The sequence below is a fragment of the Styela clava genome, chromosome 6 (assembly GCF_964204865.1).
Source record: "Styela clava chromosome 6, kaStyClav1.hap1.2, whole genome shotgun sequence".
NCBI lineage: Eukaryota > Metazoa > Chordata > Ascidiacea > Stolidobranchia > Styelidae > Styela > Styela clava.
Genome location: NC_135255.1, coordinates 15,907,590 through 15,965,330, shown reverse-complemented (window position 1 = coordinate 15,965,330; position 57,741 = coordinate 15,907,590). Strand labels below are relative to the sequence as shown.

The 57,741-nt window shown below is 36.4% G+C and overlaps 5 protein-coding genes and 1 long non-coding RNA gene across 7 annotated transcripts; 5 read left to right on the top strand and 1 right to left on the bottom strand.

The window, feature by feature from the left end:
* Nucleotides 1-3,589: 3,589 nt before the first annotated feature.
* LOC120331407 (uncharacterized) lies at nucleotides 3,590-7,085 on the top strand. The gene is made up of 3 exons (XM_078113359.1): nucleotides 3,590-3,855; nucleotides 4,173-5,759; nucleotides 6,925-7,085. The coding sequence occupies exons 1-3, from the start codon at nucleotides 3,726-3,728 to the stop codon at nucleotides 7,083-7,085; spliced, it is 1,878 nt and encodes a 625-aa protein (XP_077969485.1). The 5' UTR covers nucleotides 3,590-3,725.
* A 7,530-nt stretch (nucleotides 7,086-14,615) lies between these two features.
* Nucleotides 14,616-17,003, top strand: LOC120330819 (putative Ras-related protein Rab-33). Its single transcript, XM_039397764.2, has one exon. The coding sequence runs from the start codon at nucleotides 14,802-14,804 to the stop codon at nucleotides 15,465-15,467; it is 666 nt and encodes a 221-aa protein (XP_039253698.2). The 5' UTR covers nucleotides 14,616-14,801; the 3' UTR covers nucleotides 15,468-17,003.
* Nucleotides 17,004-29,442: 12,439 nt separating this feature from the next.
* LOC120330865 (cytosolic iron-sulfur assembly component 2B-like) lies at nucleotides 29,443-30,864 on the top strand. The gene has a single exon (XM_039397829.2). It carries the CDS (start codon nucleotides 29,482-29,484, stop codon nucleotides 29,950-29,952), a length of 471 nt encoding a protein of 156 aa, XP_039253763.2. The 5' UTR covers nucleotides 29,443-29,481; the 3' UTR covers nucleotides 29,953-30,864.
* Nucleotides 30,865-30,869: 5 nt separating this feature from the next.
* Nucleotides 30,870-40,061, top strand: LOC120330864 (organic solute transporter subunit alpha-like). Of its 2 annotated transcripts, none has more exons than XM_039397826.2 (8): nucleotides 30,870-31,010; nucleotides 31,242-31,384; nucleotides 31,981-32,066; nucleotides 32,552-32,713; nucleotides 33,722-33,833; nucleotides 34,730-34,876; nucleotides 36,074-36,179; nucleotides 37,394-40,061. In XM_039397826.2, the coding sequence occupies exons 1-8, from the start codon at nucleotides 30,956-30,958 to the stop codon at nucleotides 37,651-37,653; spliced, it is 1,071 nt and encodes a 356-aa protein (XP_039253760.2). In that variant the 5' UTR covers nucleotides 30,870-30,955; the 3' UTR covers nucleotides 37,654-40,061. The 2 variants fall into 2 exon arrangements, with proteins under 2 accessions (XP_039253760.2, XP_039253762.2); XM_039397828.2 differs by having other exon boundaries at nucleotides 37,465-37,627.
* A 1,516-nt stretch (nucleotides 40,062-41,577) lies between these two features.
* Nucleotides 41,578-47,884, bottom strand: LOC120330791 (uncharacterized protein KIAA0513-like). The gene has a single exon (XM_039397713.2). It carries the CDS (start codon nucleotides 47,783-47,785, stop codon nucleotides 46,553-46,555), a length of 1,233 nt encoding a protein of 410 aa, XP_039253647.2. The 5' UTR covers nucleotides 47,786-47,884; the 3' UTR covers nucleotides 41,578-46,552.
* A 2,469-nt stretch (nucleotides 47,885-50,353) lies between these two features.
* Nucleotides 50,354-52,184, top strand: LOC144424387 (uncharacterized). Its single transcript, XR_013476679.1, has 2 exons — nucleotides 50,354-50,753; nucleotides 51,039-52,184. It is a non-coding gene; the product is annotated as an uncharacterized LOC144424387 (long non-coding RNA).
* The last annotated feature ends 5,557 nt before the right edge of the window (nucleotides 52,185-57,741 follow it).

The following is a 57,741-nucleotide window of genomic DNA, read 5'->3' as shown; positions in this document are numbered from 1 at the left end:
AGATTAACGGAAAATAAAAATAAAAACACAATTATTTCAAAAAAGTTCAAAACATACCAAATAGGCCAACACACATACGAACCCAGGTATACAAGGATTGGGTCAGGAACGAAATAAACAAAAAATATGCGGATGCATTAAACTTTCAGGGCCGTTCCACTTTAAAAACAATTCAACTAGTAACGGCTGGTTAAATCTGGTACAAAGATAGCATGTGGAATACACTGCTGCACTGTGAGAAACATCTGAAGTTATTCAAAAATGAGGAAAAACTACTTTGTTCGTTGTTGAAAGTGAAAAAACAGTAAAGTAAGCAAGTGACACAGGTCATATTACATTCAGAATCTCAATTGGAAACTATGTCGGTGTATTCTCTGGGCACTCAGAAATAAAACTTCAACACTACCAATAGTGAAAGATAGCTCCATGCAGGGCAGTACGGCAACGGTACCGTATGTAGAACAGTAATATGAAATCTAAGGCTTATTTTGTTATTCCAATATTCAGGTATTCGGATCAATTGAGCAATAAGACGGTCGGACGGACGAGGAAAAGCGGTGACATATAACAGTATGAGGTTGTGAATTCCACATGATAACACAGATGTAGGTAACTTACGTTACTGGTACGGTACCGGTACCGGTACGGCGGTACCGGTACCGTAGATATCATAGTTCAAGTACAGTACCGTACTTCTGTACTTGGAAATGACTTTTCAGCTTTTGACGGCTGTCAGGCCGTAGAGTAGTACGGTACCGTACCGGTAAGTATAGACACCGTCTGCTGCTGCAGCTAACGTCTGAACGTACAGGTACCGAAGTGCCTGTATCATTACTTGCTGTCCCTATAGTATATACCTACCCGCTGTGGTTCGATTTTTTGATTTGGTCAGATCCACAGTGATAGATACAAAAAATTCCAACTAACTGATAAGCCTGCAATTTGTTGAAATCGGGCTGCCAGTCCCAAAACTGAATAATTTCTTTACCCGAAATGAATTAAAACATTTAACATTTCCCAGTCACACCTTGATTCATAAATAAAATTACTTTTTGGACACGTAGTGGACATAACGATCGTTTCAATATTATGTTGTTGTTGTTCTTGTTGTTCTTGTTGTTGTTCTTGTTCTTTGACACGTTTTTAAAAAGTCGCTTTTCTCTTCGAATACTGGACCAATTGCTTTGAAATTTTCAGTGGTTGAAGATAAAATTTTTCTCCAGAAGGCTATTACTTTTTTTTTCGCTATGACGTCATCAAAATTATTGCCATTGGGTGGCGCTACGTGTCCATATATTTGAGCATAGCTCTCTTGTTCCTATCAAAATTGTTATGTTAAATGGCTCAAATAAAATTCAATGCAAAGAATATTTTGAAAATATGTAATCTCATTGGGGTGCAAAAATCGTGTTCAAAAATATTTAATAAATGAATTATCGCCCAGGGAAATATTGCAATGCATGACGTCATATCCAAGGAATACGCATGACTAATGAAACCAGGCCAATTCCTAACTTATCGCTTTCAAGTTCTGTAGAGTAGACTAATTCGATTACATTTTTTAAAGTTGTGCATCCCATTTAATACAAAAAAAACATGTTCAGCTGTGAGCCACGATTATAACAGAATATTTATTGTCGGAGTGAAACCATTATTAACATCAATTTGTACGACAAAGTGTAATCTAAACTAAATCATAGCAAAAATTAAATGAATAATTCGGAGGAGTATAATAAAAAGAGACATGTGATTACTCAAGTGTTTTTTCACTTCAATAAAACACCCTAACATAGCTCTTGATGGCGAGAACGTCTTATGTAAAATTATACACAAATATGACGGCTGATATAAAACATAAGAATTCCTTTGCAACGAAAGCATTTACATTTTGCATGAACCACCAAAAAATAGTTTATATAATGATATATATCTGAAATTCATTTGGTGGCGTGGATCATGCTTGAGATTTTGAATATAAAGATGCAGGACGGTGCGGCGCATCGTGCTAAGCGTCAGGAATACGCTCGCCACCGCACCTCTAATTACCCTGCGTGGGTTTGTATCCCATGTGGGATAGTTATGTACGAGAAGATTGCTGAACTCCTCGCCGCCGTGAGGTAATTCACGTGACAGCTGGTTAGTAAAGTTTAAAATTCCGACCCCCGACACCGATGAATTCTAAGTTTTGTGTCTGACTCTCGCGAGAGTTTGTAAATTACTACCTCGACTACAATGTAAAAAATATGCACCTCTGATTACTCTGCGTGGGTTCGAATCTCAATCCTGCAGGGGATAATTATATGCAAGATGATTGCTGGACCCCGGGATAAATAAAGCAATTCCATTATACCGTATTTACCACAACAATAATCGATACCGGTATTGTAGGAGACATAGATACCGTATTGGCATAGGTCAGGGATGGCGAACCACTGACCCGCGGGTCACAAAGTGACCCACCGCGTTTTATTTGTGACCCGCCAAGCGAAGGCACGAATAAAATAAAATGCTAACATATCAGTGATAAAAATTGATAAAACCGGCTTTAAATTAATCTAACAATTACTAAACTATTATAATGTACCGTCGTTGGACAGTCAGGGAGGGCTGCGATCGCTCATGTTCAAAATGTTGATTTTCGGGCCGGTATGGTGATTTTCAAAACCCCTAATCTTATACGCATGTATGCACCGCTGTGTACCGTTATTCATCTATTGGGCATGACATCGTTTATGACATTTCAATGCAATTTGATCTGTTTATTTCTCGCAACGCCTGACTTTTTTGGAAGTGCATCTGCAGACTGTTTTAGGGGTTATACGAGAACTAGCTGCTACTTTGCATTTTATTAGTTTCTCGCCTACAATGCCGTTGTGAAAACAAAAACTTTCAGACTTGAAATAAAAATCTAGAAATCTGATATAACAATGGGGCAGTGAAAAAGTGGCTTAATGTGGTTGGAAGCTGATCGAAAATTATAACACTATCAAAGCGGAATTACCTCCAAACACTAGAACCGTAAAATAATTTAACGCATTATCCCAAACGTTTTTGGTAATTCATATGCGTTATTTTCGTACTCTAATATCATAAAACCGAGTGCCATAAAAAGTCCCTGATATAAGTGCTGCATAAGTAAAGCCCAAAACTACACCAACACCGGCTTATAAGATTCGTTTCAGAAGTTTCTTATAGATACAAACGTGAATTAAATATCTGTGACCCACTCTCTTCTGTTCCGCGATAAAATTATAATTTTTGACCCATTCATTGAAAAAGGTTCGCCATCCCTGGCATAGGTCTTGTCCAACGACTAACATACTTGTCACAAGGTAAGGCAAACCGTAGATTCTGATAAGTCATTGCGGCGTAGTTTTCACACTGTGACGTCACAATGATGCAAAATTGTCAAGGACACGATGTCGGTGTTTGTCCTCCGCGGTGTTTGCTATTACCGACTTACTTTCGCTTGTAAATTCTGCAACTAATGGAGATGACAGACGGGAGGCTCAGCATTGGCGGACATGGTAGGCTACCCAATTTTCGAATCTTTTATCTACAGCGCTAAATTAACTTGTGTCACAAGTTAAATAAACCGTTCGGCCATTATATCACAAATTTTACTCCTTTTCATGGATGTTAAAGATAAATTGTTGAATTCGTGTTATTTAGACTCTATCTTACTTATTCATATAACGTACCGGTATCAGGCCTTAAACTAAAAAATGGGACTAGCAAAACCTAAAAAGCCACCTACAATTGAAGGGACAAAAAAGTTGATTCGTGCTGTTCTGCTTTCATCAAAAACTGGAATTCTTGCTCACAAATTTGAATCAGATTTCAAAGAAATAACAGGTGACTGCATGATTTTATGGTAGCCTATACAAGGGATCAAGTCAACCATAGGATATTTTGTTTCAATGTCTCAACATCAATTTGGTAACTGGGTTCAAATCAACTTAGAATAGTACGAAACAAAACTGACTATATTTCCTCTGGCATCAAATCTCATATTTACATCATCATAATGCAGTAAGGTCTTTCATTTCAAATAATTCACCAATGGATGAAACAACCCAAGTTTCATTTGGATTATGAATCAAAATTATGAATGTAACATTTTTCTTCATTGTTTCATTTTGAAATTTCTATCATTATTCTGTTATACCCAGGGCTAAGACTTTCATACGAAGAACTTGGGTTTACTACTCTGCATAATTTTGTCCTGGCTATTCCTGATGTTATTCTCATCTCAAATTACTGTGGTGAAGTAAATTATCATGGAGTTAGCAGTGACTCGACACTACATTTGGAAAATTTGATTAAACATCAGAAAGCAAAGAAAACTAAAAAGAAAAAGAAAGTTACAAGTTATAAAAGAGTTATTATAAAGGCACCCCATAAACGATCAACTGTAATTAGATATGGTACAGCAGAAACAAGAAAGAGAAATGTTGGAATCCCATATGACATCCCAAATCCGCTTCTTGACTCCCCAAATCGTGCGCCTAAGGATGCAAGACCTACAATCAATAATCGAAAAGATATTTTTTTAACACCAAGGCTTGTTTGGCACCAAACAGGAAGATATCGAGTGCAGCCGAATGTACGAGAAAAACACTCGCCACACAACCACTCACATTTATTGCCAAAAATTAAGTCATCACTGGTCTCTGCTGGATGCAATTCTTTGTGCAAGTCTATCTCTGGTTCCGGATTTACTAGTGCTTCTAGATTCAAGAACCCTTTAATGATGGTTGACTCTTACGAAAACTCAGAATCTAGTTCTGCTGTTAACACAACATCTCTTTCTGACAAACCAGGCTTTGTTTATTCACAAAGGTCTCAAATACAAATTACAAGCGAAGTTGTTGAATCCCAAAACCACAAAGAACATTCTTTCGATTCCCTTAAAAAAATAAAATCAATAAAAATTCCTAGTGATACCAACAACATCAACGATAAACCTGTGCAAGCCACAAAACAGGAACTTTTGTCTCCCAAATACAAAAATAATTCATACTTGAAAAATACATCTAAATTCAAGAACCCTCTAATGGTGGATTCTGACGATGACTTGATTGTTCCTTCAGCTGCCACCAGATTCTCAAGTTCTCTGAATACAGGGCTGACAGAAATGAAAATTAACAAGTCGCCTGAGTCTTGCTCTACAGTGATGTCTGGAAAGCACGCCTTGAAATCAAATGACAATATGGAGAAAAGTCATAGGAACATAAATAATAACAAGACTGATAACATAAGAGTTGAGACTCCTTTGTTTTCTAAACCTACTAGTGATTCAGAATCTATGAATTCAGATTTGAGAACCTTTTCTAATCAAAGCACAAAAAGAAAGGTATTTGGAAAGAAATTACCAAGTTTTGCTACCTCAAATGATTCAAAAATGCAAAAATCTGGGATTTTTGAAGAGAAAGTCGGAACTGAGATAGAGTCGTCACCAATGAGTCTGTTAGTCCAAAATTATATGAATGTTGCTTCAGAATCATTGTCAAACAAAATTGATCCGTTTCTGAAAATCGAAAGTTATAAAAAATTCAATCCAAAATCGAAACAAAAGCATTTAAAAGTTCGAGCTGACATGCCAGAAAATTGTGCAACTTTGAGTAATATACCAAAATCTGGGCCAGAAAAGGTGTTTCCAAGAAAATTACATTTTGAAATTGATGATAAAAAAGATTCTGTATCACATGGCAGTGGTGATATTAAACCTCCCAATGTGCGGAGTAGTTCATCCAGGGGTCGGTCGCTTCGCTACCCGCGAGGGGAAATGTGAAGAAATGTGTTTAGTAAGGTAAAAAGTAGGTGTTTGTTCTGATTTTGTTGGAAGACCCTGGTCGTTGCGCCGGACGAATGGCTGCATTCGTCCGGCGCAGTGCCCCCGACCTTTTTAGTTCATTAAATAGTTTAAATACCAGGTTAGAAACTGATCCCCTCTAATGGGAATCAAGTTTTATTCATTTTAGGGCCCGTGATCACTCAACCGTGACGAAATTTTTTTGACATAAACTAGACCTCAATTAACTTGTATGACCCAAATATGGCATCTTTACCTATTACCATTCTCGAAATATAACGTAAAATCAATGGAGCATGACTGAGGAGTTGGAGGAAAAAAATTCCTTTTAAAATGGATTCAAATAATTTTTCCAAATATGCCCATGCTTTCACTTTCTCAATATGTCCTTTCAGAGGCCTGCAATAAGCCAAAATCACTAAAGCGTGACTGGGGAGTAAGAGAACAAAAATTTCTTCAGAACAATGTTAAACTAATTTTTCCAACCATACCTATCTATTTTATTTCTCAATAGCTCCATTTTTAAGTGCGCAACCTTCTTACGCCACTGGAGGGCGATTGGGAGGGGGAAACACCGATTTTTCAGTAAAGAAAATTTCAAATAATTATACTCTTTGAGAATTATGCAAATCTTGGCCCAAAACCCCATTCACATGCCTCAGAATTGCCCAAAAACAATAGAACCTAAGTGGGCGTGGCTTTGCACGAGTTTTCTCACCACAGAGGGCGTGGGGGCACAGCCCCCACCGCCAAAAAGACTTGGAAAAATTCCTAATACTCGGGCAAACGCTTTCCGGCCCCGGAAACTTAGCTAAACGGCCTCTGAACCCCTAAATTACTCTAGCGTGACTTGATTGACAGCTGATTGACCAATGAACAGCCTCGGGCCACAAAAACCCCGTTTTGACCCCTTTCCTCTGGCCCGATCGTTTCCAAAAATTTTCTGCGTAATGCGGACAGGGATACCTGACTAACGTGCTAATCACCTACCTCATCAGCCCTACCCTACATAGTGGAAATGCTCATCAGTCGGTCTCCCACGCATAGAATTTTAACTTCCACCTCACGTGCAACGTTTTCTGATTTAGACTGTGCATTCGCACTTTCAGTGCGACAGGTTGCGAGACCATCAAGCACAGTTTACAATCAAGATGAAGATTCAGATAATGGGATTAAAGAATCTAAATCATCTGAAGATAACACTACCCCGGCAAAGCATGTCATCTTCAACAGGAGAAAAATCACCTTTGACTTACCATCTAAATTTTGAAGTAATTTGTCTTTTGTAGATGAAAACGAGAATATATACTTGCATTAACAAGAATAACAATCTAGTTATTGTTGACTGTTTTATGCTACTCTAGTCAATGTTCCCAATCATGTACTTTTAAATTCGTTTTGTTCTTTCGTAAAATTTCTTTGTAAATTCGAGATTTCTTCCAAGTAATAAAATGCTTTGATGGTTGGACCAGTTAGTGATTTATATGTTGCGGAAAGCTCGCGATTTCTATATTGTTATGGATTTAAGTTATGGACACTGAATTTCTGCGTTGCAAACAGTATTGTTTTGAAGGTTAAAATTAGTGGAAAGTTTAAAGCAGTACTTAACACCGATTTCATTTCCTAAAACATTTAGTATAGATTTGTGTTATATCAGCGTAAAATCCCAGAATCTGACCGCTATGTGCCAAACTCCATGAACAAGCTTGCCCTCACGCAGCTGATTGTACTGCGTACATTGGTGGGAATAGCACGTTTGGGCACCCTATAAATATGAGAATCCTATCCATATATTTGGGTATTACTCGCTTGTTTTTCAATAAATGCAAATAACGAGCCTTCATAAAGTATATACAGGGTTTGGGAGGGGGCTTATCAAAAATCACCGACGAGCAGTGGCGGCGCGTCAATTGCCCCGGTTGTTTTTTCGGTATAATAAAAAATATTTGAAAAACACCTCAATATCGGTTGCACAGACTGTCTACACTAGCCATATTCTCCCGACATGGTTCATTTTTCGCTCGCAAAGCCTTCGCCGAACGTCGACGGGGCGACGCCGATTTTGCCCCGGTTGCTCATTGTATATCGTATTCTCTCTTTTATCTTCCACTCGCCGCATTTGTCTCGTTTGTTTTCTGTTTCTTTTACTAAATCATCGGGGCTAGCCCCGAAATTATGACGACACAATGCCGACGTTTCTTACAACAACGTGTTGACATATTCACGCATTCCTTCTCGTTCGTTGGTTGCTTGAAGATTTGATAGTTTCCTCGCCTTCGTTTTTGTCGCTTGTTTCGCTATTTGAATCAGTTAGAGACCTTTAGTCCATTTGCTTTCGATTTTCCACATTCCTTTTGAGCTCCCTACTTCTTTCCGGCTTCGCATTTCTTAGCCTTAGACCTCATAATGAATAAGGTTGATGCACTACTTCGCACTCCGTTTTCGCAGCTGCCGCTGGAACAAAAATTAGAGGTACAACGTCTTGGGCCTTATCAACCAAAAAATTGTTCACTGGAACAATCCCATGACGGAGGAAAGCGTCGGCGTACATTCTGCGCAGAAACTTGGTATAAAAAACACGAATGGTTGTGTTACAGCGAGGACAAAAATGCACATTTTTGTTTTTATTGCCTACTTTTTGCTACCGCCCGTGACTCACGTTGGTGTAAATTTGGTTTTAGAGATCTTAAACATCTTTCCGAGCGTGCCAGGGATCATCAATCTTCTATGGAGCATCTGGACAATGCAGTAAAATACCGAACATTCGGAAATGTTAATATTGCAGCATAGTTGGATGAAGGACGCGCGGTTTCTATTCGTCGGCACAATCAAAACGTCGAGAAAAACCGCCATGTTCTCGGTCGATTGATAGATGTTTTGAAGTTCATTGGTTGTCACGAGCTGTCCCTCCGTGGGCACGATGAACGGGCTGGCTCTTCTAATAGAAGGGTATTTTTGGATATGGTGGAATACACCGCATCCCTAGATACAGTATTGAGAGATCATCTTGATGCCGCAACTGTTTCGAAAGGGACATCTAAGGATATCCAAAATGATTTGCTCGACTCAATGTATAAAATTTATTCACAACATTTGGCTCTGGAAATTGAGAATTGCCAGTTCCTTTCGATTCAGTCTGACGAGACAACTGACATCACGTGCGTTTCCCAACTGGCTGTGATTTTTCGGCTTGTGAAAGATGGTAAACCTACCGAGAGATTTCACAGCTTTGTACCAATCGTTGATCGCACGGCTTGCGGGATATCTGCTGTACTGAGAGAAGTGTTACAGCCTTACAACGCGAAGTCAAAATTGATAGCTCAAACTTATGACGGCGCGGCAGTCATGAGTGGGTCGAAACATGGTGTTCAAGTTTATATAAAAGAAGATTTTCCTCATGCGCATTTTTTACATTGTTATGCACACCAATTTAACCTCGTTATTAAAAATATGTGTCTTGATACCCTTCTCGTCCGTATATTTTTTGCAAATGTTTCGGGGTTTTCTTCATTTTTTTCCGTTTCGCCGAAGCGCTCTGACCTCCTTCGCCAGATATGTAGCCGCCGTCTCCCAGCTTGTGCACCAACACGTTGGAACTTCCAATCACGCGTGGTGCAGGGCGTGTCCGAAATTAGGTCTGAGCTCATTGAGTGTTTCAATGGCATTCAGAGCTCTCCGGTTTGGGACGAACGCTCTGTGAGGGAGGCGGCAGGTCTAAAGCGTCTGCTAGAAGATGGTGAGTTTTCATTTTTTCTCGCTTTTTTCTCCACAATATTCTATCACGTGGATGTATTATACGGCGCATTGCAGTCAAGGCTAATGGATGGAGCGTCTGTGCAGTCGTGTATTTCAGACTTCTGCGATGCTGTTTCTCGTATCCGGGTAACAATAAAATACGACGACACATGGAGTGCTTTTTTACGCCGCGGGCAAACAACGCAGCGTTTGATTTTGTCTGCAAAGGAATGCTGTGACATTCTGGTGAATCAAATAGGCGATCGTCTGCGCACTGAACACCTTGCCGCGTTCTCTTTGATGAACCCCAAAATTTTTTCAAAATTTGCACGTCAATTTCCCATCCATTTGTTGGCTACTGTCTCCAAATTTTACCCCGTGATAAACGTGGGTAAATTGGAAAATGAATTGCGATGTATATACACCAATCAAACTTTTTTGAACATCACATCAACTTGCGCGCTCTATGGGTTCCTCATAGATAACACTCTAGTAACTACCTTTGCGGCGTCTGCAAAATTTCTGGACATCATTTTGACGACGCCTATTTCTTCCGCCGACGCAGAGCGAACATTCAGCACGCTGAAGCGTATTAAAACGTATCTCAGAAACACAATGAAGCAAGATAGATTAAATTCCTTGGCTGTTTTATCCATTCACAGAGACGTTATATCTGGGATGCATGACTTTAATCAGCGCGTTATTGAGCATTATGCTTCCAAGAAACCGCGGCGTGTTGCATACATGTTCAAGCAGTAGAAGTCTAGCAGCATATATATCTACGAGTGAGCGACGCATGTCCTTATCTTTGCATTAGCTTTCCTTTCTTCATAGTAACGTTTTAAACCTTATTTTAGGTTTTGTCTGCTTTCCCGAAGTTTCTGTTAATATGTCATTGTATTTATCTGGGTAAATATTGCCTTTCCTTTTGAAAGAGGTTTCAAAATAAACTATGTCTATATTTATTAATCCCTTGACTTGGACCGGTTTTAAAGACACTTTCTTATCGTTAAAAATTGTCGCTTTTGCCGATTGGTTGTTACCGATGGAATGGTTTTTATACTCATAAAATGATGGGAGAACTTACAGCGCTCATCCTGTCCCCGTAGATGGGGGTGACTTGGTCCCGCAGTAGCTTGCCCCGGTTGTCAAAATGACCACGCGCCGCCACTGCCGACGAGTGTCTAATTCCCATAGAGAGATATGCTTAGTACGCGCGAACGATGTATATCTATGCAGCACTCTTCACTTTTACTGAGACTGAGGATTGTCGTGGTTTCCTGATCATTTATATCAGGAGTGGCCAACACGTCGATCGATCGCCACTTTTGGAGTAGTCGATCGTGTCCGATGTTGAGTGAATTTAATAACACACCCCAAAAATTTGCCTCGAACCAGTTTCATGCAACGCCTGTTGTGTGTTTTAAAACAAGACGAATACAGTACTGTTCATGCCCAAAATACGATATGCACATACAGTAGGGGAAGGTGGGGCACGTTGGGACATGGGGCACAGTGGAAAATCAGCTCTCGCACTGATACTATATCCGCAATCTTGTCCGCGGTTCGATGTTTCAATCCGCCCTTCGGTGAGTTACAACGTCCCCGCGAACGGACAACGGACGGGTAGAGCGGCGCAAGCTATAAGGTGAAATTGGTTTTGGGAGGTTGAAACTAAAATTTCGCCGTTTCAGTTTTTTCTTTTTTCTACCGTAGCCTTCCCAACATGACAAACCACCGTCTGATATTTTTCAGCTTTGGTCCACTGTAAAATATTCATAACGTTGGCGAGTGGATGTGCCTTCCGAATTTCGCCGTGGGATGGTCTGAAAATATTTGTTTCCTATGGGGAACAATGGACCTGGGTCCAGTGGGACATGCCCTACAGGGCACAATTCGACAGTGTTTGATACAATAAGTGCTTAGAGACCTAGAGATGCGTTATATTTTGTGTAGTATTATGGTTTTTTTCGACCCATGGCCCAATATGGAATATATTCGAGAATTAATAATATTTCCACATTTAGATTCACGGAAGGAAATAATCAGTTTTATTTGCAAATTTTTTTGTCCAAATATCTGAACTATTCCAGTTGAACATTGATTTAAAAAATATTAAATCTTCAAATTTGAAGTCTCTCTGTTCTTTAGACGATTATGCTGATTAAGTGCTTATTTTTAAGGGCATACTTCGTTGAATTTTGGCAGACTGACCCATTGTGCCCCAGAGTCTGTTCGAATGTGCCCCACAAGTGGGGTACAGTGGAACACTTGACAGACGATTTTCAAAGCATTTTGGTAATAAAATGTGTGTCGCAAAGAAATTTCTTAGTCGCGGAATAAAAACTACATTTACCCCTCTATGCATTAGTCCCGCCAACTTAAGTGAATATGCTGAATTAACGGCTCAAAATATGCAAAAGAAAAAAAGTGTCCCAACCTTCCCCACTTTCCCCTATTTGAGTCTAAGCAAGCCCGATGGATAGAGCATTTAATTACGTTACAAATTAAAGTTTTGCCGCTGCAAAAGTTTAGAAATGAACTTGCCGAATATCGTGTGTCTTGTCTGAGAAACGATCGACAGTTATTGTCTCATTCCAAGGGTAGTGAATTCACAACGGTAGGAGTGACGTCAGAATGCCCATATTTCTAATTCGAAGCCTGTGGAGAATCGGACTAAGATACTGAAGTTTGTGCAGTCATGTGACATTTATGGTTTGGAAATATATATTTTTCAACACTTACGACTAAAAATTAGGCAGGCCTCAAATAAATCTCAAATACAGTAAATGATGAAAGTTTACTGTGGGTGCAATTACATAATCTAGATAAATGGAACATAAAAATAACAAATTTTTGTGGCTATTTCATCGAAAATGCGCACACAGAGCCGAGTTCAGTGGCATCGATGGAATTTTTTGTATACGTGTGTGCAATTATCTGCATATACAATACTGATTCGTTTTTGTGTATGACCTTATTATCCATCGATCGGTCCACCTTGCGCTATTTTGAAGATTTTAGTCGATTGCAGTAGAAAGCAGCTAACTGTGGAGGAATTCCTCCCCATAGAGAAAATTTTACTTTGTATTTGCGAATAGTATATATCAATAATATTATTTACCTATTTAGTATTCTTGTAATGTGCGGTGTGGCGCATCGTGCTAAGCGTTAGGAATACGCTCGCCACCGCATCTCTGAGTACCCTTCGTGGGTTCGCAGGTTCGAATTCCATGCGGGGATGATCATGTGCGAGAGGATTGCTGGACTCCTCGCCGCCGCAGGATGGTTCACGTAACCGCTGATCGGAACTTGATGATCTCCATCATCAAGTTCCGAAAACAAATAACTGGCTAACTAATCCCATACCCGACCTGGACTGGTAACCGGATGAGAGCCCGTGGTTCGCCATATGATTAAGCCGTCTTATCGGCTTTCCTTTCCCCCGGGATAAATATGTAAATCCTATCCTAACATGTTGGTCTGTTAGTTTACATGGCTGTATCAAATTTTTTTGGACATATCTTCATAAATTCCCTCTAGATGTGTTTCCATGCCAAAAACCCATGTGGTGACAGCAAATCATTCTTCAAAAGTGAGTTTAGAGCCGTCTGCAAAAATTTATATTTTAGTTACGGTATTTCGAAATGAATTACCTACAACAATTGAACTTTGTCTACCATCTTCCATCGAAACAAAAATGCGAATACCACACAAAACAAATTGGAATTAATAAAATGTAACGGTTCCAAAAGAAATAATAATGCATTAAATAAATGTTGTGGATTTTGCAGTAGCAAAAAAGTTATTGCTATTGATCACAAATCAATAATTTAAAAACACTCGGCAAAATAATGCAAATTTTTTTGGCACAATCAAAATTATAAATATATATATATATGTTGAAGCCATGTTGAAGGTATCCAATATTAAGGTATCCAATTTATGTGAAAAAAATTATTAGTACCAGCCTGAAATCAAGCAAAATGGATTATCACGGCAAACGTAAAACACCTCTTATGTTGTAATATGCAGCTGGTGACTTCGTATACAATGGCAGAATAAGTCTGGGAAAAAATCATCAAGATCAGTAGAACTCCATCATAAAACACAGGGTGGTATCGCTCACCACATTTCTTTTTTGCTGACAGGTTTAGTTGCTCCACCGAAAATTTTCATTGATATGGTGCAACGTAATTCTGATTTTTGAGATAAAGCATCACCCATCAGTCAATTTATATTCTTGCTTTGATCACGCATCATAAATCCTCACGCTGCAACTTTTTTATGATCCTTTCCTTCCTGAAAATATACTTATCTCTAATCAAAATTTACATTCCTTGACAAGTCATTACTGTATTGGGTACCTATAAAAACATTTACAACTTACTCTTTGCTGAACAATCGTAGCACAAAGCGGCTCTCTACTACATCTACTCGTGGGAGCTTTAAAGTGAATTTAAAATCTTACTGTCAATGTGCTTTCGAGTGCTGGACCGGTCCTAGGGCTTTCCCACTCAATTTATTGTTCTTCTATTTTGTTTTGTAATCTGCATTCTATTAGTTCTATAGTCAAGTATATCGTGTAATATTCCATGTGCACAACTAACTTGAATATTTATAGGTCACTCACTTAATCTTGACGCGTGACAGCGCCGTCAGAACACAGAAAAATGCAGAACGTCGCTCGATGATTTTCGAAGCAATAATCTGTCAGAACCTAGTCGAGCGTGAAGGCGAATCCAACATCGGAACCAAATTTTCGTAGTTACACGGGATTCTTATACACATATAGGCTTAAATTACCATATTGAATAATAAATGCGAATAAAGTTTTTTATGCCTAGTATTCACGAACGCGATTTTCACTTTCCCTAAATCTTCACTGTAGTAGTCATAATATATATGGTGGGCGAAATTATCAACTATTATTTTATCGTCTATTGCTGATTATGGAGTCGAAATAAACTTATACTTATATAGGCCTACAGTATACTTATACATAGTTTTGCCCATGTTCTTTGTTCACAGTACCGAAGCCATCGACCATGAAAAAATAGCGGACCAATATTTTATGAGTAAAATCACAGACGATGACGTCAGCATTTTACTACTTACTTTTGTCATGTTTTTCCCTGGTAAACAAAGACTGAAAGAGCTGAATTTAGCATATTTTTCTGCGTCGGTTTCAGGTCTTTATACTGCTTATATGAAGCAAGTGGTAGGTGAGGGTCTTCGATAACAAAGGAGTATGGCTGCGTCTTATGCCACAGGTGGGGCATCGTCAGCAACACCTAATAGAATCTTCAAAATAATCGTCGTAGGCGATTCTGATGTTGGTAAAACTTGCTTGACATTTCGTTTTTGTTCTGGACATTTTCCAACAAAAACTGAGGCAACTATTGGCGTTGATTTTCGAGAAAAAACTGTAGTCATTGATGATGAAAGGCTGAAATTGCAGCTTTGGGACACGGCGGGCCAGGAAAGGTTTAGAAAATCGATGGTGCCACATTATTATCGAAATGTTCATGCTGTAGTATTTGTTTATGATGTCACAAAACAAGTGTCATTTGAAAGTTTACGAAATTGGATAGATGAATGTGATAAATATGCACTTGATCGTTCAATTCCTCGTATCTTAGTTGGGAATAAATGTGACAAGACAGACGGTATTCAAGTTGACACAAATGTCGCTCAAAGATTCGCAGATGCCCACATTATGCCACTATTTGAGACTTCAGCGAAAGATGACAGTGAATGCAATAATGTTGAAGCTATATTTCTAACTCTTGCGCACAAACTAAAAAGCAGTAAACCGATGATGGGAGAAGAATATCCCAGTGTAAAACGAGCAACTGTGCTTTCTATTGATAAAGAAGTTCTTCATTCATCTGGAGGGTCAGGTTGTCCTTGTTAACTCAAGTTCAAATTTTATAAAGGCAGGGGACAACTAAAACAATCACAAACACTGCCCAGTCTTCACTCTGCACCATCAGACCATGCTATGAGCATTGTTTAATTCTGCCTCAAGTTATCGAGCAGTAATAATTACTCGATGAATTAAATTACAGCTGTATATAATTTTATTTGTTTTATTTATGACCATCTGAAATGAGTCGCAAACCTTTGATTTGAAAACTCATAAAAAATATAAAACTGTTAACCATAGTCAACATTTGCGATGTATGGAAATCGACAAGGAGTTTTTATTTTTAAAAGGATGCTTGAAGACTGAAGTGCATCTTTTAATTTACTTGCTCCGCTTCTTGTCCAATGTTCACATTTCCCAACAAGCCTCTGGTCGCATTGTATCGATCTTTCGTAGGGTTTAGGCCTCCAATCCTAGTTAATTTGAAATTGCATCTTGCATTGTGTATTTGGCAAAGTAATTTTTATGTGCGTCTTAGCATATCCAGACAAAAACTATTCATGTCATTCAGCCAAACTCTTCATACAACGACGTCAGTTATGTGGAATTACATAATATTACATTACCTTGTAGCCCGTTTTTCTAATCACAGTGACTTTAGCTAATTCAAGTTTCGCATCAATCTATATTTACTGGCACATAATGCACTACCTTAATTCTGTATGGTTTCTATGGCTCTTGGCTCTCCAGAAGTAGTCTGTAGCTTTGTTCATAGATGGTTCTCCTTTACTTTTGAGTGAGTGAACATGACATTTGGGTTAATTATTCTAAAACTAGAGAGAGATATGCTAATACGCACAAGTAAAAAGAGTATCATTGTGATACGCATTTTATATATTTCCATAAAAGTACAGAGATACATGAAGTCATAGATCAGTTTTTCAGTTTCTAACAAAAATATTTCGGTCACAATTAAGTTAAAATAAGTGATGCTGATTTACTTGGGATTGAATTTCACTATTATGACAATTTTAAACTTTTAAAATTATGTGTAACTGATTTTGTAGTTGTCCCTACCTATGGTATTACACACATTGCTCCAAGCTTTCTAATACATTTTAGAAACTGATAATTTGAGACTGATTTTTTCTGATAATTTTATTGTTAACAGTGGGAATGTTATGTTTTCGATTTGAACAACAAGTAATTGAAACGATCGTATCTTTCAGTTTACAATTGGTAGCCCTACGAATGATCATGATCAAATTCCTAATATGGTTCATATAATTGACTGTTTTTAAAAAATCTGGTTGTTTACAATTGGTTTTTCATTGTGCACTTTCATTCATTTCCCAGTTTCATTGCAAAAGCCCCTTCATATAGTATTGCATTAAGTTGTTAGTTCCAGTCCTTCACTTATTTATTTTATTTTCATGGTGTTATATTGTAATGATATTTTAGTTCATCCGTGATGGTTTTGTCTTTCTTGGGATCCACAACAGAGCCATTTTCATTTCTGATTTACATCGGTATGTTGCTCTGTCCTCGTACCTTTTAAAATCCAGAGTCTCACTTCTTATAAAATCTCTGAATATTCAAAAATAAAATAAATAAAAAAATGAAATATCTGAATATTGTTTTCCTCAATGGTACATAATTATTATTTATTTTGATGTATTCATCAATATCCAATTTACAGAAATTAGAAAATTGCATCAAAAGTCAAATTTCTCTATGATTGAGTCATAAAAATGCAAGATTTTGAGACTGAGTATTTGGTCAGTGTTTATAACATAGTTTTCCATTCTTAGTGGATTCCTATGTGCACATAGGATCCAAGGTTTTACCTAACTTTCCACCATGGCTACATGCAGTGTGTCTCGAATCTCATGCTTGCCGTTAATTTCTTCTTCAACTAAGGTTGTAAAATAATTCTTCATTTTGAACTACCGGTATTATTTACTGTTAACAGTAATTAAACAATATATAGATGAGCCCTTCTATTCTCAAACTTAGCTCATGGATACTACCTGTATAAATAATCCTGTTGGTTCTGTGCTTTTTCTGGATTGTATTCTTATCCTTCACAATGGCTTCTTATTTTTTCTTGTTTTGTGTTTGTTGTTTGCAATATAAGTGCGATATTTTGTTTTTATTTTGAAGTTTTTCAGAATAACTATTTCCTAATAATGAAAATGAATTTTTGAAACATCTCTGCCTATAGATAAGAAATCATAACTTGAGACTGTTCTGTTTATTTTGCAACCTCTGTTCTTCAGCGCTCTCAGAGAATTTTCTAGGAAACAAATTGAATTTTATTGAAAATTTACCAGTGAATCTATCACTCACTATATTGTGAGGTTTACAGACTTTTTGGCCCACATTCGTTTTAGCCAGAGAATTTTTCCTCGCTTTTGGAATTATATAACATACAAATACATGTTGATTTATAGCACCGGCACCATATTATGCTGCAATTTTACACAACCCTTACTATGCCCAAATTTTCTGCTAATCCCATTAATTTGTATTCCGTGGTGGTTGATACTAAAACACCTCCTTTACCGCCCCTCATTTCCCAATTCGCTTCAGGCCTTAATGAGATAGCTGAGGAATATGGAAAGCATTTATCTAACAAAATCCGGCTATTTATGATCGATTGAGTATGCAATTGTTTTGAACAACATTTCAATTCACATGAAGCAGAATATCAGAGCAGACCGATTTTAAAACTGTTATGACTTATTTATTCATAATTTTTGATTATACATTTGTTGCATTTTTACCATGGATCAGTTGAAATCTTGAATAAAAAATGCCAAAGTTGCTTATTCTAAATCTAAGAAACCTATATTAGCATCTTGTGACAGCCACCATTGAATTGGCATTAAAACTCTTCAAGTCCTGTAAGATAAACAATTACATTCAGTACACTGGGCAAATAATGAATTTCATCAGAGAAAAGAAGCATCATTTCAACTGATAAAGTACATTAAATTAAAGCAACAAGCCTTTCAACGTGCAGACCACATTAATAATTCCATATGTGACTGTTCTTTTGTATATTTTAAATGTTTCGTATGCTTGTCTTATGCAATTAAATATGTTGTGTACAATTGGTGTTATAAATATTTCTAGGGATAGGATTTACACATTTATCCAGGGGAGAGGAAAGGCGATAAGACGGCTTAACCATATGGCGAACCACGGCCTCTCGTCCGGTTACCAGTCCAGGTCGGGTGTGGGATTGGCTTGTTATTTGTTTTCCGAAGCGTGGACTTGGTGGTCGAGGAAGCCGTAACCGACCAGCGGTTATGTGAACTACCCTATGACGACGACGAGTCCAGCAATTCTCTCGTCATATTTTCTCACTACAACTTTTCGAGTTTTCCTTTTTTTATAATACTTCGTTCGTTCGTTCGCTAACAAGAATTAAACAAAGTTAGGGTGTTTATTTCAAGTATATTAACCTTGTTTAGCCAGTATTTAAAATGCAACTCATTGGACATAAGATTAACAACTACATAAACCGGCGTCTTCGCTACTGTTTACCCGAATTCAACAAATTACTAATCTGCCTATAGTAGCATACCCACACTTTCCAATTTGTAGGGGCGTGCTGAAATTATTAACCAGACACAACAAATAATTCTAATTGTTTCACAAGGGTTATTGTTACGTAATGACAGGGTTGTCCAGAACGGTCCGAATATCAAAGTATTCGAATACATTTTTGGCTGATTTTCGAATAATTCCGAATGATAGCCAATTTTCGCCGTAAACACGGTGTTTCGTTTTCGCGGGAATCTTCAAACGAATAATTACGCTTTGTCAGGAATTGTACTGACGATGAAATAGAATCGGCACTTCGGTTGTTTATATTCTGTACGAGCGTCCGTCGCATATTGTTGAAACACCTTTGCACGGTTGTGTGGTGGACATTACAGCCATCCCTATACACGACTTCTAATTTACACATTCATTCCCATTACATTGTTAAGATACCCAATAAATAGTCGCAAGTCGATTTATTAGGAAAAATAATGCATCCTTTTTCTCGTTTTTTGTCAAATAATTTTGATGATCATAGTTAAGAGCTTCGACTTTAAACTAGGATATCTGTTGCACAAAATATTCAAATACATGACCGAAAACCATCATTCAAAATTATTATGCCCTATTAATTTAATTTTGTTCAACGTAACCCATGGTTGCCTCGACAACCTGTGGACATAAAATGTGTGGTAAACTACCCGATATTATTAATTTTTTATTCCTATTTACGCATTTACAAAAAAATAAAAGTAAAATCTAAGATACTACCGGAATTTGTGGACATAAAATGTGTGTTAAACTGCACGAATTATATTTAATTTCTGATCAGTATTTATAAAATAATAAACGTATTATGTATAACACAAAAATACCACCACAATACGTGGACATAAAATGTGTGGTAAACTGCCCGAGATTATTAATTTTTGATTCCTATTTTGTATTTTGTGGACACAAACTGTGTGGTAAACTGCCCGACTTACCAACATTTTAGTAACGTTAATAGACTTAATCAATACGGAAAGGCATTTTAAATTGTAGTATCGTCGTTCATGGATTTGAATATTTTTCGCAACACAAAATCATCCTAGTAAAAAGTCCACACTTTTAAATACCAACCATTATCCAAATTATTTTCCAGTAACCACGGCAATCCATGGACATAAATTGTGCGGTAAAGTGACGGAATATAAATAATTTTTGATTAGTATTTTCATACTCACGAAAAAGTTGTCACAAGCCGGATATATATTTTATACTTTATCTCGCTTTTTGGCAAATAATTTGGATAATGATTGGTATTTGAAAGTATGGCATTTTTACTAGAATAATTTTGTTTTGCGCAAAATATTCAAATCCATGACCGATGCCACTATTTAAAATGCCTTGCCCTATTAATTTAATTCTGTTAACGTAAAAAATGAACTCATTGCTATTTTGTTTATTGTATGCAAGTTGCTTCACACACTATAAATAAGCTTCCCTCATCTGATTTTATGTCCGAATGTATATATTCGAAATTTAATATTCGAAGATAATAATTTCGATTGTATTCGAAATAGTGAACTATTCGGTATTGGCAATCCCTGCGTAATGATAATGGCACAATTTCCCGATATATATAATTGAAAACCGTATGTAACATTTGGAATATGCTTCGCAACCCACCTTGAATAGCTTCGCGACCAACTGGTTGGGAGGCTCTGATTTATTCAATGCTGTATATACCTGGCGAATATTGTTCGCACAACCAAATTTCAATTAGCATTACGGGACTCCGATCATTTACCGTGTGTCAGTGGAAATATATTTCTCCCTCTCATACGCGATCCACCTTTGTGTCTTTTTTGTTTATATAAACGATTGGCAAACATTGCGTTTCCTTCGTCGGGTGAATTGGCGGCCTCCGACGTTGATCGTCGTTATGTCGTAAATATGAGTGAGTAATTAAATTAATTGTAAAAATTAATGAACTAATTGAATAGCTCTTAATCCCACAGATTCTTCTATCCATATTACAAACGGGTTAATGTATTGTTTTATGAAGGAAGATTTGTTGCTTTTTCAAGTTATATTTCTATGCATATGATTGGCCTGTGGGCAGATCTAAAAATTGATATGTGGAACTGAGTCGTGAAAGCGCATTATTGCATTGGTCCTTTTCAAATTGCTACTGATGTCATCATGACTCAAAGATGAATTGACAGTATCAGCAATGAATTATATAACAGGATGAATTCCAAATAAACACAAACAATGGCAAATTGATGAGGCGACTTCAACGCCTATCGGCTATCGCACCAAATTGCCTGTTAACTGCCCCAATCTTTTTGCCTTATGGAGTTTTCAAATTCAAACGCATGGCGAAATCTTTCTCTATAAGTAGGCCATATGTTTAGCCGATACTAAGCTATTTAATCCGGTAATCTAGTGCATGGTTTCCCAAACTGGGGTCCGCGACGACAACACAGGGGGTCCGCAGCGATATTAGGAGTCTGGAATATATATATTTCACTGTCACATGAACGAGATAAAGAGGATCCTTGCGTCTGTGAGGAAGACCTCCGCCACAGAGCTACATGGTCAGTAATAATTGACTATGCGTTATTAAATTATCACCAGTCGAAAACTTGTGCGACTTTGCCAAGGTCATTTGAGCCCCGTTGCGGCAAGAAAGAAGCGTGAAACCGAGTTAATTGTGTGAGGCTATCCAAGAATACACAATTAAATTAGTTCCACGTATTCAATTAGTACCGACACTCCGGACATCGAGGTGCAAATAGGTCATAATTTTATCGCATTGCCCTTAGCCTACTAATATTTAACGTTAGTATGTACGGATTCAGACTTTCATGAGTTCTATTTCAGCCAAACCTATATAAAACTGTATAGAATCGTTGACACAGAGTCGGGCCTGTGAATTTTCTTGTCACAAATTGATTCTTCACATTAATGCCATTTGTGTTGTTGTGTTCTAAATCCAGATGAAACATCATCCATCCTTGTTGGTTAGGCACATAAATTGATACGCATTAGCTGGGGGTTCGTAAAAAATAGGATTCACGAACGGGCCCAGCTGCCTAAAAAGTTTGGGAAACACTGCCTAGTGAGTACCCGCGTTAAGGCGATCTTGGCTCTACCCAACCCGCTTCACATTCCTACATATTTCCAACTCCACATGATTGCCTCCACTCCTTTCCCCACCCTATGCCTGTTCGTACCTACCTGATTCCTTGCCTCTTCTTATGTCTAACTAAGCATACCTGTCGGCCCTAACTGTCCTACCCAACCCGCTTCCTAGTGTCTCTCTAGGTCTGACCATACCTGCCTGCCCACATCCAACCCACTCCCGTCGTACTCTGACCATACCCGCCTGCTTGCACCAACAGCCGTCTCTTGTGATGTATATGCGTTCGAATTATGCCAACGAAGTTAGGTCGGAAAGCATTCAATTATGTTTGTCATCTAAGGGCTACGTTTTTGTCTGAATACCTGAATTTGTCTGAACTAGTAGCTCAAAAATAGGTAGATAACAACTTCATTCCTCCTATTCAGGGTGAGTCGCTGCTGGCTTCGGTACCCGCGCGGGCATAAGGAAGTCTGGGTCGGTAGTTGTCATGCGGTTCGTTGTGACCTGTTTATATACCTCAATAGTTGCGCCTGGCGAATAGCGGAACTCGTTTGGCGCGACCCCCTCGAAACATTCCGCTTGAAAGTATCAAAACTAATTGGGCGCAGAGGTTTTGGGAAACGGAGGTTAAATATGTAGATTCCGAAATAAAAAATCCCGAATAGTAATTTTGCGGCTCAAGGAAAGAAAATGCAGGTATTTTGCGAGTGATAACATACGGTTTTTAACATTCTGAACTAATGTTAATCTATATCGGTGGTTCCCAACCTTTTTTTTTATATCGCGTCACACTATTGAGCTATTCGAATATTCGCGGCACACCTATCACAAAACATAAACATTTTCTACTCATAAAGCAATTTTTTCTGTAAATAATGAAAAACAAAGAAGATCAGATAAGATTCGTCAATAGTTTAACACTTTTTGTTTGCGCCTTACAAAATTAATTTACAAAATTTCCGAAAGGTGCGATAGTCGAGCGTAAACAAATAGTTCATAGTTGCCGATATTATAACTGTTTTCCTACAAAAATGTACACGATAGCGCTTCGGAGCGCCTCTTGATATTGTAAAAGATGCGCTGCTTCACAAGTAATACGTGGTCTTCAAACGCACCGGCGATCACGCGCTTCGGTTTTGCTCGCCCTCCCCCTTTACACGTTACCCCTCATTATTATCATAGGTATCATATTATTATCCTGATCATTCAATAGTGTTATTGTCGTCACATGCGAGAGAAATGAAAGAGACGAACAAACTGTATTCCATTACAACAATTATTATCGCTAAACACTAAATAGGTTTGAGGTTGTTATAAATAATTTTCACAGCTGGACGTAGCTTTTCACGTTATGAATTTCGTGCGAGGCCCGAGTATATTTTGATGGCAAAGACCATAGCATTTACTATGCCAAAACGCTTATTCGACTTTTCAGACCGCAGAAACTATCCGAAAAAGATAACAGTATTTGGGTCCGAAATATTCGTCAATTCCACCACGCTTTCGTGAAATAGTGCAATTTAATAAATTTAATGAATGTTTAATTAATAAGTTTCATTGCATCAGTGTTTGTGCTACCACGCGTTTCGCTTGATTACTGGCGTGATTACGGATTGCAAGGGTGGGCAAAATAGAATATATTTCTAGGATCGAATGTTCGTAACAAATTGTCGAATATCGGGCATTTTTAATATATATATATACAACACATTCTGATGTGGGTGAGCTATTTACGTCCGTCCTCTTTTGTACAAGGACCAATTCTTACGCAACGTCGGAGTTTGGTTTTATATTTCCGAGAGAACTATGCGTTCATATTAACGATGTATGTTAAGGAACAGCTATTGAGGAGTGAAGTCGGGATTTTATTCCGATTTTTATTATTTCCAATTATTTATTTATATTACATCTTCTGCCCGAGTTTCAAATTAAAACGCTCGTCTGCAAGTCGATATGCTAACTTCCAAATGCCTATTAAGCATTGGAATCACTTGAAATAAATTCAAATATGAAATCTCTTCGCGACACACTAAAGGGTACTCCCGTAGTATGTTAACCAAGATGGCGGACACCGGAACGTAGAAAGTGTACCAGGCTAGGGTTAGGCGATAATTATAGGTACAAATACTACGGGAATCACTTGGCTAGTTTTCAAACTCGTAATTGAACTAAAATAAGGAAAAAACCCTAACCATAACCTGTTACTAAGGCTGGGAATGGTTAATCGGTTAACCGATTTTAAATGACATTATTGCATTGGTCCTTTTCAAATTGTTACTGATGTCACCATGCCTCTAAGATAAATTGACAGTTAACTATCAGCAATGAATTATATAACGTAATGAATTCCAAATGAACACAATCAATGGCAAACTGACGAGGCGACTTCAATGCCTATCGCACCAACTTTTCCCTCTAGTAGACCGTTAACTGCCGCAATCTTTTTGCCCTATGGAATTTTCAAATGCAAACTCATGATGGCGAGATCTACATATTTCTTTATAAGTAGCCTTACCATATGTTTAACCGATTTTAGTAAGCTTCCCCACCGTCCCAAACGGTAGTCCTAAAGGTTCCGGTCATACAGTATGGAAGTCATGAATAATTTTTTATTTATATTTTATTACAATAATTTAGTATTAATATAAAATTGTTTATCTTTTTTAATGGAGGCATCCGATTTACCACTGATTAGCAACTCACTTTACTAGTTCAGAATGAGAGAGATAGAGCTACTGTATTGCCATGTTACAGTTATGATACGAAGTATAAACCCTGCGTTAATTTAACATCTATCTATCCGGTCGTTGAATCATCAAAAGGCTGAAAAATAAACACAGGTTTTCTGATGAGTTGAAGCAAGATTTCCATTATTTGAAGCAAATATATGGGATATTTTGATAAGACAGCTAATTTTTATGTTCTATCATAACAAATAAGCCATTTAATCTGATTCTCCACTGTATACCCAAGCTAATGCTATTTTGGCACTACCCAACCCGCTTCCCACCCTTACATATTTACAACATCACCTAATTCATTTCTTACCCCTCACATGTGGAGGTCTACACTCAACCCGCCTCATGGTGCCCCTCAATCTCTCACCCAACCCACCTCCCAGCGTCTATTATGTCTCACCCTACCCGCTTGCCTACACCCAACCCACTTTCTGGTGTCCCATCCGAGATGCCCGCCTACACCCAACCCGCTTCCTAGCGTCTCCCTACGTCTGACCATACCTGCCTATAACTAACCCGCCTTCCAGAGTCTCCATACGTCTGCCCATACCATCAATGCGTCACCTACCTAAGTCCGGCCAACTTGCTAACATGCCCCCATGTCTGATGATAGCTGCCTTCTTGTCCTATCAGCCCCCTCCTAGCTTTTTTGTGATTTATATCTGGTCGAATTATGCCAACGAAGTTAGACGGCGTCAACGTAGGGAAGCAATAAATTATATTTGTCTACATCTAACAATAAGTGCAACTTTTTTGATATCCGAATACCATAACTAGTAGCTTAAAAATACCATTATAACGATTACATTTAACCGGCCGACGGCAGTTCAACGTTCAAATATAATTCTACCCACAATTTCGACCAGGTTTACGAGCTACAGCAAGGCTGGAGAGAACCACCGTTACGGCCAACAAGTCAATAAATCTGCCAAGATTTATATGCCCCACACCCCACCGATGAATGTTAGCATAGATTTAAAAATTACCATCTGGCGACCCAAGGGATGTTATGAAACGGAAACCACAGGAGTGGAACGTAACTGTATGAACGTATGAAACTGATACTGGTCCGAGACGGTTCGTGAAAGCGGCATCTCGGGTAAAATCACTGCAATCGTTTTTAGCGTACTTAAGTTTCTGTTTTCTTAACACAGGCAACCATTATCAAAGCATTCAGATATGTTCGACTGCATTCAAAAATTGTTAATTTAGTTATATTAAAAAATCGGTACTCCCGAAGTATGTGAACTAAGATGGCGGACACCAGAACATAGTAGCCTACGTGTACCAGGTTAGGTTTAGGCCATAATTTTATCCCAATTTTAGTGCTATTACGAGTTCGCGGAATAGCAAAGTGACACCCGTAGTATTATTACGTGAAATTATGGCCTAACCCTAACCTGGTACGCATACTGGGTTAGGCCTACGGTGTCCGCTATTCGGGAGTACCAAAAGTACAATTTTGAATGTATTGACAACGTTACAGATAACAAGTAGGTAACGATAATAAAACTTTTAAAATCGAGTAAGGGAGGGAAAGCGAACACGTACCATTTCTTTTGACAACATCTTTTAATCTAAAATCTGTACGTTTTGAACTTAACTTAATAAGGTTGTGTTCGCTTTCCTTATTCTGTAATCAGTTTTATTCATTTTTTTTTTCATCTTTGTTTTATCGTCTCTTATGCTGTTTTTGAGGTCAAAATAAACTTATATTTTTATACGCGTCTTCTTACTTGATTGTACTTTCCCAATTAATGTAGCATGATTGTTGCATGCTATTAATAATAACTAAATGCCATAATTGTTGTCGAATATGACCGCAGCGGCAAAAGTGACAGAGGGACTAAAACTGGCGAACAACACGCAAAACTACCAAAAGAGGGAACGTTTACAACCGTGTTTGAATATCTGTCTGATCCACGGCATAAATTCCAACTGTCACTTCATTGTTAACGTATTGTTGATTTGTAATTGTTACGGAAATAAACAAGGAAATCGATGCCCGGGGAAACATCCTTTAGCTCTACAGCAGGGGTCGGCAACCTCCGGCCCGCGAAGTAATATAATCCGGCCAGCGACACTTCACCCAATTATAGTAACAAAACAGTTGTTTTGGCGATTATATTCTTTACGTAACAGAATTTATTGTGAGACACGTGTAGACTAAATTATATTATAATCCAACAAGCATAAATTTACAATTACTCGTTTAATAATTTAATTACAATTAGACAAATGGCAACAAAACGCAGAAAAGTTCAAGCTAAGTGCAAAGGGTTCGATGGCGCCGAAAATATTCAATGGAATTTTTTGAGATGCAATGCAATGAGGAAATAAATCTATATTCTAGTGATGGATGCGTTCGTTCGGTTTCTAAAAATATGGGCTGCCCGACAATCACTTGCAACTCTAACTTTTTGTCCCCTGAGCGACAAAAGGTTGCCGACCCCTGCTCTACAGCTTAGGCCAGGGGTCACCAAACTTTTTTGACCGCGGGCCGGGTATGACTCAAACTGTGTTGAAACGGGCCGGATGAATATTCTTGTCAATGCAATATAATAAATTCACAAAAGTTGGGAAATCCATTCAACAATATATCTTCTACATTTCTGAAGACTTGATTCAAATTCTATGTATATCGCAGAATATAGATCAGGAACATCCTAGGAAAACAAATATGAAAGATTTCAATATCTAAACAACTATCCTGAGTTTAGCTGGTATCAAAACGTTTCTGTCGTGAATTAGGAATTTTCAAAATCCGCTTTTTCGCGCCAAAAAATATACGCATCACGTTTGCTAAGTACCGTTATGCAGTGTTAGAAAACCGCGTACCGGTAGAGAAATTTAGCCTATTATGTCACAGCTATTCCTAGACTAATTTTTCCTTACTACTATTAAAACTACAACTCCTAAGGACGCAAATGATGATTGACTTATTTGATTCATACTTAAATTTCCGAAACACAACCAAAAACTAACGAATAGCATTTAAAGTCGCAAAAACGAAATATTGTTTACAACCACGACTGAAAATCTATCAGGGTGAAAAAAGTGTCTGAGCGGAAGCGAAAAGAAATATTATTACGTCACGTTTTTGCATCTTGCAGATTGGCCAATGTTACGAATTAAACAAGGAAGACGATGCTCGGGAAAATCTCCCTTGGAAAAATATTTAGCAATGTTTGCGTGTTATTGCGGGCCGGACCGGCCCGCGGGCCGTAGTTTGGTGACCCCTGGCTTAGGCCTTTGGACAGGGCTGTGCAACCTTTTTCGTCTAGCGTGCCAAAATCGGTTAAATTTAATGACAACATTTTTCCGCCGCGTGCCGGCCAAGATTAAAAACAATGCTTTGCTACTTTCAAAGCAAAAATACACAATAATAAACTATTTAAACATGTACAGACAGATTAACTATTAGTGTAAGTATCTTCCCGACAAATAGATTTAATTACTTTTCTTATTCTATCTAAGTGAGACTTTTGCTGCTTCATTACCGCTGATAGAGATTTCACATTGGGTTTATATTTTGTAACTTTCAAAGAAATACACGAACTACTGGTTTCATCTTTCAGGCTACTCCTGTTGCGAGACTTAATAAGGTTTATAACTGAGAACAGAGATTCACAAGCATATGTCAGTATGTAGATGAAAACATGGAGAGTAGTGCAGTTGCAAAGTTTTTAAGACACGAAAAATTCGCGAATGGCATCCCGATTTCCGCACTTCTCTCTTGTATTCGCTTCCCTTATCGCTTATATATATTTCTTTCAAAATTAATTTATAACAGTAACTATACCCGATATGAGCTGTACAACTTCACAAATCAAGCAGAAATGACGAAAAAGGGCGACACATAATGAACTATATTACGTGAGAATATAGCCAGGTGAACCCTGCGCCCCAAGGCCTCGCTCGCGTGCCGAATAAATGCACTCGCGTGCCAAGTTTGGCACGCGTGCCAGGGGTTGCCCACCCCTGCCTTAGTATTATACCTTCCGATTATACACCCACTACAGCACTAGAAGTACTTTAGGTACGAAACTACACTAGACCCGAAAATAATGTGGTTCTGTTATTTTAATAATTTTTACATAATACTGTCGGATAGGACAGTAGGATCTACATATTTATCCCGGGGGTGAGCCGGTGAGGAAAGACAGTACGACTGCTTAAACCAGTCATTTGTTTTCAGATGAATACACTTAATTCTGCCAAGAATTTTAACCTTTTCGCCTCGCCGCACACAAAGGTCAAATTCTACTAGCTTCACAGCGGTGATACCGAGGAGTCGAGCAATCCTCGCGTACATAGTAACCCCGCATAAGATTCAAACCTGCAAAGCCACGCATTGTAATCAGATGTGTGGTGCTGTGGTACCGGTATTCCTGTATTCCTAACGCTTATCATGGTGCACAACACTGTCGAGCCGCTGTAATATCTGAATTGAGCAGTACAGCAATACACAATGAGATAATTTATTCTGTACTCAGCCATGGGGATTAAGATTCTTTACTTAGTTCTTGGTTGTACTTGTATTTGCTACAAAAACACCATAATTTTACTGAAATGAAATTCCGTTAATGACATTCAAAATTTGTTTTCTCTATGTTATACAGTTATAACAGTAAAAAGCATGAACTTCTCATCTAAAGACAACGCTAATCCACTAGTTCATGAATCTCAGACTCCGAGATATCGGGAAGAAAACCAAGATGACGACATTCATGATGAAATCGATGCCAGAGAAATTTTTGATTTGATTCGTGATATCAATGATCCAGAGCATCCACTTACTTTGGAAGACTTGAGAGTTGTGAATGAAAAAGACATTTTTGTTGATGATAAAGCTAGTTCCGTCATTGTTTCATTTACTCCAACAATACCTCATTGCAGCATGGCTACATTAATTGGACTAGCAATCAGAGTACAACTTCTAAGAGCTTTACCTTCAAGGTTCAAAGTTGAAATAAAAATTGCGAAAGGAACACATCAATCAGAGACTGCAGTTAATAAACAACTAGCAGACAAAGAAAGAGTAGCGGCAGCTCTTGAAAACAATCATTTATTGGGTGTTGTTAATCAATGTTTGACCGTGAAAAACTAACAAAATAGTTGTTTAACAGAATTGTCTGACATTTCTTTCAATATGTATATACATATTTCATGCGTGTTGGAATGGGGAAGAAGTTGTTCCATGTTTTCGATTGTGCGGTGTATGTGTGGTGTGGAGCACTTTAGTATTTTTTTGGTTCGATGCATGGCGGATAACAACACCTCTTTTCCAGACCGTTGGAACGGGCAGAGGCATATTCATGTAAACACGTGAAAAACAACTTTGCAGAATAATTTTTTTTTTTTTTAATTGAACAGTTTTGACAGTTAATCCTGTGACTAAATATGATTGTAGAATTTTAGATCAAAATGTGTGAAACTGAATAGGTATCAAAGCATGACTGCCAATTTACCACCATGCTTCATTTTACATGTTTTATTAATTCAGCAGACAGGAAAAATTAAGCGACTGATGTAGTGGATATTTATGTTACTTGTATATTTTCCAGCAGTGAAACGGTCATAAAAGCTTTATGTAGTCTCATGGTCTTGTTTATGGTTGTCCATAAGAACACTTCTTCATTATCCTGCCGAACGTGTTTATACCATGATTTATATCTCTGATATTATTCTCACAAATGCAATGCCGTCGCCATGTTGCGGATTTTTTTGAGTCAAGTTTATGCAATTGCTTTTCAAGCTTTTGGTAGATAGATTTCAACAATAGTAGATCTATAATTGTAGTCACAATGCCATGCCAGTTATAATAACTGCTAGGTTACTCATAGCATATTAAAATTTACAAAATACTTTCACATAAAAGTGCTCATATGATGATGATGATTGCTGGTTTAAATGTAAACGAGTAATTTATTCAATACTTATTAATTTTTACCTTAATGAGGAACTTAAATAGTTCGTTAGTACTTCAAGCTAATATTATCTGTATATTTTTTTGCCTAGATTTGGAACTATACAATATGCTCATAACATAGCTGAAACATTGAGAATTATTAGCAGGACATAATGAATATAACCAACTCCTTTCACAAAAAATGTCAAACAATTGTTCAAATAATGTTAGTCCTAATATCACAACATTCTTCGCTCGTAAGTAGTGCTTTTTTATTTGTGTTCTGATTTTTTTACCATTCATAATGTGACGAATTTTAGTTACTTTGTCTCCTAAGATGAAATATTGATATTCAAATGTGAATATTTAGTTGAAGATGGGTATAAAAACATCTGTCTTATACTATTCTACTATATTCGATAATTTCAGAAAAGCAGGAATTTAAATTAAATTGCATGTATGTTAAAAAATTTATTTCTTTATTTCAGACATATCGACAGCCGAAGCAGTTGCAGTTTGTTTTGAAGGATTGACGACATTGCTTCTCATTTTCATATTCCTAAACGATTGTTTTCATTTTAAACGTGAATCATCAACCTCATCAAGACTGCAAAGTATTCTTATTATACAGGTACACTTCACGCCATAGATTGCTTGTTATATGTCAAAATAATATATGATTTACCGGTATTATGTATGTTTGTCTGTATTAAATTTGTGCATCATTAGCTGTGACCTAATATACACATAAAGGATATTTTGCTTAAAGAATAATTTTTGGTTAGCGACATAAATTGAGATTATAATTCTTAGATAAACTTTGACCTAACACCGCTCAGCTATACAATTCAAAACCAAATTCATGGAAAAACATGCCATTGCCTGGATAGAATCTTTTTTTTTATATGGTTCCACTGGCTAGAATCAGTAATTTATTTTTCCACCATACTAATATGTAACAATATAGTATGTAACTACACTTTATGAATGAACAATACAAAAAGGAAGTAATATGGTACTTCGGGGTAAATGGAGGCATGTGACACCATTACTGGTTAATGAGCAGCGACACCAGTGATTTAAGTCAATAGTAATAGATAAATCAAACAATAATTACTGGTGCAGCCATATATATGTGGAAGGTGTTGGGACAACTGGAATATTTCAGGTTCAATGTGTAACTGATGCTTCGCTAAAAATTCAAATCAAGTCCAATTGTTTTTTCAGCTTTCCTATGTAGCATATTCAACCAGCTCATTCCTCGCAATCATTTCACCGAGATCAAGTACTTTAGCAGAACTTGCCTTCATTGTGTAAGTTCTAATTTTTGATCGTAACAGGAACAAACTTTTCATAATTTTTTTTCCATTATTTATTAAAAGAGGGAGAAATGTAGCAACAGCAGTAGTATTGCATTACTAGAGTTCTAATATCAGTGATAATAATGTTATATATGCTTTGATCAAGCGAAATTTTATTATAATCTTGTCCTTTGATAATCGAAGATATCAATTTTGTGCTTGGTCTTTTATCAAAATATTTTATCATATCTTTATCAAAGCTGACATATATTATTCTAATTCTGAGAAAGTGTTTTTTGAAAGAATAATTTACTTTTATTGCCAACATTGTTAAAACTTCTATTCCCAATGAATTTTTACACAATTGTTGATTGCAGGAATGTTGTTATTGGAGAAGGAATAGGAATAGGAACTAGAGAGACATAAAATAATATATTAAGGTTACAAAAATGTTTATTTTTGAAATGGAAATTCAAGGTATTTGTAATTTTTTTCAGATATTTTTCTTTCACATTAAAAGAACTTATGAGTTTGATGCTTCATTACCTCGGGGGTGCAGACTATGCAGTTGGACATCTTGGAGGACTTCAAGCCCGAATCTCTGTCACTCCATTTGCTTGCATGTGCTCTTACTGCTGTCCGAAGGTTTATTTCAATAAGTATGTCATTTTTGTACCAATTTTGCCAGCTTGAATTATGGGTACTTCAACACTATATTGTCTTGTTAATATTTGAGGCAGTTTTCGTGTTGATATTCTACTTTAGTGAATATCGACCATATATTAACACAGCGTTTCTCAAACTGTGTTCCGTGAGCTTCTATGGAGGGTTCTGTGGAACAGGGATCACATTTGTGACCTAATTGGTCGCCATGGCGATCTCAGCCATGTACCTCTGCGACTCTGGGTCACAAATTTGTCTCGCAGCTGGCGACAAACAGGTTGACACGCCTTGCTATCTAAACAGGCAGATAAAAAGGGGAGATAAAAAGAGTAAGTGTTCCGGGGCTAAAAAAGTTTGAGAATCGCTGTGCTAACGAATACTCTGTCTTGTAATCCCAAACTCGTCCAACTAGTTCAATTTGAGTCTTACTGTTCAAATATTTGATTAGTGTTGGAATCATGCACTCTTGTATAATTTATGGGATTCTGAATCAACAGTATGACTCATTATCTATGACATCAGGAAATGGAAATTCATTCATTCTATGTCAGGGGTCTCCAATACACGGCCCGCAGTCCGCATGAAACTCGCAAAGCAATGTTTTGCGGCCCGCCTCGGGGTTGAGATTTTTCAAGAAAAAACTAAAATAGTACCATGTCAACTATGAGTTTTATCTTGTTCATATTTTATTATATTGTAATAATCAAATTGTAAACTCAATCATTTCATTTCGTTTTTATTTTGACGAAATAAACAAGTTTCGATCAGATCATTAAAGTGTGCAGTTATTAATCATTAATTCTGCATATGTTTCATGTCTCGTTTGGTGTAAGACTCAAGTGTAATTTCAACAAATATATTCCGATTTCCATTGTTAATGTTTATATATCATTTTGTACCTAATTTCTTGGTTTGTGGTCCGCGGCGTCAATAAATTTCAGAAAGTGGCTCGTGATATATTTTGAGTTGGAGACCCCTGTTTTATGTTATATGTGTTATTCCAGGAAATTTGTCATGTTCATCAAAATAGGAGTTTATCAAAGTGCTATACTGCATCCAATATTTGACTTCATATCTGCTTTTCTGTGGACAAACGGACTCTATTTGGATAGTGATGTAAGTAACACCTCTACCAATCATGGTACAGAGTTTATTAAAAAAAGCTATCTGAGTATCTATGACTGTACCAGGGTGTTCCAAAGAGGCTGCGTAGCTTCGTTTATTGAAAAATAGAAAAATTGGGAGAATAAGGCATCGACCACCTAATACCCATCTAGGCTGTTACACCACAGTTGTATATTGCTTTTGATAGGCTCTCACTGAAGAGCTGTTCAGTTTCATGTTCAATTTCTGTGTACTTTGACTGTTGTTCTCGGCCTGGCAGGGCCTATTTAAGTTTATAATAAGTGAACAGAAAGGGTTGTTTCAGCACCATATAAACGCCCAACTAAAAGAGGTGCCCTTGGACTAGAGATTGGGAAGCTTTCCGAAAAATCCCTGTCATGTTTATTGTTTAGGCCTAGTTCACAGCATTTGTATGTATCACAAATATTTACATTCTACAACTGGTGCTCCAGAAGTATGTGTATCAATATGGAGGTAACTAATTTTGTTCGCCTGCTCTACATCAAGTTGTGTAAAGAGACGGAAATCTATGGGCAGGGGGTATATTCACTTGGCTAACACAGTCAGTCCCCGAACTTGTAATAGAACTAAAATAAGGAAAATCTGAGTAAAATTATGGCCGAACCCTAAGCGGGTACACACTATGGGTGTACCCCACATCTCACATTAAAAAAATAGAGAATTGATTCCTATTTGGCTGGATATTCAGATGCAACATGAGCATGATAGTACCGGTACTTGATAAACTAATTCTACAATTTCTGATAAAACTATGATTTTGAAGGCAGAATTATACATATGACATTGCCTTTTGTTAACATCAAGAACTCAATTCACATTCTAATATTAAATATTAAGATATACAATCTTTTTTCTTTTTTTTACAGTTGTCATTAACCAGTCCATCGTTGTATTTTGTGATCGTGGAAAAAGTCAGCATTCTGATAGCCATGTATGCGATCACCTCGTTATATTGGACTGCAAGAAAGGAATTGGATCCTCATCATATCAATGGGAAGTTTCTCACTGTCCAGGTTGGTTGTTGACGATGTGATACAAGTTGATGATTGTACCGGGCCTTGTGCAGAACAAAAGAAGCAGTTAAGCGTTGTATAAAAAGTGAGGTACTCCCGTAGTATGTGTACCATGTTAGGGTTAGGGCACAATTTTATTCTGATTTTTCCTATTCTAGTTCTTTTTCGATGTTCGGGGACTGTCTGTGTTAGTCAAGTGAATATCCCCCCTGCTCATAAGCTTCAGTCCGTTTACACCACCTGATGTGAAATAGGCAAACAAATTTAGTTACCCCCATATTGGTACACGCACTTCTGGAGCGCCAAAAGTCACATTATAACAGATTAGGAAGGTTTTTTGCTCAAATTATTTCATGTTAATAGTGGTGAGATGGCTTAATCGTTATGGCGACCTTCTGTCCGATTATTGTTGGCCGGTCCAGATATGTAGGATTGGATGGTCAGGAAAATCTAAACAGACTACTTCAGCACTGAGTAATGGTATGCGAATTAGTCATTCTCTCGCAAGAACAAAACGAGAATATTGGTCAAAGACCGAAGACTTATCGATCGAAAGTTGGGGGATCCTCCAAACAGCGCTCCTACTCCGTAGTGGTACCTTGTGTCCCATCACTAATTAATTAATAACTCTTTAATTATGCGGCATAATTCGCTCAAAATCAATAAGCTTCTGGTCTGAGATATGATGAATGTACATGCAAAATCTGGAGCAGATTCAAACTCGCTTTCGTGAGATATCGTGTGCATCTAGCAAACATACATACAGACAGACAGACAAATACCTAACAACATACTTACCAATTAAAATCGATAAATAATGTCCTCACATGATTTTGACTTGAGAAACTACATTATTGCAATCACCACCAACAGTATAGCCATAAGTACCGTGTTTCCCCGAAAATAAAACCTACCCTGGAAATAATACCTCGCCTGAATTTTAAAAATGAATTAAATATAACGCCCTCCCCTAAAAATAAGACCTAGTCAAATAATAATAAATAAGACCTAACCTTACTATATCTATCTTATGCATGGTGATATCGTATATAAGAAAAAGTGTATTCAAGTTTGAAGCATTGCAGAAGTAATTTAGCCGACATTTGAACCAAATTATTATTGTCATGGTATTAATTAACATAAATAATGATTCCAAGAAATTCGCTTGAAGCTACATGCTTTGTTCTTATTTTTCAGGCATTGATGGTTATATCTGGATTCCAAGAATTTGCTTTCAATATTTTAACAAAATTTGGTTTAATTCAATGTAAAGGAATACTCAATGCTGCTGATAGAGCTGCAGGTAATTATAATAGGTTTTGCACTTTTGCTTATAACGTCACTACTTTACACAAGTTTATGGGCTTGTCACATGTACAACTTTCAGAAAAAAAGTTAAAAAATAGTAATAAACCCTATTTTCATTTGAATTTTGTGAAATTTTCTATGAAAATATGTATTGGGGCATTAGTTTTTTTTTTCATATGCATCATTTTTTCATTCTTAATGCAAAAAATGGCTTAATTACCGGACCATCAATTTCTGTAATATGAGAGGAGATTGTCTTCTAGGTGACTGGTTTATCATGTCTCCCTTCACACTGAAATCCATGTTCTTTATCTTTTAAAATTATGTTTGTTCAATGTGTACTTTCGGCATTTGATAAAATAAACTACTGGCTGACTGTTGTTGCCTTTGTATATTTTCCTCTCTGCTATAATAGGGCATAGTGTTGTTGTTCATGTTGTAACGAAAACTGTCTTTTCTCATTAACTATTGAATTAATTGCTCTCAAATTTTCTGTAGTTAGAGATGGTAATGTCTCCCAGAAAGCTTTTTTTCATATTCTATGACTGGGCCTTTTTATTTTACTCAAGTATTTGACAATCAGACACAGGTGTACATATGTATCGTTTCGCGAAATTATTGTAGTTGGGTAATTGTTTCACTTTTTGTTCTGTAATTAATAAAGCAATCAATTTCCAATTTTTAGTCTTAGTACCTAGTAGATTGAAGCCCAGGAAGGCTACCCTTATATCAAAAATTTGCTGTTTTATTTCAATTTGCAACAACACTATTAGGAAATATGGGAACGCTTGTCCCTGCGTGTTTTTAAAAAGTCTGTGCTTAGCTAAGCACGTAGTACACCATCAAAACCACTGAATGTCAGCGAACAGTGTCTGAATGTATTGGAACCATTCTTGATTTTAATCGGTAAATATGTTGATAGGTATTTGTCTGTCTGTTAGATGCACGCGATATCTCACGAAAGCGAGATCGAATCTGCTCCAGATTTTGCATGTGCATTCATCATATCTCAGACCAGAAGCCTATTGACTTGGGGCGAATTATGTCGTATAATTAGCGAGTTATTAATTAATTAGTGATGGGACACAAGGTGTCACTATGGAATAAGAGCGCTGTTTTGGGGGATCCCCTAACTTTCGATGGATAAGTCTTCGGTCTCTGACCGATATTCTCGTGTTAATATATTTATACATTTGTTTTTTTCACTAGTTCTTCATCATTTCGCTGTTGTACCCGAAATGCTGATTCTTTACGTCATCTCATGTTATTTTCATCGCCAGCCACTGGGAGAAGAATTTGAAATTCCAAGTCAACGAAGCACGAGCCTACTTACTACAAATCATGCATCATATGATTCTACATCAGATGGAGAGACGGATCCTCTATTGGATCCCCCTGTATGTAATGGAAATTATAATGTACAAGTACAACCCAGGGAAACGAATCAGCTAAAGATACAGAGCATTTGATTCATATTTGTGATGGTTTGTACAGTTAACCGGTTGACAAACTGTGGTCCGTGGGCTAAATACGGCCCACAAAATTTTTTTTGGTGGCCCTTGAACTACCTCACTTTCAATGTGTGACCCACTGGTACATGAAGTCTTGAGACCACTGCTATAGATCAAGAAATTTGGAAAGCTCATAATATGGAAGTGTACTCGCACACCTTGACACATGGTACATTAAAGTGACTATATTTTTTATATTAGTGTTTTCTGCTTTGAGATTTTTTGCTGCTGCCATGACATTTATTTTTGGATTAATCATATGTCAATTCCCTTTCATATTCTGGTTGTGAGTGATACAATGTGGGATTTTAGTGTTACTCAAAGTACATTAAGGCGTACATCCTCCATCATTAAGACAACCTGTTTCCGATATGAAAATTTTTGTGTCAGCATTTGTTTTTCGCTTAATCATAGGGATATCAACGCCTCTCATTTTCTAGTTATGTATTGAACCTGCATTCCGAAGTTTCAGAGATGTTGCTTCGTTCCAATTGACCTAATACAACAACTTGCAAAGAGTCGTACACTGCAATAGGAAATAAGTTTTGAAGTATAATCTCATTTCAGGAAATGTTTTTTGTAGGGTGTCCTAAATTTGGATTGCATTTATGCATATAACATCCTTTCAATTGTGATCACCAATGTAGGATTTCATTTGTAAAAATCAGGTTTCGGAGTTTCTTCACAGAAATTTTTTCTTTTTTCTAGTGTAAATGCTAAGTGTTAATTTCAATTAATCAATTTTATGCAATTTTTAATATGAAAATCCTGTTGCCATGCCACAATTGACAGAATACATCCCTTTTATGCTGTCTGAATTTTTGATGATAAACAACATCATATTCTCCTTTGGCAGTCAATCAAGCCTGGAATATGATTTCAAATGAGAATGTCAGCCATCTGATCTTCACAGCGTCATCCTAATGAATTATTCAACAAATTGCTCTGAGTTGCTTCTATTGTTTGCCATTGGAAATGTCATTCCCAACGATTCATGAGATCTGTCCTGATTACGGTCTGATTTTGTCAGAGAAATCGTGCCATAACCTACGATTATGCAGTGCGTTATAATGCAAATAGTACAGTCTATTATCAGATAATTTAATTCGAAGCAAATGTAAAACTTCATTTTCACTTCTGCACACAGGACATATATACTACCTTTCGCAAGAATTGCAAATTTGGTGTTCCAATTTCAGTCTATTTTTTATTCATTCGTGTACATATTATTATCTGTTCTGTATTGATACTTTGATACCATAATCTGAACAATATGCTATTAATACTGAATCATGCTTTTATAATTATTATGTTTAGCAATTATTTTAATTGAAAAATAGGATATATTTCTGTCTAATGATTCTCACAATTGTTACTAAGAGCTTATTTTTAGCGATATTCCTATTTCCTTTGTGCCTTGCTGTACATAAAATTTATATAGTGCTTTTTGTGTGTCTGCTATTACCATTCTAGCATGTGTTATTGCCTTTAAGCAGTGTTTTCTCCTATTATTCCTGAGTGCCTCACATTTCAGTTTTAATTAACAGTGCTCTTAATTTTGTATTTAGCAAAAAAGTGCCGCCGTCATTTTTACATATATTCACTGTGCTATATATGTACTAATCATTAATTCTATTTCACCGTGCAATGCAGTTATCATTCTCACATAGTAGCAATTGTATGCAATTTATTAGAAAATGATTTTATTTTAATTCTATTTGTTTACGGGCAGCATTATGCAATGTATGTTCATTGCCCGAGGTACTAGGCTATTCGAGTCCATATCTGACTCTATTTTTGCCCCACATTCTGACTCGGAATGGTCGTATCGTTACCACCCAGAGTCATCTACCGAAAACTTCTGATTTTCTCATTTTTAATATTATCGATGTATTATGTATTTCCGGCGAAAAATAAATTCTCACACTCTCAACATTAAAATAAAATCATTTTATTTGGTCGTAGTCGTATTTCTAAAAATACAGATTTTTTTCAATTCTAATTTTAATGAATTGATTATTCAGAAGTCATAGAATATATTGGTTAGACAGAGAAATCCAAGTTATTCGGTTTATTGAGTAGTATAGCAGTAGAATTATGCTCGTGGTTCAGTCGATCATGTGAAGACTGAACAATTCGGCCAATTGAAATAATTCAATTCTCTTTCATGATAGTTTGTCACCGAAGGCGGGAAAGTGATAATTTAAATATAGTCTCACTGGTTGCTGCTGAGCATGGGCCAATGTCACACCATTGACCACTCTCTTGCAGTGACCCATACCTGACTTGTGTGTTTTATGATTTATTGCCTCCCTGTGCTGCTAGTTCATTTTAATTCCAATAAATTGTCATCCTGCACATTACAACTGTAATTAATTTGGAAGATTGATGATATTAATAGGAGAGGTTAAGTAAGGTGAGCCTGTAGTTTACGGAAACGATGTTGCATTTCAGCCAGACAGGTAGGTGACCATGGGATTCGATCTAGTATGAATCAGAATCGGGGTTTTGTCCAGCTATTGCTGACGTAACGAGAGGTCGGTGTACGCAATGTGATTAGTTAAGACGTCTTATCGCCTCTCCTCTCCCCCGGGATAAATGATATTACCGTAACAAATTGATGACCCAAACTTTGCTCATTTTATAGCGAATATATTGGATATTTAATATTTTAAATCAGTGTTTAAATATCGTGATAAAATAAATTTCAATTTGAAAATGCCTGGACGAAACTTTTTATGTTCTTAAACGTGGAGTAATTTGATTCCTACAAAAGTCTTTGTTTGAATTTCGGGAGAAATTAAATTTGTTTTGGTAATTTCAACATGAAATGGGGTACATTTGGTTTGTTTATGCAATAATTTTACGGTACCGGAGATCATCAGCGTTTGGATATCCTTCCGATGGACGTGACAAGTGGCATGTTCAGAAAATAGCTAAATTTACATTGTTCCGTGATTAAAACTAGTTTTAAATCGGTCGTTCTTGCAGATAAACGAATGAATGGCCGACCCATTTCGAATTCTTAGGATATTTGCAGAAGAATGTCAAATCAGTCACCAATCAACTAACTTCTGTTGCCACATTTCCCGACAAATACTCTGGCATTTATGCTGATATTCGGGACGTAATTAAGAGCTTTTGGTTTAACAAATCAATATTCTGTTTCATATGTTTCAATCAGAGAGAGAGGAGTAGAATACGTTTTAATTCAGGCGGGATTTTTAATTAAAATGCGAAAATCAATAGGACATGAAACTTGACCTGTGTATGCTCGAGCGTTATATATTGCAATGTTATATTCATGAAGCATAATACCATCAATATTTCTAGCTAAGTTCATAAACGAAAAGCTGAATATTTTATACGAAATTTAGAACTGATCTTATTTACGTTATCGACATTGTAATATTATAATCAAAGTTTAATTTTATTCAGAATTAACCGCCTGGATCCCAATATAAACGAAAATTTCCGAATACAGTATAAATATACATCTCAAATTTTAAAATAATTTTACAAAATGTCAAGCATGAACGACTTGTCGATAAAATAAAGCGAATGCAGACAAGACAATTTATTACAAATGCAAGTTTTGAGCATGCCGCAATGCAGCAATCGATACCGGTACTATTTGTCATTTCAGACATGATATCATATTCCTTTTAAGAATAATATGTCAAGAGTTCTCGGGAAAAATAAGCTATGTAGGAATGCGTTAAATATGTAAGAGTATCCTAATAATCACGCTTGTGTAATTTAATAATAAATATGAGACGTACTTATCATCGAGAGGTAAACAAACTATTAAGCATATTCCATCCTGGCAACAAATAAAGAAACTTTTATCAATGTCGATATCTAAATGAATTACGTTTAAACTGGTAGATATCATTTTTATTTCATATCTGTTTTATTCAAAAAAATACAATGGCATTTTGTTAGCGGCGACGTGTTAGATTTCGCGCTCCAGGAATATTATTGATAATAATAAATCTGTGGCAGGTGCAAACATTTTGGCAGTAACAAGTTTCAATTCTTGCTCCTGCATCTACAGTCTGCAATTTTACGTGATAAAACACATGAATTTTGGCCATGCTTCCATCGCGGCATATTTGTGACACGCACGGTCGAGATATATTTTTAAACACGTTCGTTGTCACAAATTTCGGAGTACCTACTCCAAAAATAAACTTAATTTGAATGCCGGCTTATTAGTTATTATAATTATTATAGTACCGGTAATTTCCCCATGTCATACAAATTTGATATTAAATTGCCCCCTCAGATTGTAACTGCTGTGTGGAGTGTACTGGTACTAAAAAGTCATTCAGTAAATTTATCACTCCAATAGGGCCAGAAATAGGTCGGAATTAGAGATAATTTTTAAAGAATTTCATCGCATTTCACTTTCGTTCCCTAGCAGCTTGATTGAAAATTATCTCATTGATCAAAATCCTTGTATCTCCTTTTAAAATCCATTTATGATCCAAATCCATTGACTATTTTGGGCAGATGCAAGTGCTTTAATGAGGGATATTGATTTCACAAGGGTTGGTTTGCTACTGTATTAAAGGTCCGTAGTGAAATGCTTGAAACTCTTGAGCTAAACATATTCCAACAAAATTTTAACGATAATCCATATATCATAATTGAATATGCTAGCAATTATTTTTTAATTATATGTAGTGTATGTGAAAATAGTTCAAACAAATCTAAATACACCATGTCTTGGCCCAAACAACATTTAAATCAGGAGAATGAACACTGCCAACAAGATAAACTTTACAACTTTAACAAATGTATGGCACCAACTAGTGCGTGATTGCCACCAGGTAAACTCATGTTGATAATAAATGAAGCACAACCGGTGTTAGCAAAACGATGTAATTTGCCGACGTTTCGAATTTCGAAAAGAAAAAATATGAAAAAAAAAATTATCATGGCGTCAACTCCAATCTAAAAGGATGATGATAAGATAATATCTGATAATTTTTTTTTTCATATTTTTCCTTTTTTCTTGCTCTATATATATCCACTTGTGTCCTTTCCATATCATGCCCTGATGAAGCATTTCTGTACAGTAATTCGAAAAGTCGGCAAATTACATCGTTTTGCTAACACCGGTTGTGCTTCATTTATTATCAGTATGGCACCAACATTAAATAAACAATTTATAGCAACTCTTAGAATTTGTTTACAACCTAATAAGATTAGGAGAATATCATGCCAATATTAACACTGCATGTCAGTTCAAATATAATCCGTATATCCGTCAAAACAAAGAATCACAACTTTGCACTCAGGTGACACTGAATTTTCTCATCAATATTAATGAGTCAACAAATATTTAGAAGTGTCAACAATCTTGACAGAAAATTATGAATAGCTTGTACTATTTACCAGTAGTTAATAATTAAAACATTTACACAACGATATCTGAAGTCGCTCAGTAATATCAGTAGATTTAATATTAAACAAGAGACCTATGCACAGGTATATGAACATAAAAGTCAAATGTCAAAAAGGAAGTGTTTTCAAGAAGTAAATGAAATAAACCAGCAAAATCTGGGGTGAAATATAGGTTTCTAAAAGATTTTAAAAATTTAAATTAATACTCTTCTTCCATCTATGTAGTAAAAATATTAAAAGGATTGGCCCAGTAGTGTCAACTCTGTATCAGATATTATTTTATTTTCCCCGTAATGTGAATGAGGAATTCGCGCTTATTTTTGAGCTCTGAAAAATGCTAATGTGATAGAAAGATCACAAAAAAATTGCATTAATGAAATTTTTGCTAATTTTGAACAATTTCACCATAATATTGGTATCCAAAACTTATAAAGCAAACATCTATTTATAAGGATATGATATTTTACAATTTGAATGTTTTTGCTAACTGTGGCACAATATATTGCTCAAAGCATATCTAGTTATGAAAAACCCTTAACGCACCTGCTCTTCGCAAATTAAACAACACTGGCAAACATGTTGAATCATCAATCAAAATCACACATTGACAATAATGCAATGTTGTTGCATTTTAGTACTTGTTTATTCAAGCTATTGACTGCATACATGCATGAATAACAAATCAACCAATGCAAACAATAGCCAACTACGAAAATAAAACAAATACATGTCACAAAAAGGTTCAAATACCACAAGCAAAAAAACGAATAATGTGCAGAAACTTTTTAAGGGCAGTTAACATAACAAATGTATATATATAAAAAAGATGTCAATTCAGTGCACACAGTTTTTTTTTTATCACAAGACATTGTTCACCCTGAACAAGGCTCTTGAAATATTAACACTTCATAACGAGCACAAGTGAAGAATCTTTCTTGTTGTTCACCTAATTTATTACATCCAAGGCAAAGTTGTGCACACAATAATGTAAAACTAAGAAAAGGCCTGACATTGAAGCCACTAGGCCACAAATTGAAACATGGGCTTGTACCTCGAGCCATTCATATATGTGTTATGAAAGAAGTGCATTGCTAATAGAGAGCACAAGCCAAAAGATGTGTTGTCAAACCAACAGTGAATGAAATCGGTTTTTGAACAATTTGAAACAAGCAGCTTTCGATCAATTTAACAGCGGATAATATTTGCTAAGCTCTTCACCTGCAACTCAAATTTATCACTTATTGCACATTTAATTTGTTTCCATCAATGAATCCAGATACAGATGCAAAACAAAATTTCTTGTGATCAATATAGGGTCAATTCTCCAAAGGTTTAAAAGCACCAGATGTTTTATGTGATTTTATTAACACAAATTATATTATAGAAGCGATAAGTAGCTGGAATAAAAATTCCCTAGAGAATTACATAAGCGCAAAAATCACTAAATTTGCATTTCCAATTCATATTTCCATAGAAACAACTGCGCTGCTGTCACCTATGAGATGTTCCACATATCTATCTCTTTATGTATTACATACAAAACTTTAAACAACATAGTTACGGTAATATAACTTATTTAAAAGAAATTTAAAATCAACCATATAATTTATGTTAGAAACACCTAAGAAAGATTATCTGGCTTTTTATAATAATTGATGAATAAGTTTTTTATACCTTCCCATTATGTCTAATTCAACAATATTTTTAGTGGCTATAATAATATCGATTTGAGAGTAACCGTTTTGTTATATGGAACCAAACAACAGTTAATATTTAAAACAATTTTAAAAAATCAGACAAATGAAAAATATTGAAATAGAAAATGCCAATACATTGAAATCTCATTTTAGAAACCAAGAAAATAACTGCAAATTATATTATATGTGACAAAGTCATTAACACGCCAATATCTAGTTTCCAATTACACGTGACTGATAGAAACCATGCCTTAAATGAATATGAAATGAATGCAGTCATTTGCAGCTCATTATCAATATTATTAACTTTTAGTTGAGCTCATAACCATGTTGTGGCAAATAAACATGGAAAAAAGAGAAAATGCTTATATCTTTAAGACGATCTTTAAATTCAGGTCTAAGTTTAAGCAGAATTTCATACATTATTCATTACTTCAAAACAAGAATATAGATCATATACATGAAGTTCCAGCTCAATATTACTTTCCATCATCATACAACTGCAGTATAATCAAATAAAGGTTTTAGTTATGAGCTTAATGAATGGTGGCCATAACCCGAAGACACTCAAGAAGACAGTGATAAATATTAGATACAATATAATAATTAAAGCCTGAATTACATATTGCCAATACCCCGCAAAAGTAAAATTCAACAAATAGAATAAAGAACAATATTTAGTACTATTTACATTGTGTTTTTACATTTGTACCTCCATGAATAAAAAAATAAAACAATATCAGATTTTATAATTTGGTTATATGTTATATTTTAAACATGAAGAGGATGCCTTATTTGTACTAACTGTCTATATAAAATATAACCAAAATATAGCACGAATATTTCAAATTTTTCACTATTTATCTCAGTTATGAATATTTCAACTAATTTGGACAAAAAATCCTCTTATTCAATTATTTTTTTTTGCTTCAAGTTTATGGGTATATGGCAAAAAAAATAAATATAACTGAAATAACTTGAAAAAAAAGTTTGTAATGACTTATTGAACAAAAGTATATAAAGTATTTTATCATTATCGGCAGTGGTGAGAGTTTTATTGGATAATCAAATGAGCCTTCTAGTAAGCTTGACTTATGATGCAAATTTTATCAGTCATTCTACGTTTTAATGATGGAATTTTAGTCAACGCATAGGTACGCTAAGTCAAATTTGAAATATGAAAAATAAAACTTCCTGGTAAATTTTTGTTTCGCATAATTTCCTGGTGTTTTGAATATTTGCAACAGGTATGATTGAGAACAAATATAAATATGGTCGCTGTACATATATGGTTAGACAGATTTTATTTGTTATATGTACACACTTTATGAACATAACCGGCATGCATGATGTCACACTATTGATTTTTATACAGTGTGTGAAACAATGTGCGGTATGAATGTTTTTATTATTATAATGCACATGAAATAACAGGTAACAAAATTGTATACAATCACCATGTCAGCAATTTCACCAGTAAATAAAATCCACCACACCATTGAATTAGAATGAATGAAACTGAAAAAAAAGGCTTCATGCCAGTCTCGCTAGATACATAGAATCCAACTATGGGTTAATATATGGTTCACAGTTGGACCAAGCGCGAACAAGTGAAATGACTTAGAAATAATATCCCAATGAATATAAAATAGAATGGAAATAATAATAATCATGTACCGCTATAATCAAGTTTTTTACTGCATCTGAATCAACCACTCAATGGGTTTCCAATTTGAGTTTTAAATATTTTAAAATGTGGTGTCATCCTCGATCTGTTCAATCAACATTTCATAATATTGACCTCCTTCTTCAATGCCACCAATAATGCTCTGTTTTCGTAGAAATTCGTAGCATGTTTTATTATCTAATCCGAGACATTTCATATTATTTATAAATGTTCCCAATTGCCCAAATGTTATATTTACGATAGCGTCATTAGTGCTGTCCTGTTCGTCAGCGGAAAGTGCTGTCCAGTCTTTCTGAATGCATCGCCGCTTTCGTTCTGCATGAACGGCAGAGAAAAAAGCAGCATTCCAAAAACGTAATGATTTCCAAATGACTTGGTTCTTTAAATGCTCATATAGAAAGTTTTTAACTGCAGGACTGCACATGTCAGGATGGGAAGTAGCAGAACCATGACTTAAAGATCGTGAGAATTTTTGCTCAGAGCGCTTGGTATCAGCACCTTCATGCTTAGGACGACGCCAAAAACCCTGCTTCAATTCTTGAAATGAAGGTGTATCGTGAAAGACCTGCTTGCAAGCTTCAACTTCTTTACGAAATCTTTGCATTAAAGTTCTTTTTTTGGAGCCATCATAACCATCACTGTCAGATTTTGATCTTTTTGTAACATGACCATCAACACTACTAGTGGTAGAAGATGAAGAAACGCTTTCTTGAGAACTCAATGCATCAGCTGAAACTTGTCTTTGGTCAGGGATATAATAATATGTAAAAGCCATGTTCATTAGAGATTTTCCTGGCAGGTAATCATCTGCCTCACCACACTCAAAAAGCACAAGTGCAAAGCTATGTAACAGTTTATAAAAAGTGCTTTCATCAACACATTTCACTTGATTTCGATAAGCATCAACATACTTTGCAAAGCTCATACGAGCGCCAGCATCTTTCATTAATTCTCCAAATTTAGCTTTGTTCTCATAACTTATATCACAATCAGGGTCAAACAAACAGCCAACGTATTCTTTCACAAATTTGTCAATTTTTTCATCATCTTCGTATGGGCCGTCTTCCTCGCACGATGAAAATCCATTTTCAACTAAACTTTCATTTAATGGAGTAGAAGCACCCGAGGTTTCTGGAGATGGAGTGAAAGTTCCGTTCTCAAATGATTTGCTTTCAGAAACAATGCCAGACTGCAAAGCATTACTATTTCCATTCAAACTCAATGTTGTTGGCAGGTTACTCCCCACTCTATCATTGTAACCAGCCTCATGTCCGACTTCCATTTGCATGGACATTTTTATATTTTATATATACAGACACAAACAGTCATTTCTTTGTAGTAACAAAAATAACTTGGCATAGACCAACAAGCTAGATAAGTTAAAAAACAATTGCAAAGCTTAATTAAAACATCATTCATGACAATACCAATGCATCAAGGACATTCTGGTACCTCAGGAATTATCAAGATTCAAGACCCTAATTCAGTAATTATTGATATGACCCTTCTGTACATAACTTCGAATTGGCACAGTGGTACCGGTATATATAACAGAACTCTATATAATTCTCTGAAAAAATGATATATTTCTTGCTATTCCAGTTGGTCAATATTATTTTGAAAAAAAAAATAATTTGCCACCTCAAGGTGCAGAAGTGATAATTCAGATTATAGGGAAATGAATGGAAATTTTATTGGCTTGCAGCGGCAATAACTTAAAATTGTAGATTCCCAGGTAAATTTTGTAAATGTGTGATTTAATCTCGAGTCTTAGTGTAAATTCCTCAATGTGACTCATATTTATATTTTTTTTAATACGGGTTAAAACAAGAAAACAATAATATTCGGGTCTCGTGTAGTTTCGTACCTAACATACTTCTAGTGAGCGTATCACAATAATTTTTTACGACGAGAAAAAGGAAGAAATAGTTATTCGATTTCGGATGCTCATCTTGGACAACAGTTCGTATAGTTTGAAGGGCTCTATTATGTCACTGTGACGTCGTAGTGACATAATTTTTAGATGGAGTAGTCAGGTGAGGGTTTTAGGATTGATATTTCAAAAAAATTTTATGCTACGCCCACTAGAAGTGGATTAGGTACGAAACTACATGAGACCCTAATATTCATCATAGTCCATATTTCAGTATTTATCTATCTTACTGCAGTAGGCTACTGTCGCTTAAAATATCTACGTAATTTAACCTTGACTATACTTCTGTACTTGCAAACCCGAGAGCTCAGGAGCTAGTGTTTTGTGGTATGAATGTACAAGAACTGCGATATGAATACCGTACCGTACTGCAGTAGGTTATCGGCTACCGGTACTGGTTCCTGGGCTGAATATCATTCAAAGAAGCAACATTTCTTCTTTTCTTTCTCAGCGTTTAGCCTAAATACAGAAATAGGAACGTTATATCCATCGCTAACCTGCACGCTCCTTCCGACGTCATACAGCTGTACAGGCACCGGCGGCCTCCTTTGCTCTCATAAAGTCAATAGTAGCTAGGAATAACATCAACAAATCGCAGCCGGTGCGCATTATGAAAAAACGACAGAGCGAAAAAATGTCGACAAAACGTCAACATTCGCAGTATGACGGCGTGACGCTACAAATGGGAAAACCCTTGCGGCCCAAAGTGCCTTCGAAGACGCCGACAATCGTTGTCGATCAATACCGGTAAAGATATGCTGACCGGCATGGTTTTCCCATACTTAATCAATCATTTATTTTTGCTTCTTTGCCACAAAAACATTACAACACTCAACACAAAAAATTCGCACAACGAGCAAGAGAGAAAACATGGCTCGTGCTTCGCTTGAAAGGCATTAATTACAAGTACATGTAAACTTTCACAAAGTTTCTCAAACCTTATAAATATAAATTATAGTGTTGAATCGCATATATATGTCATATTTTTTCCAGGGTATCAAATGTTGGACCATTGGACGAACGTGGCCATGATGCATTTATTAAATTCACGTTCGCTGATTTAAAATGCTATAACTTTTCCTATTTTAAAGTTAATTCTTGAATTCGTGGGATCAGGGGGGATTCGATAGTAAGCCAAAATAATAAAAAAAAGATACGTTGTGCTGTTATCAACGTGATTCTTTTCGAACCTGCGGCTAACCATTTATTTCTTGCTTATTGCCTCCGCTATCGCTGTGGAACTTTTTAAACCTGCCTGGAAGTTGACTGTGTGTGTGTGACTTGTCTTGCCTACTACGTGTTTAGTTTTTTTTTATGGGGCATCTTGATTTTCTTCCTATTTCTCTAACTGTTCGCGCTGCTTTCTTTTTGGACACGTAGTGGACATAACGATCGTTTCAATATTATGTTGGTCTTGTTGTTGGAAATGTGGAAAATCTAAAAAACCGCTTTTCTCTTTCATTACTGGACCGATTGCTTCGAAATTTTTGGGTCTAGTATAGTTTAGTACCACAAGTATAGGCCGCGAGCCGAGGCCATTTATCTTTCAGTTTCGTAGCGCACATCAGGTAACTACCTGAAAATGATTTTAAAATGTTCCTTAGAAATTTAGTAACAAATATTGCCTTGTTCCCACTTCCAAAAGTTGCACGTTTTACAGAAAAGACGCTTTTACTACAATAAATATGTGTTACCATCTGTACTATTTTCTTTGCTTTTCCGGTATCATGGGCCAATGAACGCAGACTTGTGCACGACGTAACAGTCAAGTTAGTCAGCTGTAGGTGGATCCCCAGTGGTCGGATGAATATCAGATGTACTCAACTGCTCGCTTTTGCGTTGAGTAGCCTTTCCATAGTTTTTTTCAGTTACCGGTAATATTAGTCCAGTTATTCTAAGGAGGTGTTGAAAGTATAGGTAAGATATTAAACACTTGTATATCCTTGCCATAAATAGCAATTTTAGTTGAGCACTAGCTCATAAGACGTTGTTAAATAGGTACGGTGCGGTAACTCCAAGGAAGGCTAGACCTAGAATAATATGTCACAAACAACGATATTTTCTGGCTTGAATGAAATGTTTATGATTAATTTAATGACTCTTCTTGACTATTCAGCAGACTTATACTACTATATAGGCCACAGCATATTTGGAAATAGAAATGAATGGCTGTTTCTGTAATGCACGGTTGTGTGAAAGAGAAGAAATTAATCAATTTTACTAATGTCGGTTGGTCTAAATCTAAATTCATAGAGTCGACAAGAACCTGGGAAGCAATGTTAAGTTATGCCGGAGTGGAAAGAAAGGTAGCATTGGAAATGATTGAGAGGTGAGATATGAAGTTGTAGACAAACAGTTGATGTTTCAAAATATAGTCTATAGTCCATACTCATACTGTCATAGGACATTTCAGACTGTGATATATCAAAATTTAGTGTAGATATAGTCTAGTAATGGTATGCAAACACTGCTGGACTGTAGAACATGCAATGAGCATATATACGCTCATTTAGCACATCAGATAAAATGCATTATGTATTCAAGGTATTAGTTAGTATTTAGGGGTATTTTTAAAATCATGCTGCTCCAAATATTATTTTCTTCCTTATTTTAGATACTGTACTACAAAAGAAAACGGCAATGTTCCACCAATCCGACCTAACGCAGGCTCTGATCCCTGCTGCTATCAGTGCTATAAAATGGATTAAACAAGAAGTCTTGAAGCTTAAAGGTATATGAGAATCATAATAGTTGCAAACAGCTTAGATGGGCTATTCATATTGAAATACTTTAGCACTTTTCTGCAATTGGAACTGCCCATCAAATTCATGTTGGAGACTTCATTGAGATTTTCAATTCATTTTTTTCCCTCGACTATGAAGATCTTTTGAGGTTAACGAGGTATTAATAAATAAAGCTGAGGAATTTGAAGAGGATATGAAGAATGTAAATGATACCAGGGCACGTCTATTTAACACTGTCAAACATAAGGATTATACTCTCCACCCAACAATGATTCACTGAAGAAGCATGTGGCCCTCAAATCAGTTCTTGAGTTGGCAAACTGCAAAGAAAAATAGTCAAAATAATTTATGAAAGTGTGCCAAAATCAACTTAAATTGCACAGATTTTTGTTTTTGTATTGACTGCAGAAATCACAGTACACCTATAGAGGAAAAGTCGATTTTTGAGATAGTGGATTTCGAAAACAATTCAGAAGAAAGTGAATTAGATATTACAGTTGATTTAATAAGTATCATACATTTGTTTGTTTTTTTCGGACATTTGTTAGTGTCGTAGTCCTGTTTCTAGAAATATTATTGCCTTTGTTCAAATACATAACCACATAAACTAAAAAAAGATTAATTGTAAATTGTAATATTTCTGTTCACTATGTTTTGTACATATTGTACATTCATTTAATTTTCTTGACTTTTGCGGTAAATTTCTAAGTGAGAAATAACTGATTTATTTGTGTTTTCGTGCTCACGATGTTAATTTGTGACTTCATTGCTTAAAAATAAATACGTTTGATACTTGATAGCTTCTATGAAATGGATGTAGCTTTTTATGCTGTTCTTGTTGTAAACTGCTTGTGGTTATTACATAAAATTTATTCTCAAATGTGAATCAGCGTTGTTGGTGTCGCTGCTTTCGAGGTCACTCCCGACTCCTGTCACACAATTAAAGTATTTTTTGTTGTTGGTTACATGTATGCCATATTTTTCGTAATCTACCTAATAAATTATGATTGACTGAGGAAGTCCGATTTTGGTCAGGCAAAACATTACAGGAATACATTTGTGTTAGTGTGCTGTAGGGCTCTCGAATTGTATAGTTCTTATGTATGCGTTGTAAACTTATGGTTATTGAATTTCCGGGAACCTCTTATATTCAATTTCGCACCAGGATTGTGGAACAAGCTGTAATGCGTTCATTATGTTCGTTTTCACACAAAACTGAAGAATTTATTTAGTTACCAGATGTGCGCTACGAAACTCATTTTCTGGGCGTTTTCATGGTTTCGTCTCACGGCCCATATCCGTGGTAAGGATCTACAAGTGTTTAATAATTTACTTATACATTTTTCAACAACTTCTTAGCATAACTTAACTAATAATAACTAAACAGGGCTATGGAAAGCCTGCCCAACTCAGCGCAAGGTCGAGCAGAAATAACTAATATTCATCCGCTCGCTAACAGCTGGTTTAATTCAATTGTTACGTCATGCAGAAGTCATTGTTCAGTGCCGAAAATGTAGAGAATATAGGACAGATCGTAGCACATATTTCTTGTAGTAAAAGCGTCTTTTCCGTAAAACGTGCAACTTTTGGAAGTGGGAACAAGGCAATATTTGTTACTAAATTTTTAAGGAACATTTTAAAATCATTTTCAGGTAGTTACCTGATGTGCGCTACGAAACTCACTTTCTAGGCGTTTTTCAGGGCCTCGGCTCGCGGCCTAGTACTTCCGGTGGGCGTAGCATAACGAATTTTGCATATGCTATTCCTAACCCCCACCTGACTATGCCATCCAAAAATTACGTCATCATCACGTCATAGGGATTGCCAAAGTATAATTACGATCGCCCGAAATGTCATCTGCACCGCCGATAACGAACTTGCTAAAGCCGGCGATCTCTCTCCTATCGTGATCGTTGTGACGAAAAAACGAGATAAATTGCTCGCTCGATTTCGGGTGATCGTCCGTGCGTTTTGGACGACCATCCGCATACTATGGTGGGCCATTTGACGCCACTGTGACGTCGAAATGACGTGATTTTTCGGCGACGCAGTCAGGTGGGGGTTAGGATTGACATATGCAAAAATTGTTGAGCCAGGTACATGTGGTACTAAACTATACCAGACCCAAATTTTTACTGGTTAAAGATGAAATTTTTCTCCAGAAGGCTATTACTTTTATTTATTTCAAATATTTCTGTTAGCTCTGTGAGATTTGTTTTTGTTTGCTATGACGTCACCGAACGTTCTGCGGACGCATAGCCGACACTCCTCTTCTTTTTGAAATTTTTCTCCAGAAGGGTATTACTTTTATTTATTTCAAATATTTCTGTTAGCTCTGTGAGATTTGTTTTTGTTTGCTATGACGTCACCGAACGTTCTGCGGACGCATAGCCGACACTCCTCTTCTTTTTGATCACGTACCATCGAACAACGTTGATGGTTCGTAACGAAGTCCTTACGGTACTTTGTTACGATTTTTTCCTTACGCTGCCTTACTACGGTACTGTACAATACTGTACCACCTACATACAATACTGTACCGTATTGCAATCAATAATGTTGGTTTTCTTTTCTGCGGAGACGTTACCGTACCGCCTTAGCGAAAGTTGGAAATCCTACTGTACTGCTTCGCTTGGTGTGAATATATTTGTAGACTGGGCGTATAGTTTTGTTTCTACTGTTTCTTCGATGACTCTTCACATTCCCCCATTCGGTCAGTTTTTTATAGTCTTCCTAATTAACTTCCCCTTTTTTTATTTATCTCCCCTAATCACTTGCACATTTTACTTTCTTAATTTTTACTGGGCTGCTTGCGCGACTCCAGCTTGCTCTGCTGCTGAGTTTCGCTGTTGCGACTGGTCTGCCTGTTGCTGGACCTTCTGACCTTTCTCCTCCTCCTGCCGCCTTTCTATACCCGATTTTTACTCTGTGTCCTGCTGCTGCTGGCCGTTTCTTGCTTATTGCCTCCGCTATTGCTTGCCCCCTGACCCCCTTTGTTACCTCGACCATGTTTACCTAGATACCTTGTCTCCCACTATACTACCCGTTGTAGTCTGCCGGCTTCTGAGCTTTCTGGTTCTCACTTCCTCACCAGCTTTTTGCCGCTGCTCTAGCTTGCTCTGCTGGCCGTCAAACCTCTTCCTCCCCTCAACCACCTGCCTTGTTGTCTTCTTTCGCTTTCTACAATCTGGTCCATCTCGTGGGATTCGAACCCCCTCCTCATACCTAGCCTGGTGTTTGACTACGTCTCCGCGCTTCCCCTGAGCCACCGCTACTGACAAGGATCGAATGAATCAGAATATTACTTAATTAACAACGCTACGCTTGGCAGCCCAAGACAAGGCTAATTAACCCGAAAAATTACATTGAACATTCTCCGTTGATTTGAAACAGGTATTTTCGTGCCTGAATAGAAGGCGTTCAACTGGGACTATCAAATGCGCTGCTTCAACTATTGAATGTTTGAATATTCGTGAAATGACATAATATTCTGTTTTCATTCGTGGTTTTTATTCGGCGACAGGATAAATACAATATTTCATGGAGTGATTCCGCAAACCAAATTCCTGACTGCAACTTGAGGAATACTAAGACTGAACGGTATGTTAGTCGTTGGACTGAACAACGGTTCATCAATTTCATTCTTTCTGTCTCTTGTGCTAACTGACAGTCTGATGTCTGGTTTACAATTTCTAAATTTATATAACATTTCATGGCGCGGCGTTATTCTCTTTTACAGATCGAAACAATATTATACACATTGAAAATAAAAATAAAAAACACCGTAAATTTTGTGTTAAGAGCCCCGCGACAGGTAAAACATGCTACCGCAGGCACTAAACGCTGTAAATTGCGCGTGCGATGTACTAAACTACGTCGGGGACACGCGCCATCTTCCCTCGGATTATGATAAAATATAAGCAAATCAATGTAAATTATGGTCAATCAGTTTTTTATTCTACTGAAATAAATAAATTCCTTGAGATTCAATTTCAGATCTTGGAATTTTATTTAACAATGATCTTGAAAATAACCGATCTACTGACTTCATCAGTGCTGCAAAAACAGATCAAATTTGACGATTTAAGAACATCGTTAAATCCTCATCAAAACTAGATATATAATAGGACAGTTCATCACGCATGTTTGTGTATGTAGAATGGCGTGGCTCGTGGGTTGGTTGTGCCAAGGCCGGCTCACGCCTTTAGTGGCCCTAGGCCAGGGTCCGGCAAACTTTTGTCGCTCGCGGGCCAAAATTAAATCAAACCATTAGCTCATAACATCAACTTCTCTGCGTTTCGTTGGCATTTGTCTAATTTTAATTAAATTATATGCTCATTAAACGAGTCATTGTGAATTGTTACTTGTTATAATACTAGGTTACAATATGTTATATGCTACACGTGTCTCGAAATAAATTCTGTTACGTAAAGAATATGATCGCCCAAACTGCTGTTTTGTTACTATAATTCAGTAATTCAGTATAATTCATAATTCAGATTGGATTTTGTAACGAGTAGGCCTACCATATTTTATGGAACATGAAGCGAACTTTAAATCTTTTTTTTTCTTTTTAAAAATTGCGCCTTATAAGCCTTAGAGGCGCCTTATCTATGATTAAAAACCCGTCTAATCAATTTCTTGACAGTTCGCCTTATGGTCCCCAAAATACCGTAATTGTCATATGCGTTCCATTCCACAGTCTTCCATTCACAGTCTGATTCTTATTATTGGGAAACATGGAGCTGAACGTTGTTGCAACGTGTCCGCTATCAAAATATGAAAATTATAATCTTTGCCCAGAACAAACATGATAGTATAGTAATATTTTAGATATTTAGTCATAACGGTAGAAAATTTCGTCCATTTATACACCTTGTTATAAAATATTATATCAAACAACCTATTTGGCGATTCTACTTGTAATATATACGAATGATTATGAATTAAATCAAAAATCATACGTAAATTACATACAATGCAATGTTCTCCGCCACATTTCGAGATATTTATATGGTCTATCGTAGTTTCATATTCTTTACCCACAAAATGTTTTGTCAGTGGCATTCTTCATCGGGCATACATGAAACAGCTATATTGTGAAAGTTTCTTGAGTATTAATTTCTGGTAATCGTACGAAATACATGTGTAAGCTAGTTGGAACATCGAAATAAAATATTACAAGATTACACTGTGCAGGAAACGCAGAATTGAATTCCGCGATTTTGCGTGATCTTATCCCGGTGTTTCTCAAAATTATTCATGAATCGAGATGGTTCCATGACCGATCTGCTGCAAGAGATATGCAGCGTACTTCGGACATACGAAAGTATTTTAGTAAAGCAGATTCCGTTATTAAATTTTATTTATGTGACAAATATTTAGTGCTCGATGTGCAAATCATACTTTGCGATATCATAAAGAACAACAGCATAAACTGCTCACATTGAATAGACGATTTTTCAATAAAATTGTGAACAATATAATTTTAACGAAAACTGATTCTGAATTTATCATTGTCAAATTTTCATAATCAGCAATCTTAGTAGTTCAATTATTTTTCACATTTATTGGGTTTTTACCAATACACTTAGTGATATTCTTTTGAATTAAACGCCACAGAAGATAAATTTGCGATTGCGAAATCATTTTTGAAGAAATTGTACATCATAAGGATGATTTGTACCCAGTATGTTCCCCAGCTTTTCATTTTAGGGGGGTGTTTCGAAGTTTAGGGGGTGGAAAATAATTTGCTATTGCGATGAAACTATTTGTACTTTCAAAAAATGGGTATGTATTTAAGAAACAATGTACATGAGGGGTCTCCCAAGTTGATTGACGGCGAGCCAAAATACACAGCAGAATAAAAATGTAGGGCCAGAAAAGGCGAGCGAAAAGTGCGCGCCGACACGGCTGGGGTTCAGAGCGCGCTTAAGAGCCCTGAGAAAATTTTGAGAAATAGGCACCAAAATAGGCTATAAGCTTGATTTTAGATACACCTAGCATCGCAGTTTGTTATGTAATGAAATTAATAAACATAATATTTAGCTGATAGAATTCCCGAGGAATAAATAACAAGCACGGCTTTCAGCAAGTAATTTACAACTTATAGTGACTAATGAAGTTACCTGCTCATCTAGCATATGGCATCGTATGAATGGCTACTTATGGCTTGTTTTGTTACACATTTCACATTTTTTGAACATGTTTGTTTGACTTTTGTACGAATCAAGCAATGCATTAAATTTTGAAATACGCGCGTCAACTGATCATAATGGCGCATAAGGTTGTATTCCTTCAGAACTGAAATAGTTTGTTGGCAAGGAAGACAAATCGCTGAATTTTGATTTTTTCCAATAAAGAAATAAAAACACTGCCATTCATCTACAAAATGTCTGTTTACAGTGCCTAGTTTTCGTTTTGTGACATCTTTAAGCTTTCTTAATATATATATGGCTAATATCTAAAATACTGAGGTGTGTAATCCTAATACCCATACGTATACATAAGATACCGGTATAATTCAATAGTTACGAAATAAACGTGCTTAAACTGTGATAGTGTTAAACTATT

Excerpts from the sequence above, each read along its gene's own strand:
- LOC120331407 (XM_078113359.1), top strand. The coding sequence starts at position 3,726 with ATGGGACTAGCAAAACCTAAAAAGCCACCTACAATTGAAGGGACAAAA. Across the intron at positions 3,856-4,172 it reads AGATTTCAAAGAAATAACAG|GGCTAAGACTTTCATACGAA; the intron begins GTGACTGCATGA and ends TGTTATACCCAG. Across the intron at positions 5,760-6,924 it reads GCGGAGTAGTTCATCCAGGG|TGCGACAGGTTGCGAGACCA; the intron begins GTCGGTCGCTTC and ends TCGCACTTTCAG.
- LOC120330819 (XM_039397764.2), top strand. The coding sequence starts at position 14,802 with ATGGCTGCGTCTTATGCCACAGGTGGGGCATCGTCAGCAACACCTAAT.
- LOC120330865 (XM_039397829.2), top strand. The coding sequence starts at position 29,482 with ATGAACTTCTCATCTAAAGACAACGCTAATCCACTAGTTCATGAATCT.
- LOC120330864 (XM_039397826.2), top strand. The coding sequence starts at position 30,956 with ATGTCAAACAATTGTTCAAATAATGTTAGTCCTAATATCACAACATTC. Across the intron at positions 32,714-33,721 it reads CCGAAGGTTTATTTCAATAA|GAAATTTGTCATGTTCATCA; the intron begins GTATGTCATTTT and ends GTGTTATTCCAG. Across the intron at positions 33,834-34,729 it reads GACTCTATTTGGATAGTGAT|TTGTCATTAACCAGTCCATC; the intron begins GTAAGTAACACC and ends TTTTTTTTACAG.
- LOC120330791 (XM_039397713.2), bottom strand. The coding sequence starts at position 47,785 with ATGTCCATGCAAATGGAAGTCGGACATGAGGCTGGTTACAATGATAGA.